A 72,089-nucleotide genomic window follows, 5' to 3' on the forward strand; every position below is an offset into this window, starting at 1 on the left:
TTTTGAAATAAATTATTTGTGAACGATAAATATTGTTGCTGTGATAAATATATTGTGCTTCCCATAAACCCATAAATAAGTTTGCATATGATGGTGCAAAACTCGTGCCCATTGCAGTGCCTAACAACTGTAAATAAAATTGTGAATCAAACATAAAATAATTGTGAGTTAATAAAAATTTTATAGATTCTAAAAGAAAAGTGCAAAGTGACGTGGATAATTGTAAAAAAATGTGCAATTGCTGTCAACCCGTGATCGTGATGTATAATTGAATAAAGAGAAATCACATCAAGTGTGACCCATCTGTATTCTTTCTTCCAGACCAGGTCCTGTACATCGACCATGAGATCCGAAGAATCCTTTATAAAAGATGGCAATGAGCAAACAAGGGGTTGTAAATATGAATCCACAAAGCGTGATAAACCATCTCCCAAAGATCCAATTCCTGCCACTATAGGACGACCAGGCGGGTTGACCAGTGACTTATGGATCTTTGGGAGATGGTGGAACACCGGAATCATGGGATGTGGGTTACTTAGAAAATCAATTTCCTGTTTGTTGAGTGTACATAGAATTTTACCAAATTCAATGAGTTCCTTATACTGCAAAATAAATTCAGCTGTAGGATCTTTTTTCAATAATCTGTAATGTTGTGGGTTCCCCAACTGTCTCAGTGCTTCCTGTCTATATTGTGTAGTTGATAAAACAACAAGGGCCCCCCCCTTGTCAGCATTCCTAAACATAATGTCCTTGTTACTTTTCAGGACATCAAGCTCCTGGACCTCTGTGTATGTCAGATTATTGGCATGCACAGATGAACATGAAAAGCCTTTTGCTAGTATTTGCAAGTCCCTTTCTACCAACCTTTCGAATGCCGTGATGAACGGTCCCCTGCTATTATTTGGGCAAAAGATGGACTTCCTTTTTAAACCAGATGATTGGGTACCGAAGAAAGGTTGGGAGAAGGCATTAATTTCTTCACCCTGCAGTTCAAGTAATGCATCCAAATCTGACAATACACAGGTTTGCTGGAAAGTATGAAGTGAAATATTAGACATAACCTCATTATCTACATTAGAAACAGTATTGGATAAATCAATATCACATGTGTCAGGGATATCTATTTCAGGCACATTAACAGTGTGGAATTGGCTTCTGGAGGAAAAAAACTTTTTAAGTGATAGTTTACGTGTGAAACGTTGTAGATCAATGACCGTCTGGAATAGATGGAAATCCTGGACTGGGGCAAAGCCCAATCCTTTGTTAAGTAATGTCAGCTGAAAATATGACAAATCTATTCCAGAGAGATTAATCACATTATTAACAGTGTCCTCTACATGTATTTCTTTCTCTTCGTTCGCCCGCTTGTGTCTGCGTTTCCGCTGCGATCGTCTGGTTCGTGGCGTGTTCTTGTTCCTGTTGATAAAAAAGAAGAAGAGGAGGAGGGTGCCTGTTCCTGTGTCTTAGATCTAGCTCCAGAGGTTATAATGGAGGATCTGCTGTCACTCCTTGACCTCCCCTGATTGTCCTGTATACTTTCAGTGGAACCTTCAAAGGATACTGAGTGGGATCTGAAATCACCTTCTGAGTAATCTGACTCTGCACCTGACATATCAGTAGATCCCCCTTTTAGGATGGATTTATTTGAATTATTTTTAGACCACCCTTTCTGTTGGTTTTTAGGGCCTCTTTGTACACTTGGTCCCATATTTTCTCTATTCTGGGGTTTCTGCCAGCAATACACCTGGCCTTTGACGTAGTCTGCACGGTCACGTTCAAATTTGCTGTGTTTTTTCTCACTTATTGAGTCCTCTATACTCTCAATGTTAGCCAGCAGTGTTTTATCATTATTAATAAATTGGTCCATTTTGGTGAATGGTTTCAAATTATTTCTAAGAAGGTTTATTTCAAGCATTAGTTGCTCCTTCTGTTTGGTTTTCTGCTGTATTATTAATTCCATCAGTTTGTTTGACATTGATTTAAAGTGTCCGTCCAATCCTGTTCGAACTGCATGGTAGTAAAACCAAATGTTGGAGTTTTTTTAATACGCAGTCCTCGTGGTATTCTTTTACACCTGATGTAATTATTCAATGATGTGATATCCCACCATAAGCGTATATTGGACACCAAAAGTCTTTCCAATTTAACAAAATAATGTGTGAGGTCTGAGGGCTCCTCACAAGTAACCTCCGTGCTTTCATCAAACAAATGAGCAGCTTTTTTAGACCTTTTAGTATTGTCCCCACAAGCATTGACAAATGTATCCACACATATAGTTTCCAGTTCTATATCCACTTCTTCCATCTCCAAGCTATATAGTATCCTCAAATGAGGTAAACAATATGAAAAAATAAAAATAAAAAAGGTTTAATGAAAAAATATATATAATGTTTTTATAATGATAAAAAAACATACATTGGCTGAATCCTTTTTGAGCACACTCCACAAACTCCAATGATAACTTGTATTTGCTTACTTCCTCATAACACAGCAAGAAATGTAATGTCCATAATTCATAAGTTCATAACAAGTATTCCTGGTGGGCCATCAGATAGTAATCATGCAAATGGAAAAAATAGGGTAACCCCAATTATCGAGGCCACTACCAGGCACTATGGAGTGTGTTTAGGAAAGAAGGTTTGACGCCGGTATATAGGTGATGCAGGTAATAAGGCAATATATGGGTATCTCCGATACTAACAAGGGGAGTGGGGTACTATATGAACTGGGACATTGTGCATGAACAGCACTCTTTGAAAAAGTCCTGGCTTGGATGAAACGCGTAAGAGTGTTCATGCTGTTGTACATTGCTGGTTACTAATAAACTTTTTTATATTCATACAACTGGCTGAGTGAAGGTGCTGTGAACCTCGGAAGCAATCTCCATTTTTTTCATCTGTGACGTCATATCCGGTTGGGGCACGCAGACGCCAGCAAGCAGAATCCCAGCACACAGAGCCTCCAGGATCAAGCTTGCAGCCGCAAACAGGAACGGCTTTCAAGGGACCTCCAGGATCAAGCTTGCAGCCGCAAACAGGAACAGCTTTCAAGGGACCTCCACGCGATACACAGGGGAGACAGGTGAGGATATATTGGTAGCCGGGCCGTGATTTACTTGGGGGCGCCCCCTTGGGAGGTGTCCCCTTGTACCTCTAACCGGTTTTCCAGTACCCCACTCCCCTTGTTAGTATCGGAGATACCCATATATTGCCTTATTACCTGCATCACCTATATACCGGTGTCAAACCTTCTTTCCTAAACACACTCCATAGTGCCTGGTAGTGGCCTCGATAATTGGGGTTACCCTATTTTTTCCTCCTGCTTAATTAGGCTGCAGGTGTATGCAGATCTCCAACTGTAGGTTAACTGGTTTAGTGCTGGAAAGTACACACATCCTCCATTCCAGCTTACTGAGTCAGTGACTCTGTCACAATATATATAGAATCCAATGCACAGCCGGCACATCATTTGCAAGTAAATACGTTTTGGTGCTTTTCCCCAGGCTCCCGGTGGCGGAGGATTAGGCCTCCTGTATGCCAGACAGTTACTCATCATGCTTAATTCCCTTAGTCATGGGGAAAGGGGGCTACATTTGGAGGCACTGCTGAGATTCAGACCTGGAGTGCCCGAAAAAGTAATACTAAAAACTGGAGAATCATTTTTACAACCTCTAAGCAACAGGTCCACTACTGGGCCATGGAACTCCATGAATCTCCCGGCCATGTGCTCGCAGTGGGGGACGTCCCAGCTGACACAAATCCATGGGAAGTCTGCGACAAACTTAGACCCTTTCCCGGTTTTGCTAACGTCCGGCAAATAGGCCGAAATTGGGACCCCACATACCGCTGGAACATTATTATAATGGCAGCCGGCCGAGAGATATATGAAAAAGATACCCCCCGAGCCCTGTATTTTCCGGGAACGATGCCCACACACGGGCTGTCTGTTGATCTTTTCAGATTTGCCAATACCATTAGTATCTTCAAGTCCGGGACCACCTCTGAGGTAACTTTTTGGGCTGAATCTTCCCGTCACTCCTAAACCCCAAGGAGTGACGAAGTCCTGGCCATGAGTTCGTTAATCTACCCAGACTTACCTATACCCATGATAACCTTCAGTCTGGGAAACCCCACTAGAGATGCCTTACTGGCTGAGACCCTACGATCCTCACATACCCGCAGAAGCCACGAGACTAGTCCAGAGCATGTCCATAGCCACTGGCCTGAATACCACAGTCGCTTGAAAATTGGAAGCTCCGACTTGGGGGTAACACTACCCCAACTGATGGAAGCACTAACTATCCTCGCAGTCTCAAAACTAGCGCAAACTCATAGCCTTCTCTGGGATATCACCCACTCCCGTCAGAGAAAAAGAGTTTGGAGCATGGAAAGAACATGCCCTACACCTGCTCAGTAGCCATGAAGAGGCAGCGAACAGTCGTGTGTCTGCGGCCCCCTGCCACGCAACTGTTGCGAATGCACTGTGAGACCGTAGGAGAAGTCACCGCTCAAGAGTTGGTCGAACTTCTCACCCAGGCCTATACTTTCAAGGATGATGAAGATGAGCTCTTGGCTCAATGCCGTGTGCTCCGCCAGAAGGAGGGAGAAGAGCTATCCACATTTACCCAACGCTTGCAACTATCCTTATGAGGATTGCTCTCCAAGAAGATTATTCCTGCCACTGCAGTAAACAAATAACGGTTCAAATAGCTCATGAAAGGGTCTCTACCCTCACACCCTATAGCCCTCATGATGCAAGTCACCCCCCAGGCTGCATCACCTCCCAGCTTCATGAAATGTATGAATCATATAAAGAAGCAGGAACTCAAAGCGAACCCTCCCAAGAAGCCTAGTGTAAAAGAGAAACCTGAGGATCACACCCCCCAGAATCCTCCACGACAGACCCGCTCGGTGCCTAGGAGACGGCTCCTAATCCTGGCTTCAATACCAATGGCAATAACCACTGCTACAACTGCAAACGAGAAGGTCACTTCATCAAGGACTGTCCAAAGCCAAGGACACCCACCCCTGGGGCCATGGCCTTCACAGTGCAGATGATGGAACCACCCTCCACATCATCGGAGAGCACCCCAGCACCCAGCACCAAAGAGACACCCCAACCAGATGCCTACAGTCAAGTAGGGCTGGCAGCGATCATATGAGTCCTAGGGGAGGGAATATACTCCTCTGCCTTGCTGGATACTGAGCCGCAAGTTACCATTATCTATTGACCACTCTACGACCAACATCTGAAACATCTGCCTATGCAGTCGCCGGAGAAAATGAAACTATGGGGCCTTAGTAGCGAAGACTACCCCATCGATGGTGTGATTCAAGTGCAGTTGAACATCCCACAACTCAACACCAACAAGACCCACCCCATGGAGGTGGAGGCTCTGATATGTCCCAAACCTCAGGAATAACCAAGTTCCCCAATCATTTTGGGGACCAACTCAGATGTGGTGCGGGCCCTGATCTGGGCATATTTGCAAGAAGCCGGCGAGCTACCTCTATCCTCACTACGGATCAACCCAGTACTCAAAGAGGAGTGCTAAAAGATCTTGGCCCAAGAAGGATTCAGACAATTCTTCAATCTCAAGAGGGGATTGATCGATGTTCCACCAGGGGGAGTGAAACACATGGCTGCTGTACCGAACTACCCAGGGCATGACAAAGCTGACTGGAATTTCTCCCTGGAGACCACACCCGAAGAGGACGCCAAGAGTGTTCTGGAGTTTTTTGGAACTTCAGAACGCAAAGCCATTGAGCTTAGTGCAGAGCCTTCAGAGAGTGAGAGAGGGTGACAGAGAGGGGAGAGAGACAGAGAGGTAGAGAGGGGGAGACAGAGATGGGAGAGAGACAGGAAGGGGAGAGAGAACAGAGGGGAGAAAGAGAGACAGAGAGGGGAGAGAGACAGAGAGGCAGAGAGGAGTGAGACAGAGAGGGGAGAGAGACACAGAGGGGAGAGAGAGAGACAGAGAGGGGAGAGACAGAGAGGGGAGAGACAGAGAGGGGAGAGACAGAGAAGGGAGAGACAAAGAGGGGAGAGACAGAGAGGGGAAAGATAGAGGGGAGAGACAGAGAGGGGATAGACAGAGAGGGGAGAGACAGCAAGACAGAGAGGGGGTCAGAGACAGAGAGGGGGTGAGAGACAGAGAGGGGGTGAGAGACACAAAAGGGGGGGAGAGACAGAGAAGGGGGGAGAGACAGAGAGGGGGAGAGACAGAGAGGGGGGAGAGACAGAGAGAGGAGAGACAGAGAGAGGAGAGAGACGGGGGGTAACTGACTGACAGGGGGGGTAACTAACTGAATGGGGGGGGTAACTGACTGACTGGGGGGGACTACTGACTGACTGGGGGGGTAACTGATGGGGGGGTTACTGGGTGGGGAGGAGGTGACTTACTGGGTGACTTTGACTGACTAGGTGGGGGGGTGACCGATTGGGGTCTTCTACACACACACACACACACACACACACACACACACACACACACACACACACACACACACACACACACACACACACACACACACACACACACACACACACACTCTCTCTCTCTCTTCCATACACACACACACTCTCCCATATACACACACACACACTCTCATACACACACACACTCTCATACACACACACTCATACACACACACACACACACTGTGGGGGGGGGAGCGGAGATGGAGAGAGAGGGGGGGAAGTGGTGACTGACACGGGGACCAGGGGGAACACCCCCGCTGCCATCTCCCGCCCCGCACGAGCAGCAGTGGGGACCGGAGGGGAAGCAGAGACCAGGGGGAACACCCCCGCTGCCATCTCCCACCCCGCGCGAACAGTAACAGGGACTGGGGGGGAAGCGGGGACCGAGGGGGAACACCTCCGCCCTGCACGAGCAGCCACGGGGACAGGGGTTATGGGGGGGGGGAGTGCGGGCAGCCAAGGGAGTGAGACAGGGACACCGCACGAGAAGGAATGGCTCCATTTCGCGTCATGCCCAATTGGCCAATCAGCCAGGGGGATATTTTATTTATTTATTTATTTTTGCTCAGAGCAGGGGGAAAAAGTAGCTGGCCACTGGCCAATTTCCATTCGCACCTGTGAGTGGGCGACTGGGTTTGTCGAGGTGTGTGTGTCCAGGCTGGTTTCCTTGGCTACTAAGTCTGAACTCCCTGGCAGTAAGTTCTGGTAAGAGCAGGCCTGCCAGGAGTTTTCATGTGTTTTCCCCACTCACAGTAGCTTCTGAAGTGACAGGGGAGATGGTGGGACTTGCCCTGTGTGTGTCCAATCACTGGATTCAGACTTGGTACCTACTTTCCTTGAACTTAAGGAGCTGCACTGCTAAGTGTAGTCAGTGCCTCTTCCTCCTTGAGAAAGGCTGGTCTACCCTAACAATTGTGAAGGGCTCTGCCAAGTTTGTACTCCCTTACCTTAGGGGAGTCCCACCAGGGAGTAAAGGAAAAGCATGGACTGCTTCAGGTGCCCCTGGCCTGGATGGGAGGTCCAGGGTACATCCTGAGGGTGAAGCCCCAGAAGTGAGCTGTGTATGCTGTAATATCTTCCAGTGTACTAAATAAAGTGATCCTGTTGAAATATATCCTCTTGTCTCAGACTGCAATCTTTCAGGGGGAATGGAAATGAGTTCTCCTACAGGGATAGTCTCCACATCCCTGGAGCCTGCAAAAGATGGAGGTGCTGAAATAATCAGATCCTACCCCAGAAACCTGTCCTGTATTCCTCCACAACACCGCAAGAGACTCAAATCTACTTTAAACCAGGGTGGGGAAACACCACTCGAGTGGTGGAGTAGTAATAGCTGCTGCTAAGGTCATAAAAATACACAGCATAAAATACCTGCAAGGTAAATAGACAAAAGCACTCAGCAGTTCAGTAATGAAAACATTTATTAAAGTACACAAATACTTGCACAAAAAGTCCAACGTTTCGATCCCGGAGAGATATCTTTATCCCCCCTTGATAAAGATCTCTCTCCGGGATCGAAACGTTGGACTTTTTGTGCAAGTATTTGTGTACTTTAATAATTTTTTTTATTACTGAACTGCTTAGTGCTTTTGTCTCTTTACCAGATGAAGACAGTTTCCCGTCGAAACGCGTTGGAGTGGGAGTCTTGCTGAGGGGGGCCCTACCTTTTTCCATCTGACATGAAGTTCTGACCTACCTTGTCTGTGACATCTACCTACTGAGTGGTGACGTATTTTGCATTCTGTTACCCCCTATACTTGTGTACCTATATCATGTAAACCATTGCATCAAATTATATGGCATAATTTTGTTACATGTGGTCACAAGATCTCAGTGATTGTCACGCAGGTGTGCTTACACAAAGCCACCTGTACCCTGTATATGTCTTCCTTTGGATCTTTATCTTAGACCCTTGCCTCCAGGTCCATTATGTCCAGGTAGTGTTGAACCCCCCTCTTCTTTTATATTTCATCCCCTGTTTTAATCACCTGAATAAAATTCTATTTGTTACACTTTCATTTATGTCCGTGTGCTATTAAAAAGGTTGCTTTCTCCCTGTTGTTTTCATATTTATTTAACCTTTAGCACCACTGTTTAGTCACACAATATATGACTTATGAACAGGTGTTCTGGACACAGTCTATTTAAGTGTTGAGCGATATTCCTGTGTGTCATAATATAAATATATATAAATATATATATGTATATATATGTATATATATGTATATATATGTATGTGTGTGTGTGTGTGTATGTATATATATAATATATATATATATATATGTATGTGTGTATATATATATATATATATATATATATATACAGTGGTTGACAAATCACCAAAAAATCTACTCGCCACACAAAAAAATCTACTCGCCACCTAGTACCAAACGTGTGCTGCTTGGGCCAATATTTACTCGCCCGGGAGTTAAATCACCTCGCCCGGGGCGAGCAAATGTATAGGTTTGTCGAACACTGTATATATATATATATATATATATATATAATCAAAAAATAAATAGATGATACCGTTCTGTGGCTAACGTAATGCTTTTATTTGTGCGAGCTTTCGAGATACACTGATCTCTTCTTCCGGCGATGTTACAATGAATGAAGCAAGGATAACTTCATTCATTGTAACATCGCCGGAAGAAGAGATCAGTGTATCTCGAAAGCTCGCACAAATAAAAGCATTTCGTTAGCCACAGAACGGTATCATCTATTTATTTTTTGATTATTGAAGCTCGGCTAACACGGTACTGATACCTCTATATATATATATATATATATATATATATATATATATATATATATATATATATATATGTAACGGTATTTCTGGCCCGGCCTGACCCACCCAATCTCACATTGGCCCCTGTGGTCTAACCGAACCCCATTACAGTGTAGATATGCCTGACGGTGCACCTGTTGGCTACAGGACTCCTGAGTCTCCCGCATGATGGTGTGTGGGGAGGACCCGTCAGACAGGCAGCTGAGGTAGTGTGCTGAGTCTCACCTAGTTCCAGTGCAGCGCCTCCACCTCACCAGGGCCCCTGCGTCCGCATGGGGATGATCCTGACGAGGAACTCCTCGGTGGTGCAACCTCCTGTATAATCATGGGACTCTCACACACAGGGGTTTCTCTGATCAGCTCCATCTTTATTGTCACGGTGGGCATAGCTGCCCTCCACAATGTGTACCTTCAGCCGATCATCTCGTCCGTGCTCCCTTTAGATAGGTATATCACCTAGATCAGGGATTCACTTATTCCCGCAGGAATCACTGTCCTGTGCCAGGTCCCTGGACACAGCCTCCCATGGAGTTACTATAACATAACTGACACTCTGATAGAAACTGAACTCCTGCCTCAGCTCTGACAAGAGCTGAACTCTTCCTCCTCTCAGCAGAACCTTCTAGCAACTAAAAACTATTAGACACAGTGCTGTGCCTTATGTAAGCTCCTGAGGCTGACACACCTCTGACATCACTAACCATGGAGTCAGAGCATGTGACCAGTCCCAGCCATACACAGGGCACCCCACCAGGGTGTGAGGGGAAACCTCCATAATTACTGCTGGCATGCCCACACTTACCAGGCCTTACTGCCAACAGGAGAGATGACTGTAGGCATTTTACATGACCGCTACATTCTCCCCCTGGTGAATCCCATCGTCCTCGCTGGGACCTAAATTTGTATACCTCTTTCCAGGAAGCACTGTAACGGAAAACATAATTAACATCACACATGAATACAGTCATCCGCCAAGCCCGCCCCGACCAGCAGCCACAGACCCGCAGGATGCGTTAGTACCCCCTAAAAATAGTGATCTGGGTCGGGTTTCCTCACCTCCCTGTTACCCATATCCAGGACCGTGACATAGTAATGCCTAGGCGATCCTCTCTCTGGCATATAGGTCACCCTATGTTTGTGAACATTTCTACCTATGCTCCACACTCGCATCAGGGTGTCTATCCTTTCCTCCGCCTTCTTACCTACAATGGCGCTCCCCCTATTGACTAAATACAGCTCTATAGTCTCTTGGAGCCACTTTTCCCTATTGTCCTCAATTTCATCCATCAGGGGCTCCGGAACATAGGGATACTCCAACCCATGGGATTTTTTATATTTGACTATTATAGCCCTCTCCGCCCTACTGACCCTGGTCAGATCAGCATTACCTGCCCTCCCAGGTAACACCCATGATAGGGGCTCATCAGGATCGACTGGATCTGACAGTGTGTCAGGACCCATGGGCGCTATGTCTCTACGCTCCAGCTGGAACCACCTCTTCTGTAATTCCCTGTCCCTCTGCTCGGGTGTAAACTCTCCCTCTTTCCACCAGAAATCTACCACGTCCTCCCGCCGGATGAGGAACCGAGTACGGTCCATCCACGCTGAGTACCCTTCAAATAACGGGGCCCACCACCGGGTCTCCTTAAATGGGTTAGGTCCTGGTTCCCTGTCGTCATCAAATGAAAATACCCCTGACGACCTTGTGGATCGCGAGTTGAACCACCTCGAGGACCCCGGAGCCTTTACTGCCGGTTGGGGTGCTGTATCTGCTACCCTCAATTCTCCCCCTCCCCGTGAATCGCCCTCCGTAGCGCCACTGCGCTGCCTTTCCCCAGTCCGTCTTCCCTCGCCCCCCGGTGAATTGTCCACGTACTCCAGGCTAGGCGGTGAGCCCGGTGACCGTGTAATGGGGGTAGGGGTATTAACTATGGCGGGGGTTTGGGCATAGGGGCACGGAACGGGACCCCACGGGGTTACGACCCGCTCCTGGCTGTCCGTAGACTGGTCCAAGGATGATGTCTCACCCTCCTCAGTCCAGAGATCGTCTCTCCAATTTCTGGGCCTTGTAAGTGATCGGGGACCTTCCCCCGATCGCCGAAAAGTCGCTGCTTTTTCTTCCTGGGTTCCGCCGTCGCCACCGGAAGTGACGTCCTCCCCGGAACCGGAAGCGTCGCCATCTCGCGTGGGACCCCCATGCGGGATCTCTTCCTCTATGACGACATCCGGTTGCTCCGCCGTCGCCACCGGAAGTGATGCCGTTTCTCCACATGCGCGTTGGGCCTGGCGCGGCCCTTCCAGCGCTTCGCCGTCTGCTGCAACCAAGTAAGTAATAGGGCTGCTTGGCTTACCCGTCCGCCGGGGTGTAGGCGTCTCTCTCCCATCTCCGCCAGGTCCTGGGATGGCGGGACTCCGTCGGTCGGATCGCCGATCTGCGGGTGACGTCCTGCCACTCACCCCACGGGGTGTCGTTCTCCCGGTATGCCTTTTCAGCTCCGTTTTTACTACCGCCAGCTCACGGAGGTCCTCGTCTGAGTAATCCCCTCGCCCGGACTTAGGGGTCTCCGGGCGGGGTGACAGTCTCTTTTCCCCGAACGCGGGGGTTGATTCAGCCGCCTCAATCGCCAGTGACCCAGCCGACTTGACCGGCTCCAGTCCCTTGTTTCCGGGACTCGCGCGGTTGATCCATAGCGCGCCCGGGGACTCGGCGGAGCGCCTTGTCACGTCCACCGGGGGGTCAGCAGGCTGTATAGGAATGAATGTGGGCATAGGCCACAGGTACAAGGTCCCGCAATGAGGGCAACGTGCCGCCGTGTTGACCGTGCCTCCGGGCAGCCCGCATTGTAGGCATAGCCCAACCACCGTCTCGGTATTGGCCACCCTCACTACTAGCACCCCGCCGGGCACTGAGTAGGGCTGTGTGGAGACCATTGTGCCCACAGTGGAGGAGCAGGCCATTCTCTTTACAGGAGCCACTTCCTGTACAGGTCTCTCCTTCTCAGTGGTTCCTCGCAACTGACTGATGGAAGTTGCCGGATCCGCCACTCCCTGCTTCGGCTCCTCCCTTCTTTGACAGAGCTGGAACCCGCCCCCAGGGGTTGCAATAATGGGCGGGTCCCACAGGGGAATATCATGCCCCTTAATTAAGGCCGCACCTCTCTCAGTCCTGGTGGGCGCGGTCTGCGTTTTCGCGCCAGATTCCTCCTCAGAGCTGGAGTCTTTTCCCGCGGCTAGTTCCCGCCTTCTCCTTGCAGCAGCTTTTTGCGCAAAGTATCCTTTCTTGCAATTCACCTCCACGGCCGGAACTACTTTTTGTAGTGGCGCCGTCTGAATATCAGTCCCTGGGCCCAGTGGGTGCATCCCCACAGGCCATAGTTGAAAGTCACTCCCCCTGGTAGAAATCAGGGGAGGGTCCCATAAACTCAACGGTTGACTCAGCACAGGGGCTGAATTAGTCACTGTCCATCCCGGCGCAGCCATAGCTTTCGCGCCATGCCCCCCTTCAGGGCGGGGCTCTGCTGTTCGCGCCATTCCCGGCCAGCTTTTTGCAAGTCCTGCACCAGCCACATTTTCTGTAACTGTCCCATGCGGTTTCCCTAGCAAGCGGGAACCGCCATTTTGGTTGACTGTTGAGCCCAAAAAGTCCATCTGTTTGCTCTCCTCACGGGGTTCTCCCCCAATTATAACAATTTCTTCACACTCTTCAAGGGTGGCCCCTCGCTGTCCCATACAGGATAAAAACGGGGCAGCCATAGCCTTCGCTCCGCTCCAGAGCAGCCTGGTCAATGACAACTCGGCGTCAGTCTGCTCTTCAGTGGGTTGCACGCCACGGGTGCCCTCCCCATCAGCCTCTGTCCGCCATTTCATGTTCTCCGCACCACGCGGATCCTCCACTCTCTCATAACAGTTGTCGTACATGGGGCTCCACTCTGCGGGGCAGCCACCACACCGGTACAATAAAGATTAGCTTCATATGCACCACCACATGTGTACCTTATCTAGGTGTGACCCAGTGTTGCACTACCTCAGGCTAGGCTCACTCTCTCAGTGTCTGCTGTGGCTCCTTCCTCCCAGTCTGTGCTCCCTACGGTGAGTGTCTGGAATGGGCTAGGTACTCTGGCTTCTGCTGCCATGCAGTACTTGGGGCGTCTACCTGTCTTGGTCAGCCTAGCGCAGACCCTCTCCAGGACTCCTGACCAAGTTAACAGGCTATCCCTTCTGGCATCCTACCAACTAGCACTGCCTCAAGGTGACTCGGTCAGCTATAACCCGGCTCCAGACCCCTCACTCCTTTCAGGCCCCTAGGTCGTCCCTGCGAACTGACAATATCCCGTCAGCCCCTCTGACCACCCCTAGGTCCGTCCCTACGCAGCACAAAGTGGCAGCAGACACTTCTCCCTGTTTCCAAGTGACCTAGCTAAAAGCCTGTCCTGATGACAGATCTGATCTCAGCAGCTCGCCTCCAAATGTAACGGTATTTCTGGCCCGGCCTGACCCACCCAATCTCACATTGGCCCCTGTGGTCTAACCGAACCCCATTACAGTGTAGATATGCCTGACGGTGCACCTGTTGGCTACAGGACTCCTGAGTCTCCCGCATGATGGTGTGTGGGGAGGACCCGTCAGACAGGCAGCTGAGGTAGTGTGCTGAGTCTCACCTAGTTCCAGTGCAGCGCCTCCACCTCACCAGGGCCCCTGCGTCCGCATGGGGATGATCCTGACGAGGAACTCCTCGGTGGTGCAACCTCCTGTATAATCATGGGACTCTCACACACAGGGGTTTCTCTGATCAGCTCCATCTTTATTGTCACGGTGGGCATAGCTGCCCTCCACAATGTGTACCTTCAGCCGATCATCTCGTCCGTGCTCCCTTTAGATAGGTATATCACCTAGATCAGGGATTCACTTATTCCCGCAGGAATCACTGTCCTGTGCCAGGTCCCTGGACACAGCCTCCCATGGAGTTACTATAACATAACTGACACTCTGATAGAAACTGAACTCCTGCCTCAGCTCTGACAAGAGCTGAACTCTTCCTCCTCTCAGCAGAACCTTCTAGCAACTAAAAACTATTAGACACAGTGCTGTGCCTTATGTAAGCTCCTGAGGCTGACACACCTCTGACATCACTAACCATGGAGTCAGAGCATGTGACCAGTCCCAGCCATACACAGGGCACCCCACCAGGGTGTGAGGGGAAACCTCCATAATTACTGCTGGCATGCCCACACTTACCAGGCCTTACTGCCAACAGGAGAGATGACTGTAGGCATTTTACACGACCGCTACATATATATACAGCTAAACCCCGTTATAACGCGCCTCATTATACCGCGATTCGGTTATAACGCGGTTTTCCCGTGGCTCCCGGTTTTTTTTTGCACACTGCACACACTGCACACACTCACTGCACACACACTGCTCATTGCTCACACTGACACACTGCACACACACTGCACACTGCACACACACTGCACACTGCACACACACTGCTCATTGCTCACACTGCACACACTGACACACTGCACACACACTGCACACACACTGCACACTGCACACACTGACACTGCACACACACTGCACACACACTGCTCATTGCTCACACTGCACACACTGACACACTGCACACACACTGCACACTGCACACACACTGCTCATTGCTCACACTGCACACACTGACACACTGCACACACACTGCACACTGCACACACACTGCTCATTGCTCACACTGCACACACTGACACACTGCACACACACTGCACACTGCACACACTGCACACACACTGCACACTGCACACACTGCTCATTGCTCACACTGCACACACACTGCACACACACTGCTCATTGCTCACATTGCACACACTGCACACACTGCACACACACTGCACACTGCACACACACTGCACACTGCACACACACTGCTCATTGCTCACACTGCACACACTGACACACTGCACACACACTGCACACTGCACACACACTGCTCATTGCTCACACTGCACACACTGACACACTGCACACACACTGCACACTGCACACACACTGCTCATTGCTCACACTGCACACACTGACACACTGCACACACACTGCACACTGCACACACACTGCTCATTGCTCACACTGCACACACTGACACACTGCACACACACTGCACACTGCACACACACTGCTCATTGGACACACTGCACACACACTGCACACTGCACACACACTGCTCATTGCTCACACTGCACACACACTGCACATACACTGCTCATTGCTCACATTGCACACACTGCACACACTGCACACACACTGCACACTGCACACACACTGCTCATTGCTCACACTGCACACACTGACACACTGCACACACACTGCTCATTGCTCACACTGCACACACTGACACACTGCACACACTGCTCATTGCTCACACTGCACACACTGACACACTGCACACACACTGTACACTGCACACACACTCCTCATTGCTCACACTGCACACACTGACACACTGCACACACACTGCACACACACTGCACACTGCACACAATTATTATATAGAAATAAACAGATAACTGCACTTTAACAGATGTATTTTGCCTGTACAACGTCTTGTGACTTTTGTTTCACAAAGTTAAGGGGGTGGGAAGTCATTGTGCTGTGGGGGTTGGGGGGGTGGCGGGGCCCTGCGCTGCGGCTACGGCGGGCCCTGTACTGCGGCGGGGGGGGGGGTTAGCGGTCTGTGTGTGTGAGTGCGAGTGCCTGTGTGTGTGTGTGTGTGAGTGCGTGAGTGCCTGCATGTGTGTGCGCGCGTGTGTGTGTATGAGTGCGTGAGTGCCTGTGTGTGTGTGTGTGTGTGTGTGTGTGTATGTATGAGTGCTCCAGCCCGAGTCCGTGGAGGGAGGGGGGGGAGAGTAGCGGGTCCCTCCTGCAGCCAGTGGAGGGAGTGGGGGGAGAGTAGCAGCTCCCTCCTGCAGTCCGGGGAGGGGGGGAGAGTAGCAGCTCCCTCCTGCAGTCCGGGGAGGGGGGGGGAGAGAAGCAGCTCCCTCCTGCAGTCCGGGGAGGGGGGGGAGAGTAGCGGGTCCCTCCTGCAGCCCGTGTAGGGAGGGGGGGGAGAGTAGCAGCTCCCTCCTGCAGTCCGTGGAGGGAGGGGGGGAGAGTAGCGGGTCCCTCCGCTCAAGCCACGCCCCCCCTCCCTGTCAAACCTCCCACCTCCCGCTCCGGCTCTTACACTTACTTACACACACACTCAGACACTTACACACACTCACAGACACTCACACACTCACACACACTCACACACACTTACAGACACTCACACACACTCACACACACTCACACACACACACTCACAGACACTCACACACACTCACACACACTCACACACACTCACAGACACTCACACACACTTACAGACACTCACAGACACTCACACACTTACGCACACTCACGCACACTCACACACACTCACACACACTCACACACACCCACACACACCCACACACACCCACACACACTTACGCACACTTACGCACACTTACGCATACTCACACACTTACAGACACTCACACACACTCACACACACACACACACACACACACACACACACACTTAGACACTCACAGACACTCACACACACTTACAGACACTCACACACACTCACACACACACACTTACACACACTTAGACACTCACAGACACTCACACACACTTACACACACTCACACACACTCACACACACTCACAGACACTCACACACACTCACACACACTTACAGACACTCACAGACACACACACACACTCACGCACACTCACACACACCCACGCACACTCACACACACTTACGCACACTTACGCACACTCACGCACACTCACGCACACTCACGCACACTCACGCACACTCACAGACACTCACGCACACTTACACACACTTACACACACTTAGACACTCACAGACACTTACACACACTTACACACACACTCAGACACTTACACACACTCACAGACACTTACACACACTCACACCCACATACACACACCCATATACACACACACACTTTCTCTCCCATATATACATACACACACACACTCTCTCACTCTACACAGACGGGGGGTGGGGTCGGAGCAGAGGAAAGGCCGCGACCAGCACCACCACCCGCTCCCCCCCCTCCTCCCGCGCAGGCAGCGGGAGCGCCAGGGACAGCGGTGGGGAGAAGAAACCCCCCGCTACCACCTCCATGCAGGCAGCGGGATCTGAGGTAAGCGGCGACCTGAGGGACATCCCCGCTCCCATCTCCTGCCCCGCGGGCTGTCACGCGGTGACAGGGGGAAGCGGGGACAGGAGGGACATCCCCGCTCCCATCTCCTGCCCCGCGGCCTGTCCCGCGGTGACAGGGGGAAGCAGGGACAGGAGGGACATCCCCACTCCCATCTCCTGCCCCGCGGCCTGTCCCGCGGTGACAGGGGGAAGCGGGGACAGGAGGGACATCCCCGCTCCCATCTCCTGCCCCGCGGGCTGTCCCGCGGTGACAGGGGGAAGCGGGGAGCGGAGGGACATGCCCGCTCCCATCTCCTGTCCCGCGGGATGAAAATGCGCTAAAGCGCGGCGGCCATTTTTTTTTTCCGCGACCCCGTTAGTAACGCGGTGGTCTCGGGGTGGACCCCGAGACCCGCGTTATAACGGGGTTTAGCTGTATATATATATATATATATGTATATATATATATATATATATATATGTATGTATATATATATGTATATATATATCTATATATAGATATATATCTATATATATATATATATATATATATATATATATATATATAAATAATACTGAGTTACGTTATGGTGAGTAAAAAAAGTGACAAAAACCCTCCACAGGAAAGCTGTGACCATGCAGCAAGCTTAAGCCTATAGGGAACCATGTTAAAAATGGTTTTTGAGGCAAAAAGTGACACTGTGTGCTCATTTGCATGTCATTTCCCAGAATCCCTTGCTGCAGTGGAAGTGCTGTATGCTGGGTGATGATGGGGAAAGGCGGGGTTGCAGACCTGCCTAAGACATGCAGATGAGCATACAGTTGTATTTGTATGTATATATATATATATATATTTGCATATATATATATATATATATATATATATATATATATATATATATATATATATATATATATATACTGTATATATATACTGTATATATATATATATATATATACTGTAAATATTACTGTATGTTCATTTGCATGTATTAGACAGGTCTGCAACCCTGTCTTTCACCATTATCGCCCATCACACAGTACTTCCTCTGCAGCAAGGTATTCTGGGAAATGACATGCAAATGAGCACACAGTGCCACCTTTTGTCTCAAGCTCATATTACACGAGCAACCCTTAAGCCAATGCATGCTGCTTTTATATATATATATATATATATATATATATATATATATATATATATATATATATATATATATATATATATATATATATATATATATATATATCACTGTAGATAGAGATTAATTTGTAAATATTTCAATAGTAGCATATAGCACCATTAATTAAAGCAGATCCATGAAACCGTGCAATGCAACATATTAGTGAAATCTAAAAATTGCAGAATTAGGTAAACAAAATACAAAAGTGTATAAAATCAGCAACAGTAGCAAATAGATACGTGAATGAATTAGATTAGCCAATTTGTTCATAAATAGTATCCATATACCACCTATGAGGTAGACCATTTTTTCATTTATAGTGTGTCTAACCTAAAAAAAAATAATTACCAAATTTCAAAACCACACCAACGCAACATAATCCCTTAACAATACCGTCAATGCTTGATAGAAAGGCGCCTTACCCATGGAAGCTGAAAACCTTTCACTACATTTAAGCGTATGTTTGATTCCTGCCATGTGGTAAAAATGTAATTCATGACAAAATGAGCAATATTAACTAGATAGCATTTAACCTTTCAACTTTTATGTGATAATTATACTTTGTTGTTTTCAGAATTGGCTCTGAACAAACAAGATAAGCTCCTTTCATTGTATTATATAATTCAGTTTAGTTCTTTAAATGTTCCACTGCTGTCAACAGTTCTTAATATTCAGGAACCTCTTTAATATTAACTAAACATGTTTTTTTAATTACATAGAGAACAATAAAAGAAAAGCAGAGGGTGGTGATTAATACTGTACAGTAAAATGTCTATTTTTACCTCTCCAGTATTTTGCCTGCTCGCTGATTTTTTTTTTCAAACTGTGTACTTTATTCCTAAATAATGTGCCCCAAACCTATATTATTACAGCTGCTAATCCCCTCTCACTTAGTGACATTAGTAGACCTAAAAAAAAACTTATCTGAGAAGAGTACTGTAAAACATTTGTTCTGATAAGATACTTTGCTGTCTGCATGGAAACCCTCTCTCTGTTCTGCCTGAAGGAGGAAGTGAGAATAAACAGCCGGAGTTGCCATGTGAACAATACATGTTCTACCTTTTATTCTTTTTTATATACAATTGAAATGACATTAAAAAAGCTAGAACAAAAATAAAATTGTAATTTGCTTTAAAGGGCATAGAACTCACTTTCAAAATAGATCATATTGATGTGCAGATCAGAGTATTAAAACATAAAGTAAAGAGAATAGGCAGCACTCTACAGAGAACCAAGTAAGAATATTGTGATGTCACAGGAACAAGGGAGGGAACCCAAACTCTCCAAACTAACAATTCTAAAATACCAAAGGGGTTCCCAGCACTCAAAGAATACAAAAAGAAAAATGGGTATGCCAAAAAATATTTTATATTTTATCTTGAGTGATCACATAGCAACAAATACACTGATAAATGTATTAAATAAAAAATAAAAAGGTGGAAACTACAGTGTAATATACAAATACTGTACAACGAGTGGGGAAAGGGAGATGGGGAAAAGGAGGAGAAGGGAAGAAAAACAAGGGAAAGGGTGCAAGGAGAACAGGGGGCGGGGTAATGTTTTTTGGGGTGAACCCCTTCTTCTGGCCCATTCCCAAAGACCAAATGGTCTAAGGTACTTCCCTTGACAACCTTTAATTAAAAACCTTCCTCAAGAGAGACAGTATAACTAAGAGAGAAAGAACCCAACTGTAGCACTCAGACTCACCCTCCGGTGATTTGTTTAGGAGTTAAAACATAATCTTTATGATTATTATAAGCAACCAAATAAAATAAAGGGTGTTAAAATGACAAGTTGAAGGTGCGTGATTGATCCCAATGCTGACAACCGTATAGGCTCAGGATCCTGAGATATATGTGTGCTAATAGGAAATGTTACCAGCACACTAAATCACAGTCCTTATAAGGGATCTGTGTGGGCGTGGATACATACAGGGAAAACATGTACAAGATAACATACACTGCATATCACTAGAACCAGTGACCTAATAAATTAGGGTATTAGGATATACAGTTGCCGGTGAGTAATTATGGTGTTGCATTTATGATATATAGATACACCATAAAACAGCCAGCCGGAAAGGGTGTGATCAGAGTAGACTAAGTGCTCTCTGTATAGCTGTGGGCAAAGGTATAGGTGAATCTATACCATTGCTGTTGCTGATTTGACCTCAGGATACCTATAGGGGATCTGCAGCAGTGCTCAAGAAGGTGTATAATCAGGATGACACAAACTGTTCACTTAGGTACTTAGGGCCAATATCGCTGTATAAGGTCCCTAAAGTAGCAGAGCCCTAAGCGTAGATAGATATATCAGTAGGACTGACAACAATGCTACAACCTTTAATTAACCTTATAGAGGACCAAAAATTTGCGTCCTCTGAATGCCCTATGCGTGAGGGAGGTTAGTGGTAAATAGACATTGGGGCAAGGAGTACTTGAGGATCAGGATCAGCTAGGTAACACACAGTTGTGGCAGCTATTGCTGTACACACAAATAATAAAAATGTACTGATTAGTTATCCGTAGATACTGCTGACAGAGGAGACTCTTGTATGAGGTAAGTGATGCAAAATATGCTGTCATAAGAGACTCTTAAATCATGTTTAGGCGCAAGGTAAGTGAACCTGGCCAATTTGGTAGTGGCACTAATCATAAGTACATGTACATGTCTAAGAGGAATGCCTCTAAAGCTGACTTAAGTCAGCACGTGAGATGTCAGATGGTGCCAACTGGGAAGGAGAGGAGAATCAGGTGTGTCGGTTACCATGTTAACAACCGATACCCGAAATGGAAGACAGAACAGCCCATCTGTGTTGTGAAGGAGATTGGATCTTTGAGATTCCAAGAACAGATCAATAGCACAAGTAAACTGTACCGAACGGATGACCGGAGAGAGCCAAGGACACACACATTCAAGGCAGGGGACAATGTCACAATATACGGAACAGCCCAGTCTAAGGAAAAAGGTAAGAATACTATGTTAGTAATGGAAGGTCCATGGAGCTTAAGTCCAACAGCTTAAATCCAGTTCCTTATTAATTTCCTCAGGTGTTAAGGTGCCTTGTCGCCTGATCCATTTGGACTCCTTTTGTAGTAACCGTCTAGTGAGGCTACCGCCCCAATGGCTCTTCTCAGCACTGTGGGTGACCTGATACCGAAGTTGGCTTGCATAATGTCCCCTCACTCCTCATTGTATAGCATTTGTATATTATATGGTTGTTTCTTCTTTGTCACGACGTGATGTTCGTCTCTCTCAAAAGGGCTCAACTGCTGACCTGCAGCGAACTGGGCAGCGCATATCTAGCCAGCGATCGCAAGATTTTAATATAAATTTTAATACTAGTGTAGATGAGCAGGGGTCTCCAGAGGAGAACCGCGTTGATTTCAGGTCTAGTGAACCCCTGCTTCCCGAGATACAGGCCCCCGTTCTTTAATTCTTTAACAGAGTTGCTGTGCTTTCAACACCCATATTTTCTATTGATTCCTGGCCTTTCTCCAGCATTTTCAAGCACTAGCTTATATATTTTGCTAAGTAATTGAATTACATAACGATATGATTGGACAGTTAACAGGCTGATGTCTTCATTACTGATTTTTATTACATTGATACTGTATACAGTTCAAATTCAAATACCTTGATTAAATAACTATAAAAATAGAAAGTAATGGCAAAAGTGACATGCTTGATTAAACAAAATTCAAAGTAAATTCATTTGAAGCTTGTCTTGGTTTCTAAACCATTATTCGCACCATATTATTAAAAAGCTTTGTAACAGGTGTGAGGACTGAAGCATATCCAGTAATCCATGTTGATTTGATTGCAACATAAAGACCCTGCTTCATAAGTACTATACAATGCATACATTCTCTTTATATAAACAAATGCTTAAAGACTTTTCATTTGACTCAAGTACACTGTGTAAAAATCAAATTAGGTTACATATATGAAAAATTAGTGCAAAAAATTAGCACAAGTGACTTTCAGGAATAGAAATCGATGATGACCAGTGAATCTAAAATAACAAAACTATTATACCATAAAGTGTAGTGCTGCTCAACATAGAGACTAACCAATATATCTCAAAAAGTGAATATAAACCCAAAAAAGGAGCATAAATACAATTAGGTGATAAATATCATGGCTCTGTGACTCAGTGCGTGAAAGAAAATTAACAAGGTGACAGATGAAAATTTAAGTCTCAATCTAATACTTGATTGTAGATCTCCAGTAGATGATCTCACAGAGCGCAGAAATTGCAGAAATTAATGTGGTTCCCCTCAGCAGGCCCCTGCTTCAATACAGTACATAAAAATAATTCAACATTTTATCGCTATAACAGATGTTCAGGGAGACACATGGAGAGCTTCTGTCTGGGACACCTCTACGCAGATTTTACAGACTGTCTGGCCCGGGACGATTAACACTTCGTTAATCCTCCCTGGCCACAAAATGTACAACTTTCGGATGAAGCTGCCTGCCACCGATTTAAGCCTGATGGTCCATGGCAACAAAGGCAATAAATGACGCTACATCTGTATGTAAAACCTCTTTCTCCAGCCAATAAAAGAGTGTCACATCAAGGTGTATAGTTTATGTGTAGGTGATGCTCAACGTCTCTAATTTACCTTTTTCTCAGGGTACTGGCATTTGTGTAGGGCTGGTATGATAAGCAGATGGAAGATATGACAGAGGACACCAGGAACTTTTGATTAGCTTTATTTACATGGACAGTTAAACAACTTGCCTTTGGGTGCCCACACAGTATCCCTAAAGAGGCACCTTGCTTATTACCTTGTTTTCACTATATTTATGGATATTCATTACCTAGCTGATGTGCCTTCCTGCTGGAGCATCCACACCCTGTCACCCTACCAGAGCTCCTTAAATTCTCACCCACTGAGAGCATGGGTATCTGGGAACCCCGCATTCCAGCAGCTCTAGGATGACACTCCAAGCCCCCACTAGGGAGTTTCTTGTGGAATAAAATGTATGTCCCCTTGTATGGGGGGGACACATCTCATGACCATATAGAGGGCCCTATTTTCTAGATGTGACACTTCCCTGACTGGAAAATAACAAAGGTGATCCTACTAGAACACATATAGTTTCACACACATCACTGCGAAATGCTCAAAGAACTAGATTGGTCATCACTCGAGTCTAGGCGCAAAGTTCACCTTTCCTGTCTTGCCTTCAAATTCTTTATGGGCAAGCTACCCAGCTACCTGAACAAGCTCCTCACCCCTACCACATGCAGCACCTGTCATCTGAGATCAGACTCCAAAAGACTGTTCATGGTCCCAAGGCTCAACAAAGTATCCGGACGTTCCTCCTTCTCTTACCGTGCACCCCAGAACTGGAACAACCTACCAGAGACTCTCACATCCACCACCAGTTTAAATTCTTTCAAATCTAAGGCTGTCACACATTTTAATCTGGTCTGTAACTGTTTCATACGCCCATAATATTTATTATCTTTAACTGTGCATGCAATGTCTTGTATATAATGTATACCCTGTTCATTTATGTAACTATTTGTAACCATGTATTATTTGTCTTAACTCTGTGCCCAGGACATAATTGAAAATGAGAGGTAACTCTGAATGTATTACTTCCTGGTAAAATATTTTATAAATAAATAACTGGAGGGGAGATCCCCCATCTTGGCCTCCTTCTGGGATCTTAACCTAGAATATTCTACCCTCACTATATATACACCTAGTAGGGACCTCACTAGTCACCATGCCTTTTTGGGGAGAGGTTTCAATTCTACTTTGTATCTATTATCCAGTGACATGCTAGAAGCCTTCTAGAAGGTGGGCATGACTAGAGTTCTGCTTAGTCACTCTACACCAGGTGATGATGAAAGTCATTACACTGTAGCTACCCATACAGTTAATCCTCTAAGGTCTAGGTCTAACCCCTAAAATGAAAGTAGTAATCCTAAAGGGGGTTACATATACCATTAAGCATTATGAAGCTCTGATTGTTGACTTTCTGGCTCAGAGTCCGAAGGTTACGATGTACATGGCAAAAACACAGCTTCTCATACTTCATCCTAAACCTGGCCCTACAACCTCCTTCCACATTACTGTTGGAAGTTCTATCATTCAACCAGTAGCCCAAGCACGCTGCCTAGGGGTCACACTCTATTCCGCTCTCACATACTCCTCTCACATTCAAAAGGTAGCTAAAAACGGCCTTTTTTTCCCTCGCAGTATTACAAAGATACGCCCTTTCCTCTGTTGCTCAACTGCAGAAACTCTAACACATATCCTTATTCTCTCCTGTCTCGACTACTGTAACCTTCTGCTGTCCGGCCTTCCTGCCTCTCACCTGTCTCTCCTACAATCTATCCTACTCTAAATGCTGCTGCTAGAATCACTCTACTCTTTCCGTATCTGTCTCAGCGTCTTCCCTGCTGAAATCCCTCTCCTGGCTTCCTATCAAATCCCGTATCACACACTCAATTCTCCTCCTCACTTTTAAAATTTAACACTCTTTTGCTCCCCCTTACATCTCAGCCCTAATTTCTCGCTATACACCGTCCCAACTCCTGCGTTCTGCTCAAGGATGTCTTCTCTCTTCCCCTTTAGTATCTAAAGCCCTCTCCTGTCTTAAACCCTTCTCACGGACTGCCCACACCTCTGGAATGCCCATCCTCTCAATATCCGACTAGCACCCTCTCTATCAACCTTTAAGACCCAACTCAAATCACGCCAGCTTAAGGAAGCATATGAGTAGCTTTATGAGTGATAGTTTTATACTGTATACACAAACCTTGGCCCCTTGCAGACTCGCTTACCAGAACACCCTCCTACTGTCTCTATACGTCCTTCCTACCTACCAATTAGATTGGAAGCTCTTTGGAGCAGGGACTCCTTTTCCTAAATGTTACTTTTATGTCTGAAGCACTTCTCCCCTTTGTGTGTTATTTATAGGATTTATTATTTGTTATTGTCACGTGTATTACTGCTGTGAAGCGCTATGTACATTATTGGCACTATATAAATAAAGACATACATACATACATACATACATACATACATGTACGTGGAGGTGAGATACCATCTTCTGTAGAAGGAGCCAAGTCTGGCATTTCTTTCTTTTTGTTTTTTAAATGGGGAACTTCTCCAAGTTTTGATGCTTCGGATGCATTCTCAGGTTCTTCAGAACTTCAAGTCTAGTGTCAGAGTCAGAAAATAAACTATAAAAGTAATATGGATATATACAGTATCTTGCATCCTGACTAGAGCAAAGGATCAAGTGGCTATCTTAGCCAATGCTGCACATGCACCCTGCCAATTAAATTATGTTTAATATATAGTTATTTATAGTAGGATAAATAGAAGGCAGACATTTTGTTTAACGTTTTTTATTTTTGTTAATCTAAAAATTACTTTTTTTTTAGTTATGTCAAAAGTAAATATTACTGCTAAGTAACAATATTCTACATCATTCATATATTTGAGGTTTATGAGGAAATTACTCTGTGGTAGTTTTAAGTTGGTGTACATTTCACTTCTAAGGACAAACATGCTTTACTAATCTGTGTCATCAATGTTACGGAGTCATAATAATGTTTTCTGTATGGTTACAATTTTACAATGTGCAGAAAAAATAGGATGGTTGAAGCCCAAACCACTAGTTGGACTCGGTTCCAAGTATTATATTACTATAAGGAATTATGAGAAATGTATTTTATATTTTTTTGTATTAGATGCAATGTAAGAAGAAAAGCAATGCAGTGATATTACTTCAATTAAATACCATGGCTCATTAGCAAAATAAGTTAGTTGGCCAATTTGCCTGTAGGAAAAGTAGAGAGCTGGAGTACAGTATTATTGTTGTTATTGTATTGTTATTTTCTTCCCACTATTGTACTGCAATGCAGAATATGTTGGCGTATTATAAATATATGACAATATTAAAAAAAAATCAGGATGATATCAAACTGAGCAAGCTGGGCAGCTGGTATATTATTAATCACAGCAAACTATTTTTGGATCTCATGGCTTACATAACTAATAATTTATAGTGGCTGAGTTCAAAGGCCAAGAGTGATAACATTGCTCGAAGTCCGTCCACACTGACCTAGAGATTGTATGATCAGCTGTGCATTCATGGTGAGAGTGTACTTGTGGATTCTGCTCACAAAATGATTCTCATGTTTTCAGCTTGTGATTTTATTGGTGCGTCTATGATAAAACTTAAGGGACTCAGTGCTGTGTGATAAAGATCCGTTTAGAGATAATTTGCATATTTTGCCCTTAAAAGGGTGCACTGATTCATAGACACACTTCTTATATTTACACCCCACGAAAATACTGAGAACATGCCACAAAACAAGTCTGTCTAACAGTACAAGGGCAACACAAGATTTAATTTTGGCATGGTGAGGGGGTGGGAAATGAAAGAAAAATGTGGTTGTAAACTGATGGAACATATTAACAATGTGTAGTAGTGACTTCTGTCATTAAGGTCATAGATTACAGGGAGCAAGTCCATTATCATCCTTTTCATCTCATAAATAGATGATCAATTATAAGCAAATTGCTCAATTTGTAATGGAAAAAAAAAATATATATATATATATATATAGCCTATAGGGAACCATGTTAAAAATGGTTATTGAGGCAAAAAGTGACACTGTGTGCTCGTTGACAAAGGGCGACGGCCCGAAACGCGTTCGAGATTTTTAACCTATCCCATGCCATGATGTCTACCATGGAATAAAGGACTTTTATACCGGTATCTAGCCCCCTCATTGCTGCATTGCTGTGCTCCGTTTTCTTCCGTGAGGATATCCTGTTGTTTGACACTGTGTGCTCATTTGCATGTCATTTCCCAGAATCCCTTGCTGCAGTGGAAGTGCTGTATGCTGGGTGATAATGGGGAAAGGCGGGGTTGCAGACCTGCCTAAGACATGCAGATGAGCATACAGTTATATTTGCATATTTGCTTTCCTGTGGAGGGTTTTGTCACTTTTTTTACTCACCATAACTTAACTCAGTATTATGTTTTTTTTTATATATATATATATATATATATATATATATATATATATAAAGCTCAAACAAACTGTAGGGTGTATCCAGAGACTAAAACTAACGAGGCATTTAAAGTAAATAATAGTTGTTTTCTTTGATCTCTTTGTATAGAACACTTGGCTTTTTATCCCATTGGAACTACAGCTGAGCAATAACTACTGGAAACCCCTCTGCTATAAAATGATCTAAATCCGTTTCTATGAGAAAATGCTTTCACAAACACATTTTATTGTTTAATGCATGCTGGGTTTTTTTTTATGTTGAGACAGAACATCTAAGGAAAGGTGTTTTCAAAGCTTTTGTGATAAATCTTTTACGTCAGTTTATTTATTGATCCACAGAAGCAGAATGTTTGCAGAGACAAAAGTTTCTACATGTTCAGATAGCGTGAAATAGATGACTCATTGTCAACTGGCATATGTAGTCAAGTTTTTGTAGTGTAATCCATGGACAGTTTAAATCATGTAAGAAAACCACTGCACAAATGCTATAAAATGCATACTCCTCAGAGAGCAGTGTTCATTTTCTTCACTAAATATTTATAACACAGAGACAAAACAGCATATTTAAAAAAAATCTCAAGGCTTTTGTCGTTATAGTCAACTTTCTTTTAAAACTTCACATGCCACTATTATCAGGCTAAAGATAGTGGTTGTGCTCTCAACAGCCTGTAATCATTTTACGTTGAAGGATTAAATCACAATTAAAGTGAATCCAAGACTATACAGTAGATGGGCACATTTTGGGGGCGAATGTGGATCTGCTGCAGATCGGCCCGGCTCCTTTGGTCCACAGATCAATCACAAAAAGGGCGACTGTGACGTAGTGATATTAGAAGACCCATGAAGAACCTTAACTGACTAAGATTACATTTTGTCTGATAATATCCTATTATGTCTGCATGGAAAATAGCTCAGTGCTGACTGTGGCCCGTAATATAGTGTCTGCGGCCGTGCGCGGGTGACTGTGCGAACGCGTGTGCATGTGACGCACACTTTTTGTGTGTATGGTGGTCTCTGCTGCCGGGAGCAACAGGTTGTATGGGTGTGTGTGTGTGTGCGCGCGCGTGTGTGTATATATATATATATATATATATATATATATATATATATGTGTGTGTGTGTGTATGTATGTGTGTGTGTATTTATGTATGTGTAGCCAGGTCTCCTGGGAGTGTCAGCACCCCCCTCACCTCCCTGGCAATCGCGGGTGCCGTCGAGTCCAATGGTGGCCCCGCCAGGCGATCTGGGAGGTGAGAGCGGTCAGGCTCCGGCTCGGGGGTTGCCGGGGACGCGTGCGTCCGGTTGCCAAGGCCGCGATCGCATCACCGGGCTCCCGGCGCTCCCGGAGCCGGGCAGTGAGGGCGCCGCCATTGCCCAGTGACTCGCACATGCGCAGTGATCGCGCATGCGCAGGAAGGGCACTAGAGTCAGCTAGAGTCGCGCGAGTGCAGGAGCAGAGTAGGGAAACAGTGAGGCAGCCCCAGATAGCTTGCACAGGTGTAGCAAAGCAGTGTAGGAAGGTTGGAGCACAACTGAACACAGGAAAGAAAGAATAATCTGCGAGAGAGTGTGTGTCCCATAAAATATTTAATGGATCAAGCCATAAACATACAGTGAGCCCACGGGCCCCCTGGTGGCCCGTGGGCTCACTGTATGTTTATGGCTTGATCCATTAAATATTTTATGGGACACACACTCTCTCGCAGATTATTCTTTCTTTCCTGTGTTCAGTTGTGCTCCAACCTTCCTACACTGCTTTGCTGTCACCTTTGGAAGACCGGATGCACCTACCAGAGGAGGTATATCATGAAGACCATCCAGATGTGAGTAATACTACTCTTTACACCTTTTTACTGCTCCACAGCGATATATCTGACTGGACACTAGCAAGTGGGAGTTGTTACTTATACTAGTGGAACTCCATCCAGGCCATCGTGTCATAGTGGAAGTAGGTGTCATATCCAATTAGGATTATTGGTCTATCATTTTCCTGATACTCCTAGGATCTTCACAAGTGGAATATTATGTTTAGGACCCTTTGTTGTTTTGATCTGTGTTTTTGAGCACCATACAGCATTTTTTACGTTGCACAGGCGTAGGACAGCCCATAGAAAGCCCGCGAAGCCCTAGCCTACCAGGGAAGGCTCTAGGCAGGGACTACGAGTCCCAGGAGCCTCTGACCGCCCCACGTGATGCCAGGGAGCCAATAGGGCTTAGGATCTCCAGGCAGGCAAGTAGATACATTTTTGCGGGCTTGCAGCTTGATAGTCAGTTGTAGCTGGGGAGCTGTGAGGGAAGGAAGGGTGCAGGGAGTGAGTGCAGCTCCTGCACCCAGATATGTACCCACATCCCAGGTAGGCCCCAACTCCCCACCAGGTTAGTGGGTAATTGTATAGGGACGGCCCAAGATAGGGACGCTGCCCTGAGTGTTAGTGTGCTGTCTTGTCAGGGTCACGGCTGTCAGTGCCGTGAGGTCTGACAAGCAGGCACAGTGTTGTGCAGCACGTTGGCTGCAAGCACCCAGTGGGTCACAGCTTGTTGCTGCAGGCGCTGAGACCAGTTTGGTAATAGTGAGGCCGAGGGGACTTGGGTAGTACGGGAGGAGGTAGTGCGGGTGCAGGGGGTCAGGGACCCCTGCATAAGATAGCTACCCCGTAGGCCCCTAGGAGTTTTCCCCAAAGCCATTACAGGTTGCTGTGCATATAGGGACAGCGTATAGTATAGCGCGTGTCACTGAAGTTCAGAAGGAACCCCATATAGAGACACAGCGGACGCTGCGCCACCGTGCAGCGAGTGGGCGCAGTTCTTCGTTGTGGCTGTGGCAGTCCTCCGGGTGGGATCGCCCTGGAGTTGGTTCCGGTGTTCTTCGGTCGCAGGATCCTTTGTGAAGCCAGTTGGAGATCCGAGCACGGGAGTGCTCGGCAGGTACTATCAAATCCACAAGTGCACCAACGGGCCCTTAGTTTAATAGTGACTGTGCAGTCACCCATATTCTCTCTCTCTGCAAGAGTGCGGGACATTGGGTGGGAATTCTGGACACTGGGTGGGATCATTTGGTGTCGGGGAAGCGTCCTGCGCGACGCCGTAGTCCGTGTCGCCTCTAGAGAGGGACACCCGTTATTCAGAGTGATAATATATGTGTTGTATGCTGTTCACAAGTAAAAGGTATTTGGTTATCTCACATATCGTGTATATGGTTATTGTATGAGGTCCTGCGAGGAACAATTCCTGCTCTGCTAGGAACCATCGCAGGTGGAGGCGCTGCACCGAGTACCGTGTTTCTCTTAATAAAATTGCCCCAGGCTCCCCTTGGCGGAAGCTCAGCCCTCCTGTGAGTCAACAGGTAACGCACCACACGCTGGTAACACTGTACGTTCTCCGCACCCACACTATAATCTGCGACTGGGTGGGGGAATACCCGTTACATTTGGAGGTGCTGCTGAGATAGACCTGGGGTGCCCGGTAATTTTTTTTTTAAATTGTGCTATTTTTGTTCGCCATGAAGAAGCCATGTGCTGATTTCCCGCTCGCGCGGGAAAATGTTGCAAATGTCTGTCCGGGATTGGCGGGACAATTTAAGCCCCACCCCCGCCAACTGAGTGGCACCATGCAAAGCCCAAGATGCTCCTTGAACGAGTGTGCCCCCCCCCCCTTTACATGACACCAGGGGGAGCAAGCACCGTGAGTTTCGACCAGTAACTGCTGTCTCCATCCAAGAAAGTACTGGAGGCAGAGAAAAACGCTCTCTGGCGTATGGGGCCTGGCAGATTAAGGGAGGAAGCGTATCTGTCCTTTTGTGTCAGTGCTTACCAGAACTTTTTAGTTCGTCTGGTGGTATAGATTTTAGCTCCTTGAGGCGAATAGTGGAAGGTCAGGTGGCCAACACGAGCGAGGCAGGATGCATAACATGTATTTGTAACAAAAGTGACTGCTCCTCTTGTAAAGTGACCTGGGGACCCAAATGTATCTGCTGCGGGGAACAGCTTCTGAGGCCCGTGCTGCTGTGGTCTGCTGATACAGCGGAACAGGAGGAGCCTGATCTCTATATCACTATGAGTTATGCTGAAGTTAAGTCTGTCTTCAGGGAGAAGTTACTTAGTGCGTCCCGCGACCAACAACCAGCTGTGGAGGTTGTGGAGGGCCCGTGTGCCCAAGTGAACATTCTAGACCCAGTTCCCGAGCAGGAATCAGCTGCCCTGCTAGCTATGGAACCAAGCGAACCATCGGTGGCGACGCGCCTACCGGTGAACCACCCCAGCGGTGATACAGAGGAGACGGAAGAATCACAGGGTAAGGTGTCTATACCCCCATCTTCTGTTGGTGATTCCAGCGATCAACCGCCCGTGGTGATGCGCCTGCCGGCGGACCACTCTAGTGAAGCCACCGAGCTGCCTACCTCAGTGGCAGTGGATCCTGATAGGGGCCGGTGTGCCCTACAATGGCCAGTCCAGCCTACAGAGGTACCATTGGTCCCAGGCGCAGGATCAGTACCTGCTAATGAAGACAAGGGTGAGTTGACTGCCCCAGGGGTGTTGGCGGTGAGCCTCCAGGTGACCGCGGAGCACGATAGCTCCTTAAGTCTGGTCACCAGGGCGAATGGCTCCCCTCTGCATCGCGTCCTGGCGGAGGTGTCCTCCTTAGAAGGTAGCTGTCTGGTGGTGCGAGTGGACCCCTACCTACCTGACAGTGTTCCAGATGAAGAGAAGCCCAACGCAAGCCAGCGGAGTGGTGAGGAACCTACTAACTCCCCACAGTCTCCGATGGAGGTGACCGTGAAAAAGGCCAGAATTAATGTTCCTGATCTGAGTGAGAGCCCGTGCGCTCCGACCCAAATGGTCCCAGGACTGGGATCCAACGCTCGCGAGTTTCAAGACAGTGAGTGGACTGTCCCAGAAGTGTTGTGGACAGGCCCCAAGACAGCCAAGGTGGGAACTTACAGCATCCCCGAGGACCTGTTGGCCACCGGGAATCACCGCAGTGGTAAGGTATCTACCCTTTACCCCCTGCCAGGTGACACCGAGATTGTGAGGGAAGAGACATTGTCCATTGCTCGCTTCCCAGTGGAAGCCTCGCAAGTGTGTAGAGACAAAGACGGTATGGAGAAGGATTTAGGGAAATTTGCCTCCTTTCAGGCCAAAAAGGAGCGGCCCATTCACCAAGTAGTGGACCGCGGGAAAGGTCCTGGCCTCCTGGTCTACCGCATCCATGCCATGGATGACCGGGTAAAGGCCTAGGTAAAAGACATGCTGATATTCCATTCACCAGGGGGAGGAAATAGTAAGAACCGTGTGACTGTTACCCCAGAGCGTACTCTCCAAGAGGTTTTTCTGGGGGAGGCTCATGGACGCAAAAGTGAGGTACCCCCACATGATCAGTTAGGGGCACCCCACAAATGGTCTCAGCTAGTCTCGGGTATAGTATGTGAATTGCCATGTACCCTGTTGTGTAAAGTCGAAATGATAAGTTGTATTTTCTATGCACTGCATTTTGATTATATAAAAATTGTGCCGAGTGACGTCGTTCCCCAAGCGGGGACGTTGGATTTTTCACCAGGGGGAGGATGTAGCCAGGTCTCCTGGGAGTGTCAGCACCCCCCTCACCTCCCTGGCGATCGTGGGTGCCGCCGAGTCTAATGGTGGCCCCACCAGGCGATCTGGGAGGTGAGGGTAGTCAGGCTCCGGCTCGGGGGTTGCCGGGGATGCGTGCGGCCGGTTGCCAAGGCCGCGATTGTGTCACCGGGCTCCCGGCGCTCCCGGAGCCGGGCGGTTTGGGCGCCACCATTGCCCAGTGATCGCGCATGCGCAGGAAGGGCACTAGATTCAGCTAGAGTCGCGCGAGTGCAGGAGCAGAGTAGGGAAACAGTGAGGCAGCCCCAGATAGCTTGCGCAGGCGCAGGACAGCCCATAGAAAGCACGTGAAGCCCTAGCCTACCAGGGAAGGCTCTAGGCAGGGACTACGAGTCCCAGGAGCCTCTGACCGCCCCACGTGATGCCAGGGAGCCAATAGGGCTTAGGATCTCCAGTCAGGCAAGTAGATACATTTTCGCGGGCTTGTAGCTTTATAGTCAGTTGGAGCTGGGGAGCTGTGAGGGAAGGAAGGGTGCAGGGAGTGAGTGCAGCTCCTGCACCCAGATAGGTACCCACATCCCAGGTAGGCCCCAACTCCCCACCAGGTTAGTGGGTAATTGTATAGGGACGGCCCAAGATAGGGACGCTGCCCTGAGTGTTAGTGTGCTGTCTTGTCAGGGTCACGGCTGTCAGTGCCGTGAGGTCTGACAAGAAGACACAGTGTTGTGCAGCACGTTGGCTGCAAGCACCCAGTGGGTCACAGCTTGTTGCTGCAGGCGCTGAGACCAGTTTGGTAATAGTGAGGCCGAGGGGACTTGGGCAGTACGGGAGGAGGTAGTGCGGGTACAGGGGGTCAAGGACCCCTGCATAAGATAGCTACCCCGTAGGCTCCTAGGAGTTTTCCCCAAAGCCATTACAGGTTGCTGTGCATATAGGGACGGCCTATAGTATAGCGCGTGTCACTGTAGTTCAGAAGGAACCCCATATAGAGACACAGCAGACGCTGCGCCACCGTGCAGCAAGTGGGCGCAGTTCTTCGTTGCGGCTGTGGCAGTACTCCAGGTGGGATCGCTCTGGAGGTGGTTCCGGTGTTCTTCGGTCGCCGGATCCTTTGTGAAGCCAGTTGGAGATCCAAGCACGGGAGTGCTCGGGCAGGTGCTATCAAATCCACAAGTGCACCAACGGGCCCTTAGTTTAATAGTGACTGTGCAGTCACCCATATTCTCTCTCTCTGGAAGAGTGCGGGACATTGGGTGGGAATTCTGGACACTGGGTGGGATCATTTGGTGTCGGGGAAGCGTCCTGCGCGACGCCGTAGTCCGTGTCGCCTCTAGAGAGGGACACCCGTTATTCAGTGTGATAATATATGTGTTGTATGCTGTTCACAAGTAAAAGGTATTTGGTTATCTCACATATCGTGTATATGGTTATTGTATGAGGTCCTGCGAGGAACAATTCCTGCTCTGCTAGGAACCATCTCAGGTGGAGGCGCTTCACCGAGTACCGTGTTTCTCTTAATATAATTGCCCCAGGTTCCCCTTGGCGGAAGCTCAGCCCTCCTGTGAGCCAACAGGTAACGCACCACACACTGGTAACACTGTACGTTCTCCGCACCCACATTATAATCTGCGACTGGGTGGGGGAATACCCGTTACATATGTATGTATGTGTAGCCCATGTTTCCCCCCCCCCCCCAGACACAGATCGTGCCTCTAAGGTGTATTGAAGGCTGGCTACATGTGTATGGTGGTGCATACCTGCTTGTAACAGGAGGGCCTGTGTCTCCCGCATTGGTGTGGGGGATAACAGGGCCAGGCTTCTGGGGTATATGCCTCCATTCTTTAGTGGTTGTGGTGCAGCGCCTCCATCTCCATAAGTCCCAGGGATGTGGGATAGGACCCTTATAGAGAAAACCCTGGTCCCAGGGCGAATGATCAAGCTCTCACACACAGTCTCTTTGTGTAAAACAGCAGTGTCTTTATCGTCTCTTAGAAAAACACACAGCAGCAGTTCATGGCAGCAGTAACTCCAAATGTATGAACACGACAGGGTCTTTTCCTCCTTCTCCTTATCCTCCAAGAATGTACCCTGCAGGATGGCCTGGTTGGGGCTGCAATACCCCTGCCTCCACCCAAGGGTAGGTCCTATGGGTGAGGCTAGATGTCTTTCCCCTCACCCCCTGAACAGGGTGAGGGGCATTGGTCCACCTCTATAGTTCTGTCCGCTCTACTCAAAGGAGCTCTGAGTATCTCTTCCAAGCATTCTCAGCATGGCTTCTCCTATCACCATACAGGACTGCCACTCTCCTCTCCAGATCTGACACACCAGCCAAACACTCCAACTCCAACACCAACTCCTTCCAGAACTGACATCCACAGACTGTCACACACAGGACAGCCCATTAAATAGATCCAGCCCTGCCCCTTGTGATGTGAGCAGAACCTCCCCTCTGTCTCAGGCCTGCTACAGAGTCAGGGGCTTACCTCTATCACTCCAGGCAGGGCTTGGTGAGGGGGGAAAACCCATGGTTACTACTGGCGCCTGCCCTTACAGGGCTTACTCCAGTAGGAGAAGGATAAGTAGCCCGCTTTTATTTACAGGGGCTACATATGTATGTATGTATGTATAATTTATTATTTATTATTAATAATAAAAAAAGACACACAGTGGTAAGAATCAAATATGTATTAACATTGTGTACACACACACACACACATACATTTCAGTGATGGTAGCGGCACGAAATCTTTATTTTTCTCATTTTCCCCCGTCGGCCGGCTCCCTGCTCACTGCCGTGTGCGCGCGGTCCTATTATAGGAAGGCTGACTAACCACGTCCAACTATAACTGCGCGCGTGCAAGGAGCAGCAAGCGCGCCCTCTATAGAACAGCCCTAATGCAGTGGATAAAGTGTGAACAAATGTGGGTCCATGTGGACTCCTATTTAACAGCCTATTTAAATTAAAATCAAAAACAGGTAGGAAAAAATTAAATGTAAAAAGCAAAGCATGGAGCTCACTTTCAAAATAAGTTATAGTATTAGGGTGGCCACATTTTCAAAAGTAGAAACCTGGCACAAATTAAAAAATTATTTAGAAAGCAATTTACATCACTTAAATAAATATTATAATGGTATTTGTCTAATAGCGTCCCCATATTATTGATTTGACACACAGTACAGTGCATTACTGTATTATATATGTAGTAGCTAGCAGTAATTAGAGATTATCAATATATGTTAAATGTTTACTCTTTAATATGATGTATCACACAAAAAAATGTGTCTATTCTTATGGTTATAAGTGAGTCCAAACAGGAAAAAAAAAAAAAACGGGACATTTGAATGATTTTGAGAAAAATGTTGTGACACCAGGACGTTTAATGGAAATCCGGGATGTACAGTATTGTCGCCATAACTGCATCTGTAAAATGTATCATCACAACCAAAACAGAATCAAGTAACCCCGCTATTAAATCTGTATAGTACTTAGTTCCTTCTCTAGAAAAAACCTTTTGCACCCAGTGATTAGGACATCAAAAAAAGTGTCTTTGTTCTAATTTCTAAGAAGAACAGAGCCCTGCAGAGGCAGATAATGAGATGAAATGTTTACAAAACTTGAAAAGCAACTTCTGAACTCTGGCCAAAATACAATTAGTCTCTCCCCTTAGGACAAGTATGCAGCATGGCATTGCCGGAGCTTCTACTTCTCCCCTTTATTGGTCCCATTGTTATATTGTCCTGAAAGGGACATATAATATTGTACTTTTGTTGCTATTCATAGTTTGGAAACCTTTAACAACCACAATTTTCTAGGAGGGTAAAAGAAGTACTTTTCTATTCACATTTGTTCCTGTTGTTCAGGGTCCTTTCCCATCCATTAGGCTCAGACTTGGGCAAATGAATAATTCACAGCCTGTAAAACGTAAAGCCTTTAAATAAAGCACAACAAATGAAGGACATACATGGAAAAATGTCAAACCCTTAGGGTGCTGCAGGTTCATGTAAACATTGCAATGCATTTGTAACTCTAGGATGGTTATCTTCAAATTGACACTGAAGCTGTGTTGGGGTTATACTATATTCTTGACCCCAGTTTGCAGCGAAGAACTGCAATGTTTTTGAATAGGTTGAATATTGAATAGATTATTTCATATAGATTAAGGCTATTTTATAAAAGAAAGCAGAAACATTTTAAATAATGTGACACATTACCCCAAAAAAATCTTTATTTGTATTTGGTAATTCTTGCATGATTCTTATATTATGTAATTGAATACACCAAAATATTAAAGAAGCAATTCATACTGCATTTTTTTTCTCCCTTCCTTGCTATTATGGACCATAAGGTGCCTAACAGCGTTGTACAATTTCCTAAATATAGGGGTCAACGTGGCTTGCTCAAGCCTACAAAGGGTAACTTGTTTTAGGCCGCTATGATTGTTAAGTTTAAAAAATTACTTATTTTACATTTATTTCTTATTCTTTTGTCTTTTCTCCTCCTCGCCCATGGACCAAACCTTCCCTCTTTTTCCCTTGAAAATATTTAAAAATCCCTTTTTCTTGTCATTCTTAAACTATCAACTAATCTGTGTAGTATTTACTTAATTAACCCTTAGGCTAAGGCCCCGCTCCCGGAGTCAGCGCTCCCGCACTGCAGACAGGTGGGGCGCTGACATACACAGACCGCGATATGCGGTCTGTAGGGAGCGAGAACCGGAGCGGGAGGTGGGCGGGAGTGGGAGGTTTGAGCGGGAGGGGGGGCGTGGCTTGAGCGGAGGGACCCGCTACTCTCTCCCCCCCCCTCCCTCCACGGGCTCGGGCTGGCATTCATACACACACGCAGACACACACACACACACACAGACACACACAGACACACACACAGGCACTCTCTCTCACACACACACACACACACACACACACGCACGCAGGCAGGCACTCATACACACACACACACACACACAGGCAGGCACTCACGCACTCAGGCACACACATACACAAACATAGATAGGCACTCAGACACACACATACAAACACACAGACAGGCACTCATGCTGCTTTCTCTCCACACTCCTCCCCGCTCCCCGAAGCCTCTCCTCCTCCCGAAGCCTCCCCTCCTCATTGGCTCACAGCCACACCACGTGACGCGTCAACGCTAGGGATCACCATTCTCTTGTATCCCGTAACGGCTGACGCGTCACAGCGTGTAGTGAGCTGTGCAGCCAGGGGGGACCGGCTCCGCAGAATTCCCCTGCTGGTGGGGAACTCGCGTGTGGCCGCCCGGGTCCCAGGCCTTACTTGTGTACATCATGGTGTCAACATATCAATAAGCCTTTATGATCTACCCTCTACCTGGTGGCACTATGCTTGTATTCTAGAGTAGATTGTATCATTGTTGCAGTCACCACAATCTGCATGGAAGGGGAAGCAGCTGATGTCATCGGAATAATGTTGACAACATTTGATCACTCAGGAGCATTTACATGACGAAAGAGTTCTGTTGGGGGGCCGTAGCAATAGAGGTGGCGGGACCCTCCAGCACTGTAGGGGTTAAACAATCAATATAGAGGGGGGAAAGCTAGAGCATTGCAAAAATTAGAAGATAGCTGGAGGTAGGTATAAAAATAAAACTATTTATTAGGCAAATTAGCCAAAAACATACAAGAAAGGGGTCCTCGAACGCGTTTCTCTCCACAAAGGAGCTTTATCAAAGAGTGACCAGTGCCCAACATGTAGTGTCTTAAATAGCTGCCTCTCTATGTTGAAAACAACTTCCGCCTGTACACACCTGACTCACTAATGAACCAGATCCAATGCACAGTGGCAGGAGATGTTTAACTGTATCACCACCGGAGAGACAGCAACAAAGTAAAAATACAAATAAACTTTACATAGGCTGACCATACGCCCCGTTTTGAACGGGACAGTACCGTTTTTACCCTATTTCCCGACCGTCCCATCTTTTCTATATAAAATTCTATTTTGTCCCGTTTTCAGCCCCCGTCCACCTCCCCCGAGCGCTCTGAAATGTAACGGACGCATGGATGCACTAGCGCACGTGCCCCCTTGCTTCCTCCTGCTGCCGAGTAATGCGCACGCCCTCCCTTCGCAGACAGTAACACGCTCTACTGTAACCCAGAACTTCCGGCGAGTGCGAGTCTGACTGAAGACCTTGTGACACGATGCCCACCGCCACCATCAGGTAGGAGACGGGGGATGGATGCCCCCCCCCCCCCAAGTATATTATCGGAGGGATGGCTGCTCCTCTCTCCCATCTACTGCCCACACCCCAGTATATGATGTGTGTGAGGGAGGAGCGGGGAAAGCTGAGAGCGGGGGGAGCTGAGAGCGGGGGGAGCTGGGAGCGGGGGGAGCTGGGAGCCGGGGGAGCTGAGAGCGAGGAAAGCGGGGGGAGCTGAGAGCGAGGCGAGCGAGGGGGGGATGCTGGGAGTGACAAGCTGTGCAAGGGGAGCTGGGAGTGGGGGGAGCTGTAATAATAACCATGGACATTCACCTGAAGACTAACTTAACTATAAGAAATAATAAAAAAATATATTAATGATTAATATAATATTGATTAAATTAATTCTAATTCTATGTCCAATACCCAAAATTTGATTGAAAAAGATTGAAACAGCATATTTAAAGGTAGAGAAAACATCATATGTCTAAACGTTAATTGATAAAATAAACAAATATCAGCTTTGAATATTATCAACTCTAAATGTATTAAACCACTTCTATATGTGAACACTGATAAATTTACAAAAAATGTTTCAGCTCTCAATCTACAGATGCAGCAGCCATTATTCGAACATATTACAGAGCCATTTTCGTGTGCGCTGCTGTACTCCACACAGCCAATCATGTGGTTGCTTTGTTTGAATTTCATGGATCCCGATTTCTTTGGTTGCAATTCTTCGCGTTGCTGTGGCAGAAATGAATGAATTGTAATGTGTACAGTACTGTGTCAATTTGCAGGTGTTTAAAAAACAGAACACTAAAATGCAATTTTCTGCACTCGATAAAAACGAGTCAACAAGCGGTAATGACGCGCCATGACATGGGTTTTCCGAGGTATTCAACGCGTCATATATTCGAATAACGGCCGCTGTAACATTAAATGGGTTGTACCCCTCACAGACAAAAATAAATAACCCCACAACCCCAGCTGTATTTATTAAAACCTAAAATCTGTCATGTCATGTTGATGCCGAGGCGATCCAGTGTGTCTAAACTAAACATCCAGAACATTTCACGTTTATTGAGCATGTTCAAACTGTCTCCTCCGCGAGGTGGGGCATGAACATGCTCAATACCCGTGAATGAAAAATTAGCAATGCCACCCAGGGGGCATTTCGAAAAAAAATGTCTGGGGACTGGATGTAACTGATCTCCTTTCTTGATGGAGCGGATATGCTCCATGATCATCATTTTGAGGGGTCTATTGGTATTTCCCACGCACCCCTTGCCACAACCGCATCTAAGATGATACACGGTGTGGGTAGTATATCAATTTATGAAGCTTTGTATAGTCCGCTTCATTGTTGGTTTAAGACATTGGATTTTTTTAGTTTGATTTGCATATTTGCAGATGACACAATGTCCACATTTGTGGAATCCCTTAGGAATCCCTCTGAGTGTAGAACTATTTGCCAGCCTGTCCGCTCTGTTGAATAATAAACAAAGGTGGCAACATGTCTTCATTCTATATTAAACATTTCTTTTTAGTTCTGTTGGTAGGCAATAATCTTGCACGGCCAATAGTCTGTACAGTATTGAGAGTTTCATTGATATGGGATATAGCCTCTAGCTATGAATCTTGAGGACAGTTCTTTAGACCTGATACCAAAGGTTTCAACGGTGGAACAAATCCTTTTAAATCTAAGAAATTGTCCCTTTGGGATACCTTTTTTAAGGTTAAGTTTTTTGCATTAAACTTTCTGTAAATGTTGGTGTGTATGTTATATTAATGTCAATGTACAGCATTAAATCTAAATAATAAATATGATGTATATTATGTGCATAAGTGAAAGTGAGATTATAGTAATTAATATTTAATGTGTGAATGAAAGTTAGTAAAGTGAGTAGATCACCCTCCCAAATAAATAGTAGATCATCTATGTATCATCTATAAAAATTTGATGTGTTTTCTGAAGTGATTGTGGTCACAGTAAACAAAAATAGATTCCCAAAACCCCATAAATAAATTTGAGTAATTGAGTGCAAAAGAAGTGCCCATGGGTGTGCCCGTGGTTTATAGATAAAATTGTGAATCAAAAGTAAAGTAATTAACTCCAGCAGTAAATGGGTGGAACAGCTCCCGAACTGGTTTGGTCTGTCAGCACTTAGGATCTTTAGATCAGACAACGCTACAGCGGGGGTTTTGAAGCTGAATTCTAACGCCAACTACCCGGGAACGTTGGATCTCAGTACGCAGAGGGAGATATTTAAAAGGAACAGAAAGGAGTCAAAGCGGAAGGACCTCCAATCCTGAAGAGAGACGGTCACAGGAGAAGCAAGAGGAACCCCACACCTGAAAGAAGATACAGAGGAAAAGATACCTTGATGCACAAGCACTTGCACAAGGCTGTGTAAGTGACATTTACTTATTACCATCTAACACCATTACCTCCCCACCATCTTCCAGATAGGGGATCCATTGGGGTGCACTGTACCCCACTGGACCCACATCAGGGGGTTGCAGCAGTTGTCATCAGCATCATATTCCCCTCACCCTGTGCTCCTTCATTTTTTTTTTAATCCACTTTACCAAGGGTCCTGGATAGATCCTGCTGGGGTCAGAGTCACAGGAGGGTACCACCAGGTTATGGGGTATTTGAACCCCATTAAGGTCATTTATTTTCTTTTTTTCATCACTATCATATTGCACATTGGGAAAGCGCCCGGGTATTCTTTGTTCCATAAAGTAATTGTGTGTAAGTAAAAAAGTGATGGAGTCTAACAAAAAAGTGCACAATGCTGGTGCTAAGTGAGAAAAATGTAAAAAATGCTGTACCGCTGCAATTCCCTGTTCATGCTTTATAATAATAATAGCATGTTCTTGTATAGTGCTGCCGGTTTTACATAGTGCTTTACAGAGACATTTTGCAGACACAGGTCCCTGCCCCGATGAGCTTACAATCTATGTTTTTGGTGCTTGGGGCACAGGGAGATAAAGTGACTTGCCCAAGGTCACAAGGAGCCGACACCATGAATTGAACCAGGTTCGCTTAATTCAAACTCAGTGCCAATCAGTGTATATGGATGTCACGTCCATACTGATCCAATGGCAAGTCGGATCCCATTGCAATCCTTCGATATCCAGGAGTAAATCATTTGTGTCTTTTAAATGTGATGGCAAAGACTGAACCAGTGGTTGCAAGTACCCATTGTAAGGAATCAGGGAACACGTCCTTTGCGACGTGTTCCCTCCTTACCTGTCCCCGCACAGACCTCCGCTCTGGCACCAGCACATGTGTGCACCCCTGCTCTGCTTACAGAGTGTGCATGCATGCGCAGCTTTTCTAGGTTGACACGGAGCTTAGCTCCGCCTCCTCAAATGCACCGCACTTCTCTCACGCGCAGCGCGCACACGTGACACCATGCACCGCTCCCCAGCTGTGTGGCAAGTATTCTAATTTCCCACTTGTCTCCTGCAGCCTATCTGTCTCCGCAGAGGCCGTGCCTCCGTTCCACCCCCTGCCTCATTGGATCCTGGCTGCTATTTATGCCTTGCTCGTTCACTCCTGCTTTGCTGAGCATAACTTGTTGTAGCCTTGAGCTCCTGCGTTTGTTGTGCCTTGCTCCTGTCTTGTATCTTTTGCAGTTTGGATTCTAAGTGTACCGACCCGGCTTGACTTCTGAACCCCTCTGGATATCGACCCCGGCTTACCCTCGGCTCTGCGTACCTCTCCAACCCAGACCATGGCTATACGGACTTCTACGAGTCGGACCTCTCCAACCCAGATCACGGCTTAACGGACTTTGACAATTCTGACCTCTCTATCCCAAGACCTTGGCAAGTATCAGGACTAACCCTCTCTCTCCAACCCATACCCGGCTATGTTGACAATCCGCCTGCCAGGCACGCTTCCGCTGCTGTGGGTACGTGGTTCTATACTTCCCCACCTCAGTACCGGGGTTCTGTCTTGCTCGTAGGCAGCGCAAGCGTTACACCCATCAATGTATCGTGATAACCCATCACCCAAGGATCCAATGCTCGACATGATAGGACGTCCCTGAGGACGTGTGAGCAATTTGTGGATCTTTGGGAGATGGTGAGAGATGGGAACAATAGGATGTTGACAATACAGAAAGTCAAATTCTTTGTCGTTTAAGATAAAGTCCCCCTGCGGATGAAAAGCGTCAGGGGATCCTCCTCATGTAATTTTATCCTTTTTGGCTTATATGCCGCAATAAAGTTTTTTTGATTAGCACATGCTTCCAGCCTGATCCTGATTGCGGTGCTCACTCCCACTGCCCTGCCTTATGATTGTTCTCTTCAATCGGGGTGGATGCACGCCACGGAGCAGGGTCCACCCCCAACTCACAGCACACCGGAGAAGGAAGTACTAAGCCGGTAGTGTAAGTATACCTTGCCTACACAGGATGTCCTGAAGTGTGGAGAATACGTGGAGCCACGGGAGATTTGGAAACCCACCCAGAGAGGGACCGCCGGACAGAAGTAGAAACTCACCGGACAGGTTAGAGGTTTTTTCCTGGCACTTTGGAGCTCCCTCCCACACATCACCTTCATTTACATATGTTGGGATACCTGGTACGTTCAAGTCTGTGTTATTATGTTCATTAGGGGATTGGGACCCTGCTCATATTCTATAGTATGAGGACATTGATTACTCCACAGCACCACCGGTATTAAGAGCACCCAATTAGGGAGTTTCCCTTATTCACCTCGTTTAACATATACTGGATTTTACCCATGTCAAGAAGTTCTCTCAGTTCCTGCAGAAAGATGTCGATTGATCCTCTTTCTTACTGTAAGTTTAAAAGAGATCCATTCTGTTGTCTGAGTGCCTCTTCTTTATATTGCGCAGAGGACTGTATCACAATCTCACCGCCCTTATCTGTGTTTTTTATGATGATAGAGTAATCTTTTTTCAAAGATTGTAATTCCTTACATTCTGCCTCTGTCAAAATGTTTAGATCCCTATCGATCAATCTTTCAAAAGTTTTGATATAAGATTCTTTTGATGCATTGGGGCAAAAATAGATTGTTTCCTTAATGAAGTATGTTGTTGACTGAAGAAGTTGGATGGAGAATCGTCAATAGTGTCAGAATCTAACCTTTGTTCAAAAAATAAAGGGCACATTGTTCTCTGAAAGTAAGAGAACCACCATCCTTGTGAGTAATAAAGTGATCTGAGTGATCTAAGTAATAAATATGATCTACCATTCATCTTAGGAATCAGATTACAAAAAAACATGTGTTTCTGTCTACAGTACACCTCAGCAGTTTTAAATGCATTACGTGTCGAAGCTTACATTGATATAATAAGGAACATTTATGATAACATAAATGAAGATACATGCAAGAGCAAAAGATTAGCAAGGGAGTGTGACTAGGAGACACCATGTCACAAAAGTTTTTCACAGCAACACTTGAAAATTGTTCAAGACATTGAATTAGGGGGGGGGAATTATCAAAACAAACAGTGAATATTTGAGTCCCCTACGATTTGCAAATTACATTGCTATTTTTGCCACATGTCTAGAAGACCTCTAGCAGCAAATAAGAGGACATGCCAAACCAAGTAAGAAAGTTGGCCTCCATGTGAATCAACAAGACCAAAATGATGTTAAACAAATGTGTCAACTCTGCAAAGATGGAAATAAATGGAATCGAACTAGAAGAAGTCAAAGACTATATCAATCTTGACTGACAAGTAACAATGGATGGGAACCTTTTGAATGAAATCAATAAGAGAATGAAAATGGGATGGAGCATATATGGAAGAAACTAGACAACCTATCTTGGGAGCCTTCTACTGTGCCTCAAAAGCTAAGTTTTCTGCCTGTGCTAACGTATAGATGTAAAACTTGGAACCTAAATGTGAAAATATATAAAAATCCATATACTATAGTTATGAAAATGTTTGGTGCTTGATCCTCAAAGGCTGGGTTCCTCAGATCTTTAGGGCCTTGCCAGGCGACCCCCACATACACCAAAAAAAGACAATAAGACAACAGGCACAGCATTTTCTTAGTAAAATTAAAAAGACCATTTATGAGCCACAACAGCCCCCGATTCTCCCTTACATCTGTAGTAAAAAAAATACGAACACAGAGGAGACAAAAGATATGTGAGCATAATCATCACATAATCATCACTGTCCGAATCTGTAGAGGAATGGAGGAAACTCCAGAGGAATTCTCTCGAGTCCTGTTAATTGGCATACAGCAAAAACCTTGCACGTTCGTGTCCACATCCACCGCTTTGTTGACTTCTTGATTCACTCCCTCTCTGTGTCTCAAATCACGTGTCTCAGATGTGTTTCTCATGTCACCTCAAGCTAGCCCTATGCGTTTTGCTTTTTTCAGCTTCATCAGGAGTTGGTGGCTATTAAGATCTAATCCTCTTATGTACCTCTTACCAATCATACTTAATTAATATACAATAATAAGACATATATAGATATATGTAATATATATTAATAACAACCTCTATCCAAACAGAAATTGGGCAACATTTCTATTTATGTATGTATATATTTATTTATATAGCACCATTAATGTACATACAGTAGCACTTCACAGCAGTAATACACATGACAATCATATAAATAACAAATAACACATAATGGGAAGAAGTGTTAAAAGTGACATAAAAGTGACATTTAGGAAAAAGAGTCCCTACTCTGAAGAGCTTAAAATCTAATTGAATATGTCTATGTAACCCATCTGTACAGTATTTCTAGGCCCCATACTGACCTGTGCTGAGGTAGTGGTCTGAGTCTTTTATTGCTACTCAATTTGCAAAACGTGGTTTACGGTTAGACAGTGGGAAATAAGTACACAGCGTATGGGGTACAACTGCTTTTATATAATTGTTACTCAGTAGTAAGAGCTTTGTTATCCTCAGCAAAGGATCACTATACACATAATACAGCATACATATATTATAATACTTAACAATAATGTCACACAGGCATGTGTCAGTGACAGAGAGAAGATGGCCACCCAATCCTAGGTATATGGACCTATATAAATGGTGCTGGCACAACGTTGGAGCTCTTAATGCACTAACATGTAGTAGGCCTGTACTTCACAAAGGTGCTTTGGTACCACTTTTAACTGCAACCGTTGAGGGTCCCATCTGACAGCGAAAGACACTCTGTGTGCTCTCTGGCATGGATCTGCTGGGCCTTGCTGAACCAGGTACTGCTCTCCCTTATGTGGATCTCTGCTCTCAGCGGGAATCAGACTGGCCCAAGGTCACTCTTGATCAAGCCTGAAGGTATTCAGGCTTGTGCAGCTCTCTAATACAGGGTCTGCTCTAAGCAGGGTCTAGCAAGCTCTGGTCTCCTCATGCTCTCCTCTGTATCTCTCCCTGCAGTTCCTGGTAAACTCACCTTTGGAGCTTTGCACTCATTAGCTGTAATCTCATATGTCCCTATTTCAGACTACAGCTCCCAGAAGACCCTGCTGTGGCTCTCAGTCATTGGTTCATTACCAGTAGCACATACCAGAGAGGAGCACAGTTAGAGGGGCAGCATGCATACAAAGCGGTATCCTATCAAGGTGGCTACAACTATATCCACTCAAATTGACAATTAAGGAGCAAAAAAATTAACACCACAAGAGGATTTAGTCAGAAAGGGGGTAGACTTAATGACTATGATTTGCATCATATATATCGTGTCCATATTTACAAAACCAAACAAAAACAAAATTAAAAGAACACATAAATAATATTAATAATAATAATATTTTTAATACACAATAATAATTTGCTAAATTAATTACTTATTAAACTAACTATAATATGGACATGATAAACCACTATAACACTCAATTGTCAACCTAATACAAATCATTAAGGCCAAAAATACACAAAAATAAAAGAAATACACAAGCACCTAAACACCTGTAAGGATTCTGCTTGACACACTTGCTTAAAGAAGCATATGAATAGCACTGTGGATATTCTGAACACATGATACATAAAGCTTGGCCCCCTGCAGACGCACATACCAGAACTCCCTCCTACTGTCTCTGTACGTTCTACCTAACTACCAATTAGACTGTAAGCTCCTCGGGGCAGGGACTCCTCTTCCGAAATGTTACTTTTACGTCTAAAGCACTTATTCCCATGATCTGTTATTTATATTATCTATTATTTATTTGATTACCACATGTATTACTACTGTGAAGCGCTATGTACATTAATGGCGCTATATAAATAAAGACATAAAATACAATACAATACAATCCGTGTCAGGTTTTCACTTCAGTCCAGGTTTTCCGTCTCTCCTGCTCTTTCTGCTCTCTGTGGCCATTTTGGCTACTGGCAGCCTGCTTTATAAGGCTGCTGTTACCATAGGGAGTTGTCGAGCAAAGTTCTATATGTTTACAGCTCCGGTCGGTCTTTGCAGTTACGCCTTATCCTCTTGCTTGTTTTGAATTCCTGTTGCTGACCCCAGACTGTGACCCCGACCTCGCTGACTTCCGCCTGCCCTGATCTCCACTTGCCTCTTTAACTTTGCACCTCTGCCGCCAGCCCTGACCTCTGCATGTCCCCTGGACTTTGCAACTCGGACGCCAGCCCTGACCCCTGCTTCCATACCGACTAAGCATATTCTAACAGGGCTCTGTCCCTAGGTTGTGGTCGGTTTATTTGTATCCCTACTTCAGCCCTGCGGGTTCACCTCCTGATTTTAGATGAGCACCGTCGCAACACCCCAACTATAAAATAATTAAAAAGCCTAATAGTACACATGAATAACATGTATCTATCCCGAAAACAGCAAAAGAATAAAAATGATGTTATTCTAAAACATAAGAATAAAATTAAATAAAAAACCTATCCAACCAATAAAATAAAAAAAGCACTAGCCAACAAATCAATCCAGCAAAGATACTAGGTAAGTGTACTAGGTACACTAAAAAGAATCCCTGTGAGTGGCGCACTGCAGACCAATTTATAAAATAACAAGGTCAAGAGTGCAGCTAAATTTTTAACAGTTAAAATAAATTTTATTAATAATCATAATCAAATAATAAAAATAGATATTAATCCTGATAGAGAGAGAGGAAATATATCTACGAATAAGGTCCCTCAGTATTGGAATCCATTTGGTAATTGATGCAGTCAGAAAGTATCAAGAATGCCACTATCTTAAATAGATACCAGATAATAGGATAATGTTTCCTATGTATGCTAATTGTATTGCTGCTGCTCACATACACATATATATTGGAGAGAACATCCTCTCAGGGATATGTTCTGTCAGATGAAAACCCTTGTTGGGCAAAAATCATCAGAGTAGAGGGATTCTGAACTGATGTGATTGTTAGGAGGATTTTTTCTTAATTCATTTAACGTGGTGACCTCCTATGTCTCTCTATTTCAAACTAAGTCATCAATTTGTGTTTAGTTAGATGAAATAGTTAGGCAAAGCAATATAGCACAAGGAATACAGATGGTATTCTATATGAAACATATCTTTTTGTATCAGTTTGTAATACATTCTATTAGAGCCATGTTCTCATGCTTCTTAGTACAAAGTTTAGGAACATGGTCTGGGCATGCGCACTATCTATCGTATTGAGTGTCCTGCGCAACAGTTTGTTTATATTTTCGGGTGCCGTTCCTGGAGGGAACACAGGCACCAGACAGCCTTCTCTCAATGGTAAGTATCCATGAGATGAATGCTTTTTATGTCACTGTTTATAGCGTTTGTATACCATATAGAACTGCGGAAATTGCTAAAGTTCTAGATAATAACTGATTAGTAAATTGTAGTATGAATACATGAGAATTGTGGATGAAGTTGGTCAAGGATAGAACAAAGTAACTTCTGTCCTGTGAAGGTTCAGTTTTACAGTGGCTTAAAGCGCAGTCAGCACTTGATGTATTGTTACATTGTCAGTGGGGGGTTAATCCACTGTCAGATTGCTTTGTTCCACCAGATGATGTGATGCTGCATATATAATGTAGCCACTGGTAATGAGTGCTGGCGACGCTGCCAATATAATATAAGTCAAACGGTTCCAACAACTGATACATAGAATATCCAAAAGGAGGGAACTTAAACAAAAGTTTTAACAACCATGTCGACTAAGACCCGACGTACGTTTCGTCGCGCTACGCGACTTCTTCCGGGGTGGGCGTTGCCGCGTCTATGTCGGCCCCTTTATACGTTGTGGTTGTCATGGCAACCCATAGATGCTAATTAATGCCGAATACTCAGATTGGGCTGCATAGGTACTGCACTCAAGTTGCATAATGACTTGATTTATGCTGTCTTGTGTTCTGACCTCATTACACAGATAATGGTCACAAAATGTAACCCTGGCTACAGAAGAAGCCCAATGTTAATGATAAAAATGTGAAACTCCCTTAATTTATAAAAAAGGGGTATACATAAAGCCTTCATGTAAGCCAGATGGATATTGAGTGTGTAATGTATAGATCAATCTGGCTTCACATTGCAAAACTTTTTTGTCCCAATTACCTTTACGGATATTGCGATAAATTCCTTGAAAAGTTAGTGTGCCTATATTTCCCGCACGTTTTTTCACGGACATGTCGGGAGACAGGGGTGTCAGTGGAATTTCTGATAGAGCCCAGATGTTCTAGGACTAATCTTCTTAATTCTCGTTTTGTCTTTCCCACATATTTCATGCCACAGGAGCAGGTGATAAGATAAATAACTCCTATACTTTTGCAATTTATGAAATTTTTAATGGTGAAGGTTTTTGTGTTTTGTGTGTTCATGAAGGTTTTGCTTTCCCTCATGAACTCACAGGCTTTACAATTGTGACATTTGTAAAAGCCTTTGAGGGTAAGCCATGTTTTGCTTTTTTTATTTCTTGTGAAGTGGCTGTGTACAAGATGGTCCCTGATGTTATCGGATCGCCTCCACACTACTGATGGCCTGTCTCTTAGGACCAATTTCAAATCCTCATCGTAGGTAAGTATGTGCCAGTGTTTGTTTAGTATATAATTTATGTCTTTCCACTGACCATTATATGTGCTGATGCACCTAATCTCTTTTTTCTCATCAGTCTTTCATTTCTCTTTAAGGAGGTCCTCCCTGGGTGTAGTCACAGCCCGATGGTAAGCTAGCTTCGGTTGTGCCTTAGAGTAGCCACGGTTTAGAATATTCTCTCTCATTTCATTAGCTTTAAAGGTTGACAGGTCAGAGCAATTCCGTCTAATGCGGAGGTATTGGCCTGTGGGGATCCCTCTAATGAGAGGTTTGGGGTAGAAACTATCCGCCATCAGGTAGCTGTTAGTCGATTCTTTTTCTTATAATTACAGGTAGAGAGATAACCATCATGTGTTTTGGTTATTTTGGTTATTTTCAAATCTAGGAAGGTGATACTATCTGCACTGATCTACAAAGTTAATTTAAGATCGTGTTCATTTGTGTTTAGCAGACCCAGGAATATATCCAATTCCTTTCTGCTGCCCTGCCACAGTAACATAATGTCATCAATATATCTGATCCAAATATCAATGTGTACAGTATATTGAGACATTGCTTCGGAGAAAACGCTGACCTCCTCCCACCATCCCAGGTAGAGGTTACCGTAGGTAGGGGCACACGTGGTGCCCATTTCCGTACCTTGTATCTGCAGGTAATACTTGGAGTTGTAGAGAAAATAGTTATGTTGGAGAATAAATTCCAATAACTCAAGGATGAATGAGTTATGTTCAATAAACAGATGGCTTCGTGTGGATAGAAAGTACTTTATTGCCCAAAGACCCACATCATGTTGGATGCAAGTATAAAGAGACTCTACGTCAAAACTGACTAGTAGAGTTTCCTTGCTGACCTGTACACCTTTTAGTCGTTTTAGCACATCTTTGGTGTCTTGAACATAAGATGGTAATGCAGTGACAACGTTTGTCTATATAGATGCTGGAGTTCTCGGTCAGGGAGCCAATACCCGATATTATGGGTCTGCCTGGCGGTTTGAGATTGTTCTTGTGTATTTTTGGGATACTATAGAATGTGGCTATGATGGGATGTTTGCTCATCATAAATTCTTGTTCTTGTTTGGATATGACCTTGGTAAGTACACCTCTATCCAAGATTTTACATAGTTCTTTTTGAAACACCTCTTTGGGGTCCCTTTCCAGAATTCTATAGCATCGTTTATCCTTCCATTTTTAATATGACCAAATTGCTGCCTTTGTCGGACGGTTTTATAGTAATCTCATCCATATTTTTGATTTCTTTGAGCACTCTTTGTTCTTTGTAGTTAAGATTGTTACTTCCTTTCTTAACATTTAACTCTTCTAGGTCTTTTGTGACCATATTAAGAAAGGTTGAGATGTTAGAACATGTATCCTGATGTGGTGTGAACCGACTTGGGGTTTTTAATGAAGTGTGGGGACCATCCCCCAGGTTCTTTTCCCCATCTTCAAGGAGACAGACAAGGTTGACAAGATGGTTTTGATCTTTTGTATCCATCCAGTCGTCATATTCTCTTGCGGTTCTGTTTATCTCTCTACGTTTAAAATGTTTATGTAGGAGCATTTTTCTTGCAAACAGGTTCATGCCTTTTACTACATCAAAGAGGTCAAATTTACTCATGGGTATGAATGAGAGGCCTTTGCCAAGTAGAGTCATATGAGCCTCTGTAAATTTTGTTTCAGTGAGGTTAATGACTCTACTAGTGTCTTCATTTCTATTGGTCCTGGCTATGGCTTTCATCTCCTCCTTCTCTGTCTCGTGTAATGTGGCCATCTTTCTCTCCAATTTCCCTCCTCTCCTCGTTTTTCTGGTCCATAGTCTACACTCTCCTGAGCTGATTCTAAAAAATCTGGTTCAGAAGATGTTTTGTTTTTGTCCCTTCTGGTTTTAGACTTTGTTGTTTTATTTTTTAATTCATGCTGATAGCTGTTAGTCTCATAATTTTCTGACATTTCCCAGTCTGTGGAAGATTCACTTTGATCTTGAGCCGTAGGTTTTGCAACCACAAAGTGGTTCTTATATATTTTCCCTTTTGCAAAATCATCACTGTCACGTAGGAATTTGTTGTGTTTTCTTTCTTTTATTCCTATTAGATTAATACATTGGCAGTCAATTGGCAATGAAAAACATAAAAATAAATAAATACCATGAAAAAAAACTGAAAAAAGACATTTACATACATTCAATATTTCCCTTACCTTTTGAATTCTTCACCCTCCGAATTCCGACATTTCAGGAAGCTCTCGACCCATGATGTCATCCGCTGCATCCTCCTTGAAGAACAGCATCAGGTAAAAAAAAAAAAATCTTCTTTCTTCCATCTTCTTTCCCCTTCTATCTTCATCTGTCATTCTTTTCTTTTGGGAGAAAAAAGCCATTCTAGAGCTGCGATTAGCCTCGATAAACTAGTTGAGGCTACTAGAATTACATGAGTTTCAGAACCTGCCGATAAGTGGCTTATCGCCTCTCACATGGTGATCTGTTTACGACTTCTGAAAAAAATGGACGATTTATGCCTTTATCGCCCACTTATTGAGGCTTACAGAATAGCAGTCGGCATTTTGGGCGAAAATGCCTCGATAAGTGTGTTATGAAGGCTTATAGAATAGGCCCCTATGAATTTCAATTTACAGTTAATAAATGTATTCTCTTTAATTTCCTTACCTATGGGTAACTTAAACGTTTTCTGTGGATCCATATATTTACACACTAAACATTTGCTGCATTTGAAGTTACTTGGCAGTTTTAAAGGCAACCAAATGTTGCCATTCTTTTTTTTAGGGATTTCTTTTAATAGACTTGAACTAATGATATTTTGAGGCATGTCGCCTTCCTAAAGATAATCTTGGGTTTTTTGTCCATACAACTAACCAAAGTGGGATCCTCTTTAATTATTTTCTAGTGTTTGTCTAATGCTTTTTGAATTCTATAATGCACTGGGTTATATTTTTTTTTATAAATTGAGGATTCGTATAATTAAAGTTATTTTCTTAAACTTTTTCTGGTCATCTCTGTTTAACAGAGTAATTCTATCTATTGAGCAGGTCCTTTCTAAAGCTGTCTCAACCAGCTGTTCATCATATCCTTTCTGTGAGAGTTTAATCTTTAAATCTTCTGCCTGTATTAAGAAATTCTTATCCTGGGAGTTGTTTTATTTTAATCTTTAAAACGGCCTGTAAGGGATGTTATTCACCCATTTTACATGATGATTGCTTTTATGCTTTTTTAGGCTGCTGGGGATCGTGGGGCTGGGGATCGTGGTGCTGGGGATCGTGGTGCTGGGCTGCTAGGGATCAATGGGCTGGGGCTGCTAGGGATCATGGTGCTGGGGCTGCTGGGGATCGTGGTGCTGGGGCTGGTGCTGCTGGCACCTCCTGCCTCCCTCCTCCCCTCCCACAGACACACTCCCCCTCTGGCAGAATTCCTTATCGGGCGCAGCGGGCATTTTTAATTTTTTTCCCCGCTATCCCGTTATAACGCGGTGGCAATATGTGGACCCCAAGCACTGTGTTATAACAGGGTTCAGCTGTATCTCTATGTATATAAATACTGTTTTAGCAAATAAATATTCAACACCTCATTTAATTATATACTTGTTTTATAGATGACTGATTTTGACTGATTCTTCATTTATTACAATGTATGTATATCTTTGTATGTATATCTTTATTTATATAGCACCGACAGTGTAATCAGTGCTTTACAAAGAGACAATACAGTACAGGGAATTATAATACAATAAGTGTAACAATGTCAGACAATAGAAAAGGAAATCACTGCGCCGAAAAGCTTACAATCTAAGTGGCATTTTGGGAGACTTACAGAGACAGAAGGTGATTGAATAAGTACAGTCGATAGCAGTGCTTGGCCACAATGGTTGAAAAGAGTGACTGGGTATGGGACAGTAGCAATGTGTCCATGCTATTGCAATGCTTAATTTAAGAGGGGGGTTTTAAGGTTTGTCTTGAAGGTGGGGGAGAGGGTGCTTGGTGTTTACTGAGTGTGAGGGAGTTCCACATATAAGATGCAGTGAGGGAAAAGGGTTTAAAGTGAGAGAGCAGTAGGTGGTTAAATGGGTGAAGAGGAGACAGTTATGGGTAGAGAATGGGAGACAAGCAGGGGCATGTAATGGGGTCATACCTTTCTCCTCAGATGAAGTCTCATAACAAGGTTATACCATTACGCTAAATAGCAGGCATCTCGTTATGAAGTTGCGTCTGTAGAACGGCCTCACATTCCGTCTAAGTATATTGCGAGTACAATTATATTATAAAAAGGAGGTCGAGAGTGATATAAATCAATATTTGTGATATTTATTGTAATACAACAATAATGAAAAATGATAATAAATCCATGACATAAAGCAGAGTACAATAATCAGTTATATGCTTGCGATGCTATAGATACATACCAACCAATCTCAGTCTCGCTAATCTCTCTGGTCTGTTCTGTCTGTCCTTTCTCTTAGCCTGACATATATTGTCTGTATGCGTTACATGTCCCAATATCTCCTAATTATCTATGTCTCTGCATAAGAAAACTATTGGCCTATAATTCACTCCTAGTATTTTTCCCATGTGGTCACAGCTTCCTATGTAGCTCTAATTTCTTGCATCTCTATGCAGCCCTTTCCTGCTTACCAACAAAATTAGATGTGCTAAACAGTTTGTGGTTTCTCATCTTTATATGTTCTCTGAAGCTGAAAAACATCTTACAAAGCAGAAACCATTCCATGGTGAATGACGTATCTGTAAAATATATACTGACTATATACTGATTATATATATATATGTGCAACCTAAATAAGCTAAGTATATGTAATATGTATATATATGTAATATGTGTGTATATGTGTGTATATATATACATATATATATATATATATATATATATATATATATATGCCCATTACAGACATAATGAGAGATAAAAGCTAATATGTAGGAAAGAGCAGATGAATGGAGAGCCTTAAAGGTAAGGAGGAAAATTTTGTAGGTGATCCAACATTTGATGGGTAGTCAGTAGAAGGATTAAAGAAGGAGATGAACAGATACTGTTTTGGGAGAAAGTGAAATTATTCTAGCAATCAAATCTTGGATAGATTGCACGGGAGAAACTGTGAGGCAGCGAGGCTTGTTAGCAGTATGTTACAACAATCCAGACGGGAGAGGATAAGGGCATGCATTAGAGTTTTAGCAGTAGATTGACAGAGGAAACTGTCGGATCTTGGCAATAATATTTAGGAAGAAGTGACAAATTTTGGCCATGCTGTGAATGTGAATGGAGAAGGAAAGGGAAGAGTCAAATGTCACTCCTTGACAATGTGCTTTGTAGACAGGAAAGTTACTATGACAATTTGCTGTGATGGATTTAGGGGATATTAGGCCAGATTTTAGGGGGAAATATAGCTCAGTTTTAGACATATTAGGTTTAAGATGGCGGTGTGCCATCCACAAGGATATAGCCAGGAGGCAATCCGAGATTTGGAACTTGATTGCAGGAGTGAGGGTAGGGTACAAAAGATATACTAGTATATACTAGTAGAAATGTTCTACTGTGTTTATGATCAGTGGAATCCTCAATGTATCTAAATTCAGTGGCATAGTTTGAAGCTTGCATCTTGTGCAGAAAATTACATTTAAGAAACTGTAATTAATATTTTTTTTTAAATATCAGATTTAGCAAAGAAAAGATCCCAAAGGATAATAGATTTTTTGCTTTGATAAGTATAGTTAGTGCACTACGTTTTAGAATACTATTACCTATAGGGTCATCGGGTCCGACAATTTTGGAGTCACATCTGTGCTTTATCGCAGCTGTATCCCCTAAATTGCTGCCAGTGTACATCTAATGCTGAATGTATGAGTACAAATCAGTTACAAGGAAAGTATCTTATGATGGTCATGATATTTTGGCACAGATAGCAAGAGCTAAATGGTAGTAATTAAAAAAAATCCCCATCAGGTTTTATTTTATATTTGACTAAACCTTGTATTCTTGCCTGGCATAAGAAATATTTGGTGTCTCTTCAACACATAGATGAAAACACTTTGAAAACAAGACTAATGATTACAATAGCCGCTTACCACTTGAATATTGCTGGCAAAAGGTTGTTTAAAACATATTCTGTGGGTCCAAATAAAAAAAGGTATCACCTGAGTACTACAGTAACCAATATTTGCACAAATCCAGTAAGCCTCAATTCCTGTTAAAGTAAATTTCTGATACTAAAGCTAGTCTGAGCAAAGGTTACATACCTTCGAACGCACTTGAGGTGTGGTTTTATCATGTCATAAACTACACCTCCTCATGTTCCAATATATTCTTATCTCTCATTCACTGTTAACTCTCTTACCTGGGAAAGTTGGAGACATTACGTGCAGTTGGTGACCTATGTATTTACATAAGTTTACTACATAACTTCATGTACAGTAGATGGGAGAAAACGTCATACTGTATGATTCATTGGCTAAACAGTTACCTTCTTCTACATTATATGAGAAACAATTTGGATGTTTCTTTGAGCTCTGCACCTTCTCTGTGTGTGCGAGCCAGACATCATTTTAGGAGATCATTAATGTGTGTTCCTAACAAATGTTTGTATGTTCATAGTCATGGTGTACAGTACTTTATAGAAGCTGTCTCAGACTTGGTGATAAGTTGAACATTTAGTAGAGATGAGGAAGATTGCTCTGATTTTTAGTGAAACTATGCATCCTTGAAATTACTTTGGTTTTTTCGAAAATGGTACATTTTACAATTGCTGATTATTTTTGCATTTTTTACAGTTATAAATCATTGACTGTTTAGGATTTTAATTTAGCAAATTTTCAATTTTGGTAAAAATGCATACGTGAACCATAACAGATACACATAAGGCAGTTAAAAACAGGCGTGTTCAAAAGTATCCCTGATTTATATACATGTCTTAAGAGAATAATAAGAGCATTTTAAAAACAGGAGAAATAACACAAATTTAACATGTTTACCAATACCAAACCATCAGACAAATCCTGTTGATTTTTTTTTGTCCAATGGATCTTCATGAATTGAATCTAAACCTTGATATTTTTAAAGCCGCAATATCTTCATGTTTCTAATCTTGCTTTTTGTATCTGTTGAAAATTATTCCTTTTGTCATGTCATTTTTGTTTTTGCATGATTTTATGCTTTAAAAAGGTCTCTATATACAGGGCCGCAGACAAATTTCCAGGGGCCCAGGACAGGAGTTATGACCGGGCCAGGCCCTCGACCACCAACCCCCCCCCCCCATGTCAGTGGTCTTGCGAGCCCCACCATTTCACACCTTGCAAGCCCCCTCTATTTCTGTCCCTCTTCCCATGTTTTTTTCTCCCCTCCATCTCACTTCCCACTCTCCCTCTCCCTCCATCAATTACCCCACTCTCACTCAATGCCTGCCCCCACCTCACATGTATTTCACTCCCCTGCGTCTCACTCTTACTCCCTACCTCGCTCCTCTCACTCTCCCCCTGTCAATTACCACTCTCTCAATGCCCTCTCCTCACACTCATTCCCTCCCCCCCATACAATCCCCAACACAAAATATATACCAAAATACTCCCCTTAAATACTCACTTTTAAAGCTTTACACTCTTCTGCTCCTCCTAACATCTCAGCCCTATTTTCTTGCTATGCACCATCCCGACTCGCGTTCTACTCAATTATGTCTTCTCTCTACCCCTTCTGTATCTAAAGCCCTCTCCCACCTTACACCCTTCTCATCGACTGCCCCACACCTTTGGAATGCCATTCTCCTCAATATCCGACAAGCACCCTATCTATCCACCTTTAAGATACACTTGCTTATGGAAACATATGAGTAGCTCCACGACTGAAAATTAACACCTCATACATTAAACTTGGCCTCTTACATAGTTACATAGTTACATAGTAGATGAGGTTGAAAAAAGACTTCCGTCCATCAAGTTCAACCTATGCTAAATTTAGACAACAGATATTTTATCATATATCTATACTTATTGATCCAGAGGAAGGCAAACAAAACCCCAGAGTCACATCATCCAATGATATCTCATAAGGGGAAAAATAAATTCCTTCCTGACTCCAAGAATTGGCAATCGGATTAATCCCTGGATACCATAGACACCGGGCAAAGGGTAAGGGCAGCAGCTGACGGCACTTGAGGTTCAAGAGTGCGGTGTCCTAGGATACTTCACCTCTTGCACCTGGCCTCACCTTGCACAACGGGCCTCCCGCCCTGGGTGAGTTCTATTATATTATCCTCAAATGACTTTATAATTATCCCAATGGTGAGGGGTTATATTTCGTTTTGGTGGCTTGTGGATTATTCCCATTAACCCTTTCATATACGTGACTTTAGTAGCATCAGTATTTTTGGGTTCATTCCCTTGTTTTTTTAATCCCTGGATCAACATCCTTCCATGTATACTTATTTGGTATATCCCTGTATACCTTCCCTATCTAAAAAGATATCCAACCTTTTTTGAACACATCTATTGTATCTGCCATCACAGTCTCCATGGGTAATGAATTCCACATTTTAACTGTCCTTACTGTAAAGAACCATTTCCTTTGTTGCTGGTGAGATCTCCTTCCCCCAACCTTAAGGGATGGCATTGTGTCCTTTGTACTGCCCTTGGCATGAATAGTTCATTTGAAAGCTCCTGGTATTGTCCCTGAATATATTTGTATATAGTTATCATATCCCCTCTTAGTCGCCTCTTTTCTAATGTAAATAAATCTAATTTAGCTAGTCTCTCCTCATAATTTAGATTTTCCATCCCCTTTATTAATTTGGTTGCTCTTCTCTGCACTCTCTCTAGTTCCATAAGTCTTTTCTTAGGATTGGTGCCCAAAATTGTACTCCATATTCAACGTGTGACTCTTGCAGATGCACTTACCAGAACGCCCTCCTACTGTCTCTGTACGTTCTTCCTACCAATAAATTAGATTGTAAGCTCTTCGGAGCAGGGACTCCTTTTCATAAATGTTACTTTTATGTCTGAAGCACTTCTCCCCTTTATGTGTTATTTATATTATTGTCGCGTATATTACTGCTGTGAAGCGCCATCTACATTAATGGTGTAATAATAATAATAATGATAATAATAGCATGTTCTTGTATAGCGCTGCTAGTTGTACGCAGCGCTTTACAGAGGCATTTTGCAGGCACAGGTCCCTGCCCCGTGGAGCTTACAATCTATGTTTTTGGTGCCTGAAGCACAGGGAGATAAGGTGACTTGTCAAGGTCACAAGGAGCCAACACCGTGAATTGAACCAGGTTCCCCTGCTTCAAACTCAGTGCCAGTCAGTGTCTTTACTCACTGAGCCACTCCTTCTCCCTATATAAATAAAGACATACATACACGTAAAAAATATATATAAACCACCACACAAAAAAAATGAAAGAAATCCATACACAAAAAAACTCCAATCAATATAAATACATACATATTAAAAAATCCAATACATAAATAAAAACGCCAATACATATTAAAAAACCCCAATACATATTAAAAAAAAAACAATACATAAAAAAAACAATACATATAAACCCTCTCCAATAAATATAAAACCATCCAAATACAATAAAAACACACTAATACAAAAATATAAAAGAAAACCCAATACATATTTAAAAAAAAACAATACAGCCCCTTACCTTGGGGCTGGTCTCAGGTGTCAGGCCTCTGGCTGAGCCTGCTGGCTGCGGGGGGGCCCGGCAGCCACTCGTGGCCGCTGGTCTTAGGGTTACCAGGTGGCTTCTCCAAAAATTCTGGACACAATGGTAAAAGATGCAACCTCCCCCTCACTACATATAAAAAATACACCCAACCCCCACCCCAACACAAATATAAAAAAAAAATACACCCTGCCCTATACATATAACAAAAATACACCCACCCACATAATTTAATATAAAAAATACACCCCCCAATACATATAAAAATATACACCCCTCCCCCCCCCACACACACATATCCATTGCAGACTTACCTTGGGGATGGTCTCAGATCAGGCCTGGTGGCTGCGGGGGGTGGGGGTCAGTGCTGTGGGGGGGGGTAGTGGCTGTTCAGAGCAGTTGCCACCATCAATGGCTCTCCCCCAGCTGCAGGCTTGTCCCTCACTGACTGTCCGATGCCGAGGTGTCTGATGCTGACGCGCCAGCGTTAAAGGGAGGCCCGACGTGCCCAGGGAGTCCAACTGACTTCCGGTGCGTGCTGATGTCAGAGAGACCCCGCGCATGTAAGTAACAGACACCTCGGCGTGGGTAATTGGTATGTATAAAATTGTGTGAGATTTCAATTATACCTTACACCTTGATAAAGTGCCCAGGCACAAAACGCGTAGGTGCGTTTCATCTAGCTTCACCATCTTACTTGATCTGGCAATAAATTGATCTCCATACTAGAGTTCCCCTGGATTTTTATTCACTAATTTTTGCCAGATTTCTGGCTATTTCCTGCTGTACTCTGCATCTCTCTACAGCTTCTGGATCTCGGTGTGGGACAGGCAGTGAGAGAGAAGTCTGCAGCTGGGGGAGAGCCACGGCCGGTGGCAACTGCTCTGACCAGGTGCCAGTCCCTTCCCCCCTCACAGTCACCCTATGTTCAGAGAGAGGTAATACCAGACACATACATGTCTGGTATTACCTTTCATTTTATACCGGTCGCAGGGGCAAAATATCAGGCTGTCCGGTTCAAAACATGACACCTGGCAACCCTAGCGGGACCCCGGCTCTCCCCCTGCTGCATGCCTCCTCACTCTGTTCCATATTGATCTTTTGACGGTAGTGCGCACTGGGCGTCTCTCTCATGCTGGCGAGCTGGAAGCCAAGCCCAGCTTCCGGTGCTGTGTGGGACAGTTAGGGAGTAGGGAGGCCCACAGCTGGGGGAGAGCCGGGGCCCGGTGGCCATGAGAGGTCGGGCCCAACTGCTTTGTCTGGCCACCGGACCCCCTGAAGCAAGTGTCCCGGCTCTACTCCCCCCCCCCACCCGTCTGCGGCCCAGTCTATATATTAAGCTACAAGGAGGACCAGGTACCAATAAGATTGTGCTAAAATTGGAACAATAACAGCAAAGCGTTACATATCTAAACCATTTGCTTATTGGCAGCATTTTTTCAATTTTATCTCTGAGAATCAAATTGAGCTGTTAGACTTATTTAATACTTCAAAAACATTTGTCACAAACGCCAGTGGAGAGAGTAATAAGTATGACAGGCTACGTACCATTTATGGACTTTACTGCATACATTCAGTCTATCCTCTGTAATATCACAGAATCAGAAAAACTTTGAGGAAGTACTTAAATAAACAGTCAGCATTTATAAAATATACCTATATGACAAAATGTAAAAAATAACTTAGCTTGCAAATGATAATGCCTGTGATTGTGGGGGTGGCCGCAGTGTCCTTCCATAGTCACTTTAAAATTTATCCAGGCCTTTCCCGCTGTACATTTGGTCATCAGTAGCTGCCCTTGAGGGCTCCGTCTCAGCAACAGACACAGCAACCATTCTACCTAACATTAGCATCTTCCATCTGTTTCATCACCAGCTGCTAAACTTGCTCCCCCACGTCAAATAGATACAACACCTTCTGCCTTTAATCCCATCATCACCCCTTCACATCTAGTTCCTAGTCAAAGAAAAAACATGATCAAAGGACATCAACCCAGCATCTCTTCTTATTTTTTCTCAACAAAAAAAATGAGAAAGGGTAGTATCCTGTGCTGACATTTCCATTATTCTAAAGCTAACGGTCCCTGGCTTTCTAAAACATGAACTACTCCAAAATGTGTCCTTCTCTTAAGCTTATAAAGAGACCTAACCTACTAAGTTGTGCCACACAGAAAGGAGGAATTGGACATCTACTTTTAAAATATCCTGGATACAAACTGCAGATATGGGGGTACATCCTTCTATGGTTACAATCATTCATGGACAATTAACAATTATGTTGGCTTCAAGCATCAGCATGAATGTTATGCATTTCCTTTTCTCACTCTACCACTGTGTCCTTTAAAAGGTGCAAGATTCTCAACCATGCTCTTCTCAAACTCCACGCAATGCTACTTCACTTCCCAATATCTTGTGCATCATCTCTAATCCTTGAGGTGACATCCCTAAAGTGGAAATGCTTTGCTGAATTATTCCCTACCTAGGTAATCCAGCCATATGCAACAACTTGAACTCATGAATGCTTATTAAGCTCCTGACAAATTCTTCCACCAAACTACCTCTATACAAACTACATTTATAAATCAGCCGATTCTGATCCAATTCTCCACCTTCCAATCAATGGCCCAGTATTACGCAAACTCCTAGGCCTTGGCACCAGCGACCAATTATTTCCACAACAGCAATACATCTTGCCTTCCCATTTATGATCTAGGCCAAAGCTCACCTTATAAACTTCATATTGTTATGTCCGTAGGCCACACACACAAATAGAATTATAATAAGAGAAGGCCAATTTAAACATTAGACAGATGAGAATGTTAATTCTGCAGGAATTAAGCTTTGGTATATGACATGTAGCGCAGGATCTACTATGCTATTGTGTAGAGATGCAAGTTCTTTGAATGGAGATTAGTCAAGGTTACAGCATGCAGCATCTTCCGCAGACATCCTAGGCATAAAGCAACAGGTCTGGACCAGGGTAAAACCTCCTTCAACTCATTTTGCAACTTAAATGTTGATAATAAAGGAATAGTAGCGTCATAGGTATCTTGTTGGATATATATATATAATATATTGGATATATATATATATAATAACAAAAACAGCAGCCAGCACTCCAAGCAACAAATGTAAAGTCAAGGTGCATGCTCCATAGAAATCAATATAGAAACCCTGTCTTCCCATAAGAGAAGGAACAAAAGCAGCAACACTCAGATATAGCAAAAAGACATGTATTAGCAGTGACAAAACGGTTGCCAGGACCGAAACGTTGGGTTTATAGTGTGCTGTTTTGTCACTGCTAATACATGTCTTTTTGCTATATCTGAGTGTTGCTGCTTTTGTGCCTTCTCTTATGGGAAGACAGGGTTTCTATATATATATATATATCCATGTGGAGTAAATGTATGTTGACCAATTGGAATCAAGACTTTTAACAGTGTGTCTGTCTTTATAAATATTTTTATAATGATTTATAGTCATTTTAATAATTCATATACAGGTAGTTCTCGCTATCCAACGTTTCACTTTCCGACGAATGGCATATCCAACGCTTTACAATGCAACCCTATGGGCCGTTTTTCGACGCCGGAATGCGTTATCCAACACTCACCGCCACTGATTAACATGGGACTCACTTTACAACGGTTTCACTATCCAATGCTACTTCCAGCACGGATTCTGTTGGATAACCGAGGACTGCCTGTATTTTATTTTCATAAATATCTTCTTTTACTAGATATTTTTTTGCTATGAAGCAACAGAATACAAACACTTCATATCATTGAAGACTGTATCCAAGAGTTGTATCCAAGCTGTGACAAAGAATATGAAATTGCCTCTGTTTGGAATGCCAGGCATCACTGAAGTATTTGCAGGTGTTCAGGGTCAATTCTAAGAAGGAAACATTTCTATTGGGCATACTTTTATTTCAGTCAGCAGAGCCTGAAACTGAAGGCCTCTGTCTACAGTTTAGATAAAGCGCAGACAGCTACAGAAAGAATTTTCCTACATTGCCCTACCAATGACCTTGGAAAAGAAGCAATTGAGTCTAAGGTAATTGAAGAGATGAGAGATTATTTTGTTAGCTATACTTACCCACTGAAAAGAGGAAAAATATCAAACAAAATGTCCCAAGATTTTTAGTTCTAGTTAGCGTTTTAAACATCTTACTGTACCAATTGCAATACATTATATTCTTCTTATAAATGAATCAATGAGCACTTATCGAAAACTCAGAAATAGACATATTTGTCACTATGGGGCCGATTCACTAAGCAGTGAGCTTTTGCGCCCGATTGGGAAATTTTGAATCCCACGATAAAAAAAAATGAAGCCAGACGTGGGATTCACTAAGAAGTAAAGCGCATTTGAGTAGGTGCGGGCAAAAACATTCCCGATCACGCAAGCTCTTTTTTTTCCCCTGCAATTGTGCTTAAAAATCTAAAGCGCGATAGCTGATAGAAAAAAAAGCAGCCTGTAAGAGCTGCATGGAGACACCGCTAAGGCAATGAAGGGGTTAAGGCCCAATAGCTGCTTTATTGGTGGCAATTGCCCCCAATAAACCTTGCAATATGTGCTACCCACCCACCCCGTGCCCCCAACATCCCCTATACCCCTAACATACATTACATTTTTTTTTAACGCATAGGAATGTTGCTATAGGCCAGTTGGGGCCCTCAGGTTGTCCCCGTGGGTGTCCGGAGGCCCTCTGGTGGTCCCTGCGGGTGTCCGGGGGTCCCCACTGGCCTGCGGTTCCAATCCTGTGCATTAAAACAAAAATACACCCCCACCCTTCCCCCTAACATATACAGTACAGTAATAGGCAAAATTACTATTTCCAGATATGTGCGGACGTCATGAAAGAGATGGAGACTGCTGGCATTGTGACCGAGTCCTGCAGCCCCAATGCATCCCCCATTGTTATGGTATGGAAGAAGAACGGCTTTGTGCACCTACAGTATGTGTGGACTATCACACCCTGAATCGCTGTACGGTTCTGGATCAATACACCTTACCTCGGATAGAAGAGATCCTCAGCGTCTTATCCGGCAGTCAGTGGTTCAGCGTGCTGGACCTTCAGTATGGATACTACCCTGATGAAGAAAGACACCAATAGAGCTTTCGAAACGCGTTGGAAGGTTTTCTGGCAACGTTGGGACACCGTAGCAGTGGACAAACACTGGTGACGTCATTGCGCGAGCGGATCGTGTGTTTTCCAGGAAGAGATTAATGACGGAGCACAGAACCTGATCCCCGGCAGCAGCAGACGAATACACCACCAGGCTAAAGGCGATCCTGGCGGCAAAGACCACAAAACCAGTGCTTATTACCTATTCACGTCTGGTGAGTAGGTTTTCAATTTTAACCAGGCGGAGCAAACAAAGAAATGTTGGACCAAGTTCTAAGTTCAAGGTTTTGGGTAGTGCTGAGGCAATTATTCATACCACCCAGTGCAAGGCACTTTATTCATTTAATTCATTTTAATCATGTTTGTATAACTTTGCATATCCATGGTCATTTTTAACCTTATAATAAATTGCTCCTTATATTAACATCATTGTTATCCCTTGGGTAATACACCATTGCAGGCATATTGCATGTTTTTTCTTTTTCTCTTTTTTCCTGAGGTCACAGTCCAACAGAAGAAGTTTCAAGCATATCCTTCTACATCCTTGCCTCAGCGCCAGAAGAGGTTGCCTTTTTCCACGAATCCAATTCTGGGTGAAAGATACCAGAACAATCTCCTTAGGCAGCTCTAGGACTACCATTTGGACAATTGTATCAAAGGTCATTTCTATATGAATTTATTTTGCTGTTTGCATAAGCGCTGATTTTACACCTATTTTTTCACCTATATGGATACTACCAGGTCACCATGAGCCCTGAAGACCAAGAGAAGACAGTGTTTGTCTGCCCCCATGGGTTTTATCAATTCACCCAGGTGCCCCAAGGCATCTGTGGGGCACCTGCCACTTTCCAGAGATTTATGGAAAAGACCATCGGAGACATGAACCCCCGAGAGTGTCTGGTCTATTTAGATAATATCTGTCTTCGGACGGACACTAGAGGAGCACGAAGCATGCCTACTGAAGGTCTTAGATAGATTACAGAAGGAAGGTCTGAAGTTGTCCCTGGACAAATGCCGATTCTGCCGCACCTCGGTCACCAATCTGGGCCATATCGTATCCGCGGCAGTGGCGACAGACCCAGCCAAAGTGGATACGGTAGTGAACTGGCCTAGACCAGAGAACGCGATGGAGCTCCGTTACTTCATGGGATTCTGCGGATAATACCAGAGAGTCATAGAGGGATATTCAAGTAAAGCCAAAGTTCTCAATAATCTGCTGAGAATCTATCCGGAAGACCCTCAGCTAAAAGCAGCGACCCCTCGAACGCCGTTCGGTGACAAGTGGACTTTCGTCTGTGAGAAGGCATTCCTGGAGCTGAAGAAGAGTCTTACCGAAGCTCCTGTCCTGGCCTATACAGATCCAGATCAACCGTACGTTCTGCACGTGGATGCCAGCTTCAACGGGCTGGGAGCGGTACTATATCAAAAATACCCTGCGGGCCTCCGGCCAGTAGCCTATGTGAGTCGCAGTCTGATTCCGATCGAGCAGAACTATCCAGTCCCTAAACTTGAATTCCTAGCGCACAAGTGGGCTGTTGTAGATAAGCTACATGATTATCTCTACGCAGTCTCCTTCGAGGTACGGGCCGACAACAATCCATTGACTTACATCCTGACCTCTGCCAACTTGGATGCCACCGGTCACAGGTTTGCCGACCTATCCAACTACCATTTCATCCTAAAATACAAGCCGGGGGGCCCCTTAAATTCGGAACCGACACTCTGTCCCGAAGACCCGGATTGAGCTCAGCATCTGATGGAGAAAAGGAAGAGATTCCTGGTCCCGGGATTCATGCAATGTACTCCACGGTGGCTATGCAATGTCTTGTATATAATGTATACCCTGTTCATTTATGTAACTGTACTTGTAACCATGTATTATTTGTTTTACTCTGTGCCCAGGACATACTTGAAAATGAGAGGTAACTCTCAATGTATTACTTCCTGGTAAAATATTTTATAAATAAATAAATAAATATAGTGAAAAAGCAGGTAGCCTTCTCCGAACTCTGCGTGGTGGACTCTTTGGAATGCCAGTCAGGGGCACGCTCTGTGGCATACTGTCGCCCGGAAGCCATGTCCATAACTCAAGACTCCATAATGAGGTTGAAAGAGCTAGCTATGGCTCAGAAACGAAGTCCTGTTGCTGGAGCCCTACATTGGGCCATCAAAGGAAAGAATGCCTCCTTAGTGAAGTAGATACGGTCGCTATCTTCATGAGTGAGTGGGACAAGTTTCAAATCGACAATGGCGTCCTCGAGTCATCCCCTATCACAACCACCCAGATAGGAGGCAAGTAGTTCTGCCGAAAAGATTGCAGTACCAGATTCTAAGGTCCCTACATGATAACCACAGGCACTTTGGAGTGGCCAAGACTTTCAGACTCCTAAGAGATCGATTCTTCTGGCCCAAAATGCATGAATCCGTGGAACACCATTGCCAGAGATGCTTGCGGTGCATACAGCGGAAAACACTGCCTACACGCAGCCCCAATGGGCCACCTGAAGAGTTCTGGTCCAATGAATCTAGTCTGTATGGACATCCTATGTATCGAACCAGACTCAAGGGGCATCGGGAATGTTCTCGTGATAACTGATCATTGTACCTGATACGCCCAAGCTTTCCCCACCAAAGATCAAAAGGCCCTCACAGTGGCTAAAGTACTGTGGGAAAGGTACTTCGTTAATTACGGTCTACCCAATTGGATACACTCAGAGTAGAGGTGTGATTATGAGAGCAAGCTGATCAAAGAGCTCCTGAAGCTACTTAATATCAAGAAGACCCGTACGACCCCTTATCATCCTGAAGGAGACGCCCTTCCGGAGTGATTGAATCGAATCTTGCTAGACATGCTGGGTACCCTTCGGGATTCTGAGAAGGCGGGGTGGAGCAAACATGTAGAGCATTTGGTACATGCCTACAACTGTACGAGGTATGAGTCCACTGGGTTCACACCATACTTCATGATGTTCGGCAGAGAGGCAAGAATATCAGTGGATATCCATTTAAGAGTGTCAACCGACGGGATGCCCAACATGACCCATTATCAGTATGTAAAAAGACTGCAAAACAACCTCCATAGGGCATATCAGTTGGTGGAAGAAGCCACCGCCAAGCTGAATCAAAATAACAAGTGGAGGTATGATTGCAAAATACGCTATCGGGAACTTCGACCTGGAGACAAGATTTTCTTGCAGAATCTGGGAATACCGGGGAAGCACAAGTTAGCTGACCAATGGCAAGAGGCTCCCTTCGAAGTGACGTCGCAGATGCCTGGCCTCCCTGTATATCGTATCAAGGATTCAGAGGGGCGGATAAAAGTATGGCATCGGAACCATCTGCTACCAATTCCTCCAGTGGGGGGAAGCGATCCTGATCCATCACCCATAATGTCACCAATGGAACGGGAAGATTCCAGTGGGATTCCGGATCCATTACTTGAAGAGAATCAGGATCCAATGGAAGGAACTTCTTCCAATACAAATGGAGACTGGTGGGCAGTACCAGAGGAATAATTGGGTAATGGTCCAGTCATTCATGTGATATCTCCAGTGGCTTCAATCAGGCGACCTCTTAACCCAAGGAGCCTGAGCTTTATACCAAATAGAGACTGTTCAGAGACTGAGTAACACCTTATGAAAGGCCGAGGGCCTCAAGCCGATGGTAGCCTCTCCAACCAAGAAGTTGCTGAGGAAGAAACTCGCCAGAGAGTGAGACGCCCTCCAACAAGAATGGCGTATGAATCACTAGGAGCACCCAATTATGAGTCTCACCAGTTGTCTCGGAGCAGGTTTGCATCTATAATGACGGTGCTGACCAAAATATGTAACATTGTTTAGATGTTGTACTGAGTTAAGTTATATATTGTATGCTTTTTCCATTATATAAAAGAATTGTATAGTATAATTTACCATACGGGTTACGATGGAGTTTTCACCAGGGAGGGTGTAGCGGGGGTCCCACTTACATGCTGAGGGGAGGTGGAGCTGACCTGCATCGGCCCGCTGGTGCCCTGGGTGATCCTCGAGGCCTCCGTCGGATCAAGGGAAAGTTGCGACAGCCATCTTGGAATGGCTCCACAAGTAACCAAGTGAACTACAACTTCCAGAAGCCTCGGGTGGGGATAGGCCACATGGGCCGTCCCAGCCAATTGGGAACGAGCAGCCATTTTGGGGATCCAGATCTCCTTGATGGGACAAGAGCCAGCGTGGTTAGTCCGGAGCGAGCTAACAAAGAGGACAGATGTGTCCAGAGAGCAAGTAAGCCCCTGGACTACGCCAGAAATTTGCCCTAAGGCCCCAGTTAGGCCCTGATCCTTATTAAGAGTAGTATGGTAGGGAAGGCCCTAGATAGGGACCCTCCCTCCTAGAGATCAACAACCCACGCCACTGCACCGTCGGACGGACTTTCACGCAGCGACCTGCCGCCTTCGGACAAGACCACACAGGACCACCACCTGTAAGGTTTTTCAGACTCTGCATCGTGGGACCACAGATACGGCTCTGCTAACAGAGGATCCCACTAATTCCCCTGTCGTAGCCAGGAAGGTACCACTGTTCACCACCACACCTCAGGTAAGGTAGCGCTACCTCCTTTGGGGTGGAAATTGTTCTGCGGACACCAGGGTTCTAGGTGCCCAGGGCACCCTCTGTACTTTGAAGGGGATGGGGGGGGGGGGGAAACACACAGGGATACTGTGGTACTATTTTATTGTGTTATTGTACTGGGTGTACTGTATTATTTGCCATTCTGTGGGACCACAGCAAAGACAAGTTATATAATATCTGGTGTGATATTGTTTATTGCTGAGTACTGTATATTGTTTCCTTTGCGGAGTAATCCCGCTTACACTGGGATCCTCATAGGTGGAGGCGCTGCACCGCGAAATATATCACCCCAAGCTCCCCAGAAATGGAAGCTTTGGCCTCCTGTGAGCCTCACAGGTAACAGCAGCACGCGTAATCGCCTGTTATATATATATATATATATATATATATGTGTGTGTGTAACAGCTCAGCAGTGGAAACACACAAACTGGGGGGGAAGGGGGGGTGAGACTAAGCGTAGCGTGTCAGATGACATCACCACTTGAACCACCAATCAGAGAGGCCCTACGCGTTTCATTGCTACAAGCAACTTCCTCGGTGGCATAGAATGTGTGTTATATATATACATATACTTCAAAGTGTTTATTTTGGAGAAAGAAACAGGATTATTTTCCAGCCTGTTGAGGGCTCTTTGGCATTCTATATTGCCATCGAAAAAAATAAAAAAAAAGCCTGGACTATAACAAAAAAAAACCCACTAAAGCCTTAAGCACCTGCTGTCCCTCTCTTTTATTTTGATGAGCTCTTTCTTTTAATCTGCTTCTCAGTAGAATTGCTTATATGCCTGAAAATGTAAAAGAAGGTTTATACGCTATGTAGCCACATGAGCCTGTCTGTTTTATTGATTCAACCAAAGATCGATAGATTCAAAGTTGGCATAACGTTATTTAACGGCAATTTTATCTTGTTAACAAATGCTATATGAATGGCGGTAAAGCAGTCATAACACACTTTTTACAGCAGCAATATTTCTGCAATAGTTTTAATCTGGCATAAACAGATTAACAAGCAAACGAGAAATTAAAGGCTAATCACTTATGGACTTGATATTTACTAAAGTCCGACAGTAGGCGATATGGGGCTACCACCAGGCTTTTGAATATATTGACCCCTTAGTAGCCAATGTGGCCAACCCATAATTAACTGGCCACTAAGTGCTACAAAGAGGTTAATATTTTTCTAGCACTAGACTACCTGCCCCCTGTTGCCTGGCGTGGGTGAGGGTATTCGGGGGTTATCCCATTGTTTGCAATAGTGGTAAGTAATGTATTGCCAAGCAATGCCTAACTAGCCTTTTTGGTATGCAAGGGGGTGGTAGTGTAGTAGTTGGGTGTTTTTGAAGTGTTCCAACTCCCTTGATATCTGAAGGCCTTCTATGGTATAATTTGAAGTATACAGGCATACCCCGCATTAACGTACGCAATGGGACCGTGGCATGTATGTAAAGCGAAAATGTACTTAAAGTGAAGCACTACCTTTTTCCCACTTATCAATGCATGTACTGTAAACATCATATACGTGCATAACTGATGTAAATAACGCATGTGTAACAAGCTCTATAGTCTCCCCGCTTGCGCACAGCTTCGGTACAGGTAGGGAGCCGGTAATGCTGTTCAGGACGTACTGACAGGCGCATGCGTGAGCTGGCGTTTGACTATTGGGCGATATGTACTTACTCGCGAGTGTACTTAAAGTGAGTGTCCTTAAAGCGGGGTATGCCTGTATAGGGTATCAAAAGGGCTAAAATAATCGTCTGCTATATGATAACGTAATCATTTGCATTATATTGCCTTAAGGCAGACGTAATATATTTGCATTTGGATCTTTGTTGTTAGTTACGAGTTTGGGATATTGACTATCACAGTTCTCCTGAATTTACTGACAAAATTTAATTCACAAATTAGTTTATTAATGCACAGTTATAGTGCATATGTAATTCTTAGTGAATACCATGTTAAACTGGAAAAAAATACCACATAATATCACAGATTTAAAGTGCCAGCACAAGTTCTTTTTTAAAAAAAGTAAAAAAAAAAATAATATTAGTAAAAAAAAATGTTTTATTTGTTTAACCCAGAAATGAAGCAGGGGGTCTTCGGGGCTGAACGCCATTAATTTCAGCTCCAGGGACCCCTGCTTCTGTGTATACTTACCTTCGTAATGGGTGCCAGTGGCCGCTCTGCTCG

This window comes from Ascaphus truei, chromosome 2 (genome assembly GCF_040206685.1).
Source record: "Ascaphus truei isolate aAscTru1 chromosome 2, aAscTru1.hap1, whole genome shotgun sequence".
NCBI lineage: Eukaryota > Metazoa > Chordata > Amphibia > Anura > Ascaphidae > Ascaphus > Ascaphus truei.